Here is a 72,089-nt window from a genome sequence, read left to right as displayed (position 1 = left end):
CGGGGAGCAAACGGGCCATTACAGGACGGAAAAGTGAAACGGGCATTACAGGGAGGAAAAAGTGACGTGGGCAGTGGCGTAGGCAGGTTAACAGGAGGAAAAAGAAACGTGTGCAGGTGACAAAAGCGTACAAAGTGGAGCGGGTAGCAAACAGGGCATTACAGGACGAAAAAGTGACGTGGCCAGTGACGTGGGCAGGTACCAAACGGGGCATTAAAGCAGGAAAAAGTGATGTGAGCAGTGACGTGGGCAGGTTACACAACGTCAGGGCGGGCGGGGGCCCTGAGCCATGATTGCTCCCGGACAACGTCGGGACGGGCTGCTAGTAATGAATATAAATACATCAAAACACTCAAACTAGTTTTTTTTATTAGTTTTTTTGCGTGCACTCAACGTGCGCGCACCCCTTCACCCAGTTTGAAAAAACACAAAATGGCGGCCGAAGGGTGTGTCGGGGGTGCGTGCACCATGCGCGCACCTCGCATTTTTTTTATGGGTTTTTGGGCCATCGGGGTCTTTAAGGGACCCTCTGAGGAAACCTAGGGGGCCAGGGAGTCTGTTCCTTGCCTCCTTTGTGTGTTTTGAAACTTTTATAATAATCAAGTAAAACGTCATTTTTGTGCACCGTGCGCGCACCGTGCGCGCACATCAAATCATGTGACTCAAAAACAACACTTTTTATTGGTTAATACTAGTTTCTATTCTGGAATCTTCAAAAACCCCACCCACTTACCTCACTATTTGCTTTATTCTCCTGGAAGAAGGACCCTTTTTGGAGCTGGAAGGAGAAAAATCAACAGGAGGGCAGAAAGACAGGAAACAACATCTTCTTCTTCTGACTGGAAATCTTCTTTTATTTGGAAGTTTTTTACTTTTCCTGAGCAACTAAAAAAGGTAAATGCCCCTAAAGTAACGTGTACCCTTTGAGGTACTGTTCTTTCAAGGGGAAACCCTCTCAAAAAATACTCCTTTTCAATCCATACCATGATCAGACATGTAACAAATGTGCACCCTGTTCAATATGCCCAAGCAGCCACAAGAGCTCTGGCCCAGCAGATTCCACCAGCTGTGGCCAGCACATCTACATCTCCACCTCCATTACCAGCAACAGCAGAAATGGACCTTAGGCCATATTTGGCGCATGTGCATATGCAATGCAACAAATGCTTTGATATTATTGTTTATGGAGAGCAGAGCCTGAATCTAATTGAACGCAGCATTCAGAACCATAAATGCTCTGAAAGGAGTTAATTTTTGTTTTATTTTTCTTTTTTTTTGTTCTTGTTGAACAGTTTCCATGTTGCAGTTTCTGAATTTTCTTCAAAAAAACAAAAAAAATATAAAACTTTTAAAAAAGGAAAAACAAATATAAAACAACAACAAAAGAAAAAAAAGTTATTTTCAGAACTCATTCATTTCTCTAAAAAGAGTTGTATTCCTAACACACTGTGCCGTTCATTTTTTTGAACGAAAGCGTAGTGCATAAATGAATGATTGAAATGACTGAGTGAAGGAGAGGAAGGGACTGAGGGAAAGAGTGAGAAAAGGGGAGTATGGTGATTGAGAAAAGGGGAGTCGAAGAGTGACTGAAAGAAGGGGACTAAGGGTTGGGGAGTGAAAAACTAAAGGAAGGGCAGTAAAGAAAGGAGAATGAGCAAGGGGGAGTGAGAGAAGTGGAGCAGGGGCAGAGACAGAGAAGGGGAGGAAGAGACTGAGGGAATGAGTGAGGAAAGGCGAGTATGGTGAGAGAAGAAAGGGGAGTCAAAGAGTGACTGGAAGAAGGGGACTAAAGGTAGGAGAGTGAGGCAAGTGAAGAGAAACAGTAAGGGAAGGGCAGTAAGGAAAGGAGAGTGAGGGAGGAGGAGTGAGAGAACTGGAGCTGGGGCAGAGACAGGAAAAAGGAGGAAGGGACTGATGGAATGAGTGAGGAAAGGGGAAGGAATCATTTATCGTTATATTTGTTATTGGTTTATTAACTGAGTATTTGTATGGGTAAATGAATGTCTATGTGGTCTGGTGGGGTGTATGATTGCCCAAAAATGTGTGAATATTTCATTCACTAGGTATATGTGGTTAAGACTACATGTTATAACAGTTTTTTCAGTGAGTGTATATGTTTATGGGTGTGGTGGTGATAAAATATTTCTCTCAATGGTACATGTTCATTAAACTTAAAAACAAAAGGCAGTGTATGTGACAGTTATATCTCATTAAGTGTGCTTAAGACTTAGTGATTGTATGAGTCAGTATATGGATAACTGTATTCTTGTAATAGTGATTTTATAACACACTAAGGGCCTCATTAGGATGGAGGATTTTCCACATCCTCCGGGCCGGCGGAAGCCACCGCCGGCCCGGAGGATGCAGAAAATCCTCTGCGGACCCACCAAAGACCCACCGCCACATTAGGATGGCTGGTGGGTCCTGGTTTCAGTCTGCTGCTTTTCCGCCGTGGTTGGCTTACAACCGCGGCGGAAAAGCACTAATATGGTGACAGTGTCTCTCAGACACCGTCAGCCAGATTAGGATGGGCACTGAAACATGCTTTTCCGCGGCGGCTTTTCCGCCGTGGAAAAGCATGTGTAACTTCACTGCGGGGGCCCGTTGCGGGTCCCCTAGGTGAATGGGGGTGGGGGGTGCACATGGGGGTACCTATGGTACCCCCCTGCATTTGTATGCAGAAAGCGGCAGGCACAGCGCGGTGCCTGCCACTTTCTACATACAAATGCAATGCGTGCATTTTTAACATTGCTGCGGGTGCAGCTTGAAGCCGGACCCGCAGCAATGTTAAAAATAGAGGATGTGACCACCAGGGTGGCGGTCACATCCTAATTGCACAGGAGGGAACTCCGCAGCCCATGCGGAGGTTCCCTCCTACTCTATGGTGGCGGACGGACTCAGGTCCGTCCGCCATCATAATGTGCCTCTTAAAGTGTGAGTTACTATCTATATAAATAAAGTGGTGTTTGAATAAGTGTCTTTATAAGTGAATACAATGTGTGTTGGTGTGTAATGTTGAAATAGACGTATACGTATATTTGATAGTGTTCTGTTGATTATTCACTGCATATAACACCGAATCTATAGGTAAGTGATCAGATGTGTGTATAGCTCTATGAATAACTGAGTGGGTGTTTTGAAATTTCTATTGCTGTGTCAATGGTTTCAAATATGGCACTTACTATTTTACATTGAGTGATGAAAGATTATACTAGTGTATGATGATGTGTATTTGATTGTCACATGGATGATGTCATCAGTGATGTCATCAGTGATATAATTTGAGATGTCATCAGTGATGTCACTGACCATGTCATGAATGATGTAATATGTGACATCATCAGCAGTGGATTGCGGGCTCGCGAGTTATAGTGAGTTCAACTAACTATAACGGGGGAATTTCAATGGTTTTGTATGACTAAAATGTACAGCTAACTATAACTGGTGTAAAACCTATGTTTTTTTCAGTGAATTTCTAAGGTTTTTTAAATGCAAAGTCCTAACTATAACATATGTAAAACCTATGGTTTTTTCAGTGAATTTCAAAGGTTTCTTGAATGCTAATTTCTAACTATAACGTGTGTCAAACCTATGGTTTTTTCAGTGAATTTCAAAGGTTTTGTAAATGCTAATTCCTAACTATAACGTGTTTTAAACCTATTTTTATTCAGTAAATTTGCAAGGTATTTTAATTCTAATTTCTAACTATGACGTGCGCGATACGAAAGTATGGAGCACATTTTATAAAAAATGATATTAACATTTTTAATATATTCAGGTGTTTTCTTAGATAATAATGAAATATTAATATTAATAATATATATTTTTTTAGACGTGCGCGCACCTCACGATTTTTTTTTTTAAAAAAAGGTTTTTATTAGCAAGTCAGGTTTTTTTAGGACCCCCTGAGAAGCTCTAGGGGGTCAGGGAGTGTCTACCTTGCCTCTTTTTCACGTTTTGAAACTTTTATATAAATCGGGTAAAACGCCATTTTGAAGTGAGGTGCGCGACCGGGTGCGTGCACCTCTCGATTTTTACAACAAAAAAAGGGGGTTTTCTGCCCGTCGGGGTTCTTTTGGACCCCCTGAGAAGCTCTAGGGGCTCAGCGAGTGTCTACTTTGCCTCCTTTTCACGTTTTGAAACTTTTATGTACATCGGGTAAAATGCCATTTTGAAGCGACGTGCTCGCCCAGGTGTGCGCACCCGAGCGCGCACGTCAAGTCATGTGACTCGAAAACAACACTTTTCATTGGTTCATAGTAGTTTCTGTCCTAGAATCTTCAAAAACCCCACCCACTTCCCTTACTATCTGTTTCACTCTCGTGGGAGAAGGAGCTTTTCCAGTTTCCAGAGAATTTTCAGAAATGGCTGAAAGACAGCATTCATCTTCTGATTCTGAGGAAGAATATCACCTACCTCCAAGAAAAGGGAAGGAATCATTCATTTGGGAATTTTTTACTATACCAGAAGGGCTCAAAAAAGTGAATGCACCGAAAGTCACATGTACTATATGTGGCACTGTTCTCTCAAGGGGAAACCCTACAAAAAATACTCCTTCTCAATACACACGATGATAAGGCATGTTAGACAAGTGCACCCTGTGCAATTTGCACAGGCATCAACAAGAGCCCTGGCCACACAAATGCCACCAGCTGTGGCCAGCACATCATCGGCACAACCACCTGCATATCCATCCACAGCAGAAATGGACTTAAGACCATTCTGAAGAAAAGTGCACATGAGATGCAACAAGTGCTTTGAAATTATTGTGTATGGGGAGCAGAGCCTCACTTTGATCAAGCGGAGAATTAATGAACACCAATGCTCCCAGAGAAGATGATTTTTTTTTTAAGTTGTTCAACAGTTTTGCAGTTGAAGATTCCTGTTCCCGTTTGAAAAAAACAAAAAAATATAAAACTTTCAAAAAAGAAAAAAATATATAAAACAACAAAACAAAAAAAGTTCTTTTCAGAACTAACTCACTTCTCCCAAAAGAGCTGTATTTCTAACACAGTGTGTCATTATTTGTTTGAATGAATGTATAGTGAATAAATGAATGACTGAAATGGCTGACTGTAGGGGAGGAAGAGACTAAGGGAATGAGTGAAGAATGGAGAGTATGGTGAGTAAGGAAAGGTGAGTCAAAGAGTGACTAAAAAAAGGGACTAAGGGTAGGAGAGTGAGTTAAGGGGAGTTAAAAAGTAAGGGAAGGGCACTAAGAAAAAGAGAGTAAGGGAGGGGGAGTGAAAGAAGGAGAGCGGGGCGGAGACTGGGAAGGAGTGTAAGGGGCGGAGAGAGGGAAACAGAGTAGGGTAAGGGGAGTGAGGGTATGAAAAGTGGAGTAATGGTGAGGGAAAGGGTATGAGGATGATAAAAGGGAGGTAAGTGAAAGTGAGAAGTGGGGAGTGAGGGAGACAGAAATTGAGTGAGGGAATGGAGGGACTTTGGAAAGCATAACAAGGGAATGTGACTGAGGATTTAAATAAGTGAAGGAGAGTGAGGGAGAGTGAGGAAAAGAGAGCAGAAAAGACAACAGGGGTGACATAGAGACAGGAGGAAAGGTAGTAGGGAAAGGGGAATGACGGTGAATAAAGGGCAGTGACAGTTACAGAAAGGGTATGAGGGTGAGGGAAGGAGAATAAGGGAGAAAGAGAAGGAGAGCAAGTGAGTGAGAGGGAGTGAGGCGGTTAGACTGAGTGACACAGATGAAGAGAGGGAGAGTTAAATGGACTGAAGGGGAGTGGGGGACTAAACGAATGGGATTTAGCAAAAATGAATGAGGAAAATGAAGTTTGAAATGACAGATGGATTTAGTCCAGCACACTTGTAGGTATCAAAACACTTTATAAACACAACAGCTCTTTTTAGAGCCAACCAACATCTAAACTCTCAAACATGTTATTTAACTATATTTTTTTGTGTTTGTTTGTGGTATTTTTTCTGAAAAAATATATTTTTTGCCCGTTGGGGTCCTTCAGGGACCCCTTGAGAAATCCTAGGGGGTCAAGGAGTCTCTACCTTGCCCCCTTTCCACGATCTTCACTATAGTTTTTCACACTCTTGTAAATCGAGGTGCGCGACGGGGTGCGCGCACCTCGCAACGTTTTTAGAAAAAAAATGTTTTTTTTGGCCTTGGGGGTCCTTAATGGACCCCCTGAGAAAACCTAGGGGGTCAGGGAGTCTCTACCTTGCCCCCTTTCCACGATCTCCACTATAGTTTCTCACACTCTTGTACATCGAGGTGCGCGACCGGGTGCGCGCACCTCGCGATTTTGTAAAAAAAAATATATATTTCTTTTGGCCTTGGGGGTCCTTAATGGACCCCCTGAGAAAACCTAAGGGGCAGGGAGTCCCCACCCTGTCCCCTTTCCACGTTCTGCCCTTTTGTTCGCTACAATATGTTGACTCGCACTGACAAAATGGCGGTCAACACTTCCTGATTTCCTCCGAATCGAATGTTGACAGACGTCAAACAGCAAATCAAAATTCCGCTCGCGCACAGGTGTGCGCGCATGAGTGTGCGCACCCGTGCGCGCTTATAGATATATAATTGATTTCAACTTTAATTTTCTCAGCAACTACTGGAGGGATTTAACCATTTAAAGAAAAGCGTAATCTGCGAACCAGACTCTACATTTTTGCCAAATTTCTTATATTTCCATTCAGCCGTTCGGGCTGTAGCCGTGTCTAATCGTCCTATGAAAAATAACATGTTTAATAACGTGTTTTCCCCATGTTATTTTCCGTAGGAAGATTAATCACGGCTACAGTCCGAACCTAAATACACCAAATTTGGCAGAGAGGTAGAGTTTGGTTCGCAGATTGCCCTTTTGCTTAAATGGTGTAAATCCCTCCAGTAGTTCCTGAGAAAATCAAAAGGAAAAAAATGTATATATCTATAAGCGCACACCGTACGCGTACCGTACGCGTACCATGCGCGGACCTTCGCGTGCGCGAGCTGCATGTTGATTGGCTGCCAATGTCTGTCAACACTCCAAAACAGAAATTGTTGGCAGCCATCTTGTGCCTCAGTAGACTGAGGCACAGGAAAGCAGAAAAACAAGCTCTTTTTTTTAAATCGCGGGGTGCGCGTACCCCGCGCTTTTACAAAAGAAAAATTTGGGGGGCCTTGGGGTCCTTGTGGGACCCCCTGAGCAGGCGTAGGGGGTCAGGGTGCTTCTACCCTGCCCCCTTTGCGTGTTTTCCACCTTTGTTTCACTGCTTTCTTGTGCCTTGGTTCTACGGAGGCACAAGATGGCTGCCAACACTTCCTGGTTTGGAGTGTTGACAGGCAGTGGCAGCCAATCAGCATACCTTCCCGAGAAAGCAGCATGCTCATTGGCTGTCAACACTTCTAACCAGGAAGTGTTGGCATCCATCTTGCGCTAGGTAGACCGAGGCACAAGAAAGCAGAAAAACAAACGTGTAGAAAAATAAGGGGGCAGGGTAGAAGCACCCTGACCCTCTAGGCCTGCTCAGGTGGTCCCACAAGGACCCCCAAGGCCAAAAATGTTTTTTTTTAAAAACCCGGTATGTTTATTTAAAAATTACCCCCCAGGGCGGCCAAATCGCGGGGGAATAGTGATAAAGAAGTGTGGGGGTGCCCAATCCCCCACACTGCCCCGGGGACCGCCGCCCTCCAGGGCAAAGAAATCCTAGGGGGTCAAGGAGTCTCTACCTTACCCCCTTTCCACGATCTTCACTATAGTTTTTCACACTCTTGTAAATCGAGGTGCGCGACGGGGTGCGCGCACCTCGCAACGTTTTTAGAAAAAAAATGTTTTTTTTGGCCTTGGGGGTCCTTAATGGACCCCCTGAGAAAACCTAGGGGGTCAGGGAGTCTCTACCTTGCCCCTTTCCACGATCTCCACTATAGTTTTTCACACTCTAGTAAATCGAGGTGCGCGACCGGTTGCGCGCACCTCGCAACTTTTTAGGAAAAAAAATGTTTTTATGGCCCCCCTGAGAAAACCTAGGGGGTCAGGGAGTCTCTACCTTGCCCCCTTTCCACGATCTCCACTATAGTTTCTCACACTCTTGTACATCGAGGTGCGCGACCGGGTGCGCGCACCTCGCGATTTTGTAAAAAAAAATATATATTTCTTTTGGCCTTGGGGGTCCTTAATGGACCCCCTGAGAAAACCTAAGGGGCAGGGAGTCCCCACCCTGTCCCCTTTCCACGTTCTGCCCTTTTGTTCGCTACAATATGTTGACTCGCACTGACAAAATGGCGGTCAACACTTCCTGATTTCCTCCGAATCGAATGTTGACAGACGTCAAACAGCAAATCAAAATTCCGCTCGCGCACAGGTGTGCGCGCATGAGTGTGCGCACCCGTGCGCGCTTATAGATATATAATTGATTTCAACTTTAATTTTCTCAGCAACTACTGGAGGGATTTAACCATTTAAAGAAAAGCGTAATCTGCGAACCAGACTCTACATTTTTGCCAAATTTCTTATATTTCCATTCAGCCGTTCGGGCTGTAGCCGTGTCTAATCGTCCTATGAAAAATAACATGTTTAATAACGTGTTTTCCCCATGTTATTTTCCGTAGGAAGATTAATCACGGCTACAGTCCGAACCTAAATACACCAAATTTGGCAGAGAGGTAGAGTTTGGTTCGCAGATTGCCCTTTTGCTTAAATGGTGTAAATCCCTCCAGTAGTTCCTGAGAAAATCAAAAGGAAAAAAATGTATATATCTATAAGCGCACACCGTACGTGTACCGTACGCGTACCATGCGCGGACCTTCGCGTGCGCGAGCTGCATGTTGATTGGCTGCCAATGTCTGTCAACACTCCAAAACAGAAATTGTTGGCAGCCATCTTGTGCCTCAGTAGACTGAGGCACAGGAAAGCAGAAAAACAAGCTCTTTTTTTTAAATCGCGGGGTGCGCGTACCCCGCGCTTTTACAAAAGAAAAATTTGGGGGGCCTTGGGGTCCTTGTGGGACCCCCTGAGCAGGCGTAGGGGGTCAGGGTGCTTCTACCCTGCCCCCTTTGCGTGTTTTCCACCTTTGTTTCACTGCTTTCTTGTGCCTTGGTTCTACGGAGGCACAAGATGGCTGCCAACACTTCCTGGTTTGGAGTGTTGACAGGCAGTGGCAGCCAATCAGCATACCTTCCCGAGAAAGCAGCATGCTCATTGGCTGTCAACACTTCTAACCAGGAAGTGTTGGCATCCATCTTGCGCTAGGTAGACCGAGGCACAAGAAAGCAGAAAAACAAACGTGTAGAAAAATAAGGGGGCAGGGTAGAAGCACCCTGACCCTCTAGGCCTGCTCAGGTGGTCCCACAAGGACCCCCAAGGCCAAAAATGTTTTTTTTTAAAAACCCGGTATGTTTATTTAAAAATTACCCCCCAGGGCGGCCAAATCGCGGGGGAATAGTGATAAAGAAGTGTGGGGGTGCCCAATCCCCCACACTGCCCCGGGGACCGCCGCCCTCCAGGGCAAAGCAAAGCAGCCCCCTGACGCATACTGGAGGCTCCTGGTGGGCTAGTTGCCCCCCAGGGTCCCCCAGTATGCAAGGGGAATTAGTTCCCCCTCTGCAAATACGCCCGGGGCTGCATTGCAGAAAGGTGTAAAAAAGGGTGTGGCCTCATTACACCTCTCTGCATTGCAGCCCACTGGCTTATACTGGAGGTTCCAGGTGGGCTAGTTGGCCCACAGGGACCCCCAATATGCAAGGGGAATTAGTTCCTCCTCTGCAAACGTTCCAGGGGTTGCGTTGAAGAGAGGTGTAAAAAAGGGTGTGGCCTCATTACACCTCTCTGCAATGCAGCCCCCTGGCGCATACTGCAGGTTCCAGGTGGGCTAGTTGGCCCCCAGGGACCCCCAGTATGCAAGGGGAATTAGTTCCCCCTCTGCAAACATGCCCGAGGGCTGCATTGCAGAGAGGTGTAAAAAAGGGTGTGGCCTCATTACACCTCTCTGCAACGAAGCCCCCTGGTGCATACTGGAGGTTCTAGGTGGGCTAGCTGGCCCACAGGGACCCCCATTATGCAAGGGGAATTAGTTCCCCCTCTGCAAACATGCCCGGGGGCTGCGTTGCAGAGAGGTGTAAAAAGGGGCGTGGCTTCTTTACACTTCCCTGTGGCGTGTTTTAAGTTGGGGAATTAATTCTTCTTCAATCCAGAGGTCCCCTAGAGGGCAACTAGTCCAACAGGTATCTCCAGTATGCGCCATGAAGCTGCGCTGCAGAGTGTTGTAAAAAGGGGGCGTACCCTCTGAACACCTGCCTGCAAAAATGTAGTAAATCAGTATAAAAAAATAACAATTAATACATTTAAAAATTGTCATTTAAAAAACCTTCGAAATTAAATGAAAAAACCATAGGTTTCAGGCCTGATATAGTTAGGAATTAGCATTTAAAAAACCATTGAAATTCACAAAAAAAAACATAGGTTTCAGGCCTTATATAGTTAGGAATTAGCATTAAAAAAACCTTTGAAATTCACAAAAAAAACTTAGGTTTCAGGCCTTATATAGTTAGGAATTAGCATTTAAAAAACCTTGCAAATTCACTGAAAATAACATAGGTTTCAGGCCTTATATAGTTAGGAATTAGCATTTAAAAACCTTGCAAATTCACTGAAAATAACATAGTCAAGTCAAGTCAAGTCATAAAATTTATATAGCGCACTACATACCCAGAGGGTTTCAAGGCGCTTAGGGAGGGGAGGAGGATTATTTGTCAAATATCCACGTTTTAAGTTGCTTTCTGAACGCTAGGTGATTCTGGGTGAGGCGAAGGTAAGCGGGGAGTGAGTTCCATGTTTTGGCAGCCAGGTATGAGAAGGATCTGCCTCCCATGGTGGTTTTGTTGATGCGAGGGACAGTGGCGAGTGCTTGGCTGGAAGAGCGAAGTTGGCGGGAGGGGGTGTAGAAGGACAGTCGAGAGTTGAGGCAATCTGGTCTGATGTCATAGAGTGATTTGTGTGCGTGGGTAAGCAGTCGGAAAGTAATCCTCTTATTGACGGGTAGCCAGTGGAGGTCTTTAAGGTGACCAGAGATGTGTTCGTTGCGTGGGATGTCTAATATGAGCCTGGCTGAGGCGTTTTGGATTCGTTGTAGTTTCTTCTGGAGTTTAGCGGTGGTACCTGCGTAGAGGGTGTTTCCGTAGTCCAGTCGGCTCGTGACTAGAGCGTGGGTGACTGTTTTCCTTGTTTCGGAGGGGATCCAGCGAAATGTTTTTCTGAGCATGCGAAGGATGTTAAAGCAGGAAGAGGATACGGCGCTGACTTGTCTGTTCATTGAGAGTGAAGAATCCAGGATGACGCCAAGGTTCCGTGCGTGGTCTGTCGGGATGGGTGCATTTCCGAGGGCTTCCGGCCACCAGGAGTCGTCCCATGCAGAGGGGGATTTACCTAAGATGAGGACTTCTGTTTTGTCTGAGTTCAGTTTCAGACGGCTTTGTTTCATCCATTCGGCGACTTCTTTCATTCCTTCGTGTAGGTTAGTTTTGGCGGTGCTGGGGTCCTTGGTGAGAGATAGGATCAGTTGAGTGTCATCCGCGTAAGAGATGATGTTGAGGTTGTGTTGGCGGGCGATGGCCGCGAGGGGGCTCATGTATACGTTGAAGAGGGTGGGGCTGAGTGAGGATCCTTGTGGTACGCCGCAGATGATTTCAGAGGCTTCGGACTTGAATGGTGGGAGGCGGACTCTCTGGGTTCTTCCGGAGAGGAACGAGGTGATCCATTCCAGTGCCTTTCCTTGGATACCGATGTTTCTGAGGCGTTGTAAAAGGGTGCTGTGGCAGACTGTGTCGAAGGCTGCAGAGAGGTCGAGGAGGATGAGGGCGACTGTGTCTCCATTGTCCAGTAGAGTTCGAATGTCGTCTGTTGCTGCGATGAGGGCGGTCTCAGTGCTGTGTTTTGTTCGGAAGCCGGACTGTGAGGAGTCGAGGGATTTGTTGGCTTCGAGGAAGGCGGCGAGCTGGTTGTTGACAGCTTTCTCGATGACTTTGGCCGGGAATGGAAGAAGCGAGATGGGGCGGTAGTTTTTGAGTTCGGTGGGGTCTGCTGTTGGTTTTTTCAGAAGGGCGGTGAGTTCAGCGTGTTTCCAGTCTTCTGGGAAGGTAGCGGAGGTGAAGGAGCAGTTGATGACGTCTCGGAGGTGCGGAGCTATGACAGAGTCTGCTTTGTTGAAGATGTGGTGAGGGCATGGGTCTGTGGGGGATCCAGAGTGGATGGAATTCATCAGGCGGATGGTGTCCTCAGTGGAGATTGGGTTCCAGGCGTTAAGGGTGTTAACGGGGGGAAGATAGTCAGCTGATGGTAGGGTGGGTTGGCTTCCGGGTTGGTTGTCAAAGCTGTTGTGGATGTCAGCAATTTTGTTGTGGAAGAAAGAGGCTAGGGAGTCGCAGAAGGTTTGAGAGGGGGTGATGTCGTTGGAGTTGGCCGAGGGGTTGGAAAATTCCTTGACGATGTTGAAAAGTTCCTTGCTGTTGTGGGCGTTGTTGTCGAGTCGATCCTTAAATGCTGTTTTCTTGGCTTTTCGGATCAGTTGGTGGTGAGTACGGATGGCGCTTTTGTAGGCGTCCTTGTTGCTGGTGGATGGGTCTTTTTTCCAGGCCTTTTCAAGGGAGCGGCATAGTTTCTTGGATTTCTTGAGGTCTTCGTTGAACCATGAGGCCTTCTTGATGCCAAGTTTGTGGTGGCGTTTTTTCAGTGGTGCTAAGGTGTCGGCGGTGTTGGATAACCAAAGGGTGAGGTTGGAGGCGGCTTCGTTGGCGTTAGAAGAGAGGGCTGGGGAGGTTTGAAGGAGCGAAGTGGAGATCTGCTCCGTGGTGATTTTGTTCCAGTTTCTTTGTAGAGTTGGTTGGAGGTGGATGATGGGTTTCGGCTTGTTGTAGGAGAAGTGGACGCAGCTGTGGTCAGTCCAGAGGAGATCCGTAGTGTGGTTGAAAGAGACATGGTTGCTGGAGGTGAAGATGGGGTCGAGTGTGTGACCTGCGATGTGGGTGGGGGAAGTGACCAGTTGTTTAAGTCCGAGGTTGGCGAGGTTGTCCAAGAGGGTGGCGGTGTTGCGGTCGTTGATTTTCTCAAGGTGGAAGTTGAGGTCTCCCAGAAGGATGTAGTCTTTGGAGAGGAGCGCGTGTGGGGTGATGAAGTCCGTGATGTCTTCACTGAATTTTGCGCGGGGTCCTGGTGGTCTGTAGAGGAGGGTGCCTCTGAGTGTGGTCTTGGGGTCGATGTGGATCTGGAAGTGAAGGTGTTCGGAGTTGGCGAGGTTGGCGTCAGAGCTGGTTGAGATGCGGATTGATTTCTTGTGGACGATAGCGATTCCTCCTCCTGAATGGTCGGTGCGGTCTTTGCGTGTAATCTTATAGTCATCAGGGATAGCGATGGCGATGTCAGGGGCGGAGGAGGCGTTCATCCATGTTTCCGTTAGGAATGCGACGTCTGGAGAGATGGTGTCTAGTAGGTTCCAAAGGTCAATGGCGTGCCTGTGGACCGAGCGGGTGTTGAGAAGGATGCATTCTAGGTGGTTGGGGTCGGGAATCTGTGGTGTGGTCGGAGCGGAGACGTTGTTGGTGCCGCTGAATTTGCAGGAGAGGCAGGAGAACGGTCCATGGGTGCGTCCAGGAGCGGCTTGGACGCAGTTGGGGGCGCGACCGGGGTTAAGGGCTAGGTTTCAGGCCTTATATAGTTAGGAATTAGCATTTAAAAAACCTTTGAAATTCACTCAAAAAACTATAAGTTTTAGGGGAGTTATAGTTAGCTGGACATTTCACTCATACAAAACCATTGAAATTGCTCCTATATAGTTAGTTGTACTAACTATATTTCGCGCACCTGCAATGCACTGCTGATGATGTCACAAATTAGATTATTCATGACATGGTCAGTGACATCACTGATGACATCTCAAATGACATCACTGATGATGATGATGGGTGGAAAGATTCTGAGGCTATAGTATTGGTCAGGGGTGGTACATGGATCTTTAAGCTCAATTTTTATTTTTTTTTAAATAAAAAATGGCGGGGTACTCGTGCAGTACTTGTATGCGGTGGAAAAGGTGAAAAAAAAGTAGAAGTCTGTTTTATTCATTAGTTCCCGGGGGGGCAAATTACGGGGGGAATTTTTCTGCATAATGGGGGCATGTAAGGTGCCCGAGCACTGGGGAACGGCACTCCTCTGGTTTTATTTTAAAGTATGCGGGGGGGGTTACGGTCCTTCTCCCCACAGTCTCCGTGAGCGGCACCCCTCGGGTCTTTTTAAAAAAAAATATATGTTTTGAGCTCTCTCTCTCTCTTCCCGTACACGTCGCGGAGAACGCCACATTTCTGGGGCAGTGATATGTAAAATGACCTTCCAGCTCCGGGTTACCTGCATTATCTGGAGTTTTTTATTAATGTTGGGAGGGTGGGCTTGATAATACGTCCTTGTAAATTCCCATGGAAGCCTATGTTCTGGTGTTAACATGGGCTTCTATGGGAAATAACAAGGCTGTATTATGAAGCTCATTATCGCCATTTTATTGTCAGTTTCCTGCCAATAAAATGGCGATAATTTTAACACCGGTCCTTGATTATATGCACCTAAGTTTACTGGTCAAAAAAAAGAGCAATGGGCCATATTATGAACAAAAGGTGATACATTATCGTCGCTTTTATTGGCACGAAACCGCCGATAAAGCGGCGATAAGGGGCTAGATAATATGCCCTTGTGAATAACCATAGCAGCCTAGGTTAACATCAGAACTTGGGCTGCTATGGGAATTTACAAGGGCCTATGGTGTTTTATTAATGTTGGGAGGGTGGGCTTGATATTACGTCCTTGTTAATTGCCATAGAAGCCTATGTTCTGGTGTTAACATGGGCTTCTATGGGAAATAACAAGGTCGTATTATCATGGTCATTATCGCCGTTTTATCCGCAGTTTCTTGCCAATAAAACGGCAAAATTTGTAACACCGGTCTTTTTGAGCTCTCGCTCTCTCTCTCTCTCCCCGTACACGTCGTGGGGAACGCCACATTTCTGGGGCAGTGATATGTAAAAAGACCTTCCAGCCCTGGGTACCTGCATTGTCTGGAGTTTTTTATTAAAGTTGGGAGGGTGGGCTTCATAATGCGTCGTTGTAAATTCCCATAGACGCCTATGTTCTGGTGTTAACATGGGCTTCAATGGGAAATAACAAAACCGTATTATGAATCTCATTATCGCCGTTTTATCGGCAGTTTCCTGCCAATAAAACGGCGATAATTTTAACGCCGGTCCTTGATAATATGCACCTAAGTTTACTGGTAAAAAAAAAGAGCAATGGGCCATATTATCAACAAAAGGCGATACATTATCGTCGTTTTTATCGGCAGGAAACTGCCGATAAAGCGGCGACAATGGGCTTGATAATATGCCCTTGTGACTAACCATAGAAGCCCAGGTTAAGATCAGAACTTGGGCTGCTATGGGAATTTAGAAGGGCCTATGTTTTTTTATGAATGTTGGGAGGGTAGGCTTGATATTACGTCCTTGTTAATTGCCATAGAAGCCTATGTTCTGGTGTTAACATGGGCTTCTATGGGAAATAACAAGGCCATATTATGATGGTAATTATCGCTGTTTTATCCGCAGTTTCTTACCAATAAAACGGCGATAATTGTAACACCGGTCTTTGATAATATGCACCTAAGTTTACTGGTCAAAAAAAGAGCAATGAGTCATATTATCCACAAAAGCAATACATTATCGTCGTTGTTATCGGCAGGAAACTGCTGATAAAGCGGTGATAATTGGCTTGATAATATGCCCTTGTGAATAACCATAGGAGCCCAGGTTAATACCAGAGCCTGGGCTGCTATGGGAAGTTACAAGGGCCTATTATCGCAGTTTCTTGTCGCTGAAACAGCAATAAGTTTATCGCCGTTCTTGATACTATGCCCCTGCAAGTTTTGGTAACTCTATGGTTTTACGTGTGCAGTGTTACTCGTACATTCCAGTTCTGTTATAGTGCTGCGTTCAAGTGGTGTCTATATGGAAGTGCCTAGTGCATTACTGACACCCGTTATGGCGACTTATTTCTAATGCATTCCTTTGAAGGCTTTGTAGATCTAGGCCTCTGTGCTTACCGTTGTATAAACCTTGCGGGTAAACATTTCAGGCAGTTGGTGTCACAACTTATTCTGAACAATTCTTCTACACGTCTACACGTCGAAGACAGCAGTTTCTAAGTTTAAGAGAGAAAGAGTAATGATGTCACAGAGAGTGAGAGAGAGAAAGAGAGAGAAAACAACATTAAAACTGTGTCGCAGAGTCTGGAGTTGAGATTTTTTTCCTTGCGTCACTTTACTCATGTTAAAAGTGACTCAAAAGTGGCGTAATAAGGTTGTGGATCTGTTTGTAAGACTGTTGTAACCTATCTGGTGTCATTGCTCGGAGGTAATTATAGATCAAATCCATTATAGCCACTTTAGCAGCAGTTTGCTGCCGATAAAGTGGCGATAATTTTGTCCCCAAGGCTTGATGATATGGCCCTCTCTCGTTTCACAAATAAAGCTAACACTACAGTTTTACGAGTGCAGTGTACCTGGTACAGTTTACTTGTTATAGTGCCGCATTCAAGTGGTGTCTTTATGGAAGTGCCTACTGCGTTACTAATGCCCATTATGCCGAATTATTTCTAATGCATTCCTATAATGGATTTGTAGATCTAGGCCTCTGTGCTTACCGTTGTATAAACCTTGGGGCCAAACACATACAGAAGTAGACTTCACAACTTCACTTCAACACTTCCCAAGCAGACAGCAGTGTCTAAGTTTAAGAGAGAAAGAGAAATGAAGTCACAGAGAGGGAGAGAGAGAGAAAACATTAAAACTCTGGGCCATAATATCAAGCCTGGGCGACAAAATTATCGCCACTTTTCCGGCGGGAAAGTGTCGCTAAACTATCGATAATGGGTTTGATAATATGCTCTATTGAATTCCAATTGAAGCTCATTTTAGATGTCCTTCACATCTAACATGAGCTTCGATTGGAATTCCATAGAGCATATTATCAAACATATCATGGCCACTTTAGCGGCAGTTTGCTGCCGATAAAGTGGCGATAATTTTGTTGCCAAGGTTTGATAATATGGCCCTCTCTCCTTTCATAAAACAAAGTTACACTACAGTTTTACAAGTGCAGTGTACCTGGTACATTTTACTTGTTATACTGCCGCATTCAAGTGGTGTCTATATGGAAGTGCCTACTTTGTTACTAACACCCGTTATGCCGAATTATTTCGAATGTATTCCTGTGAAGGATTTGTACATCTAGGCCTCTGTGCTTACCGTTGTATAAACCTTGCGGCCAAACACTTCAGGGAGTTGGATTGACAACTTGATTTCAACACTTCTTCTACATGGTTAAGCAGGCAGCAGTGTCTAAGTTTAAGAGAGAAAGAGAAATGATGTCACAGAGAGTGAGATTGAGATTGAGAGAATGAGAGAGAAAACAACATTAAAACTGTGTCGCAGAGTCTGGAGTTGAGATTTTTTATTGAAAAGGGAGATGTAGATTTACAAGCTCCTTGCATCATTTTAACCATGTTAAAAGTGACTCAAAAGCGGCGTAATAAAGTTGTAGATCTGTTTGTCAGACTGTTGTAACCTATCTGTTGTCACTGCTCGGAGGTAATTATAGAATAAAAAAAAGCTGCTGTACAGTACGCACTCTGGGCCATAATATCAAGCCTGGGTGACAAAATTATCACCACTTTATCGGCAGGAAAGTGTAGCTAAAGTGGCGATAATGGGTTTGATAATATGCTCTATGGAATTCCAATCGAAGCTCATGTCTGATGTCCTTCACATCTAACATGAGCTTCGATTGAAATTCCATAGAGCATATTATCAAACCCATTATCGCCACTTTCCTGCCGATAAAGTAGCGATAATTTTGTTGCCCAGGGTTGATAATATGGCCCTCTCTCGTTTCACAAATAAAGCTAACACTACAGTTTTACGAGTGCAGTGTACCTGATATATTTCAGTTGTTATAGTGCCGCGTTCAAGCGGTGTCTATATGGAAGTGCTTACTGCGTTACTGACGCCCGTCATGCCGACTTATTTCTAATGCATTCCTATGAAGGCTTTGGGGATCTAGGCTGCTGTGCTTACCTTGTATAAAGAGTGCAGCCACCGGAGTTCACCACACCACTCCACTTGAACTCTGCTTCTATACGTCAAAGTACATTCAATAAGTTGCAGAGAATTCCATTGCTGTTGCTCGATAGGCCGTGGTTGCTTCTGAACGATGTTTGCTGTAGAAAACAAAAGGACATTTTGATTAGTCATCGTAAACTGAGTTGCTTAACTACTATCAAAAGTGAATTTTAATGTGGGTTCCTAATATTCCGTAGTTAAGACTGTTGCAGCTCCAGCAAACAAAGGAAGATCAATAAGTTAATAGAGGCCTGGGACGGCCTCGTGACGCAGAAAAAAAAATACTATCATGGACGCCCAATTAATAATAATAGAGGCCTAAGCACGTGGCGTAGTACAGAAATACGACACAGAAGTTTATGCACGCACAATTTTTAAGATTAGAGGTGTTTAGGACCTTGTGACTTATAAAGTAATATTTCAATTATGTAAGTACAATTTAAAACCATTGAGGGGTAGGAAAGCCATATGAAGGACAAAAAAATATTATTATGCATATACAATTTACAGTGGAGGCTGATGTTGTGACGTCTTCTCTTATCTTTGTTTTTGTCGTCTTTTGTCGTGTCTTGAAAGGCTGTGGTTTCGCTGAGTCTGGGGTGTTTTCGACAGTCTGTGTGTCATCGCATTAGAGGCAGGCAAAAGAGGGCATGCTCACATCAGTGCCCGCATTATATGGGAACCGCGGGGGCTGACCAAACCAAGCCCTGTGCCGTTATTAGTAGTGTTTTCGCGGTCTGCAAGAATTATGACCCTGGGGGACATCCCAGTGGCTAATGTATTGGTTTCCTGGCTAAATGATAGCAAGCATGCTTGGTGGTGGCATGTGTGCAGTGTGGGCTGGCGTGCACTGCGCATGTGCAAGTATGAGTGTGTGCACTAACAATTAACAACAGAGAGAGATGGGGGCGGTGTTATGATGTACGCAGAGGCAGGCCCAGAATCGGATCTGCAATGAGTCAGCACTTCTCATCATTCTCCTTAGCGCACCCTGAGCTCTGATTTGTCACTGAAAGGTGATCGCACCATAGTTTGTACTGCTTATCATACTCAGCGTGTACCCGCGCATACAGTACGAATATGCTTTGACGTTACGCGTCGCATTAAAGCTTCGGTGTGACGTCATGTACGGCGTTCTGTATGCGAAAGGGGGCAATGTTTCTACTTGGTTTAAAACATGTATGTATTTAATGTACATACTAAGGGCAGACATTTGGGATAACTATGATTTTTTTTAAATACTTGTAATAATCATTTATTACTTTTAAAAAGAATCACACAAATCGCGGTACAACATCATGCGTACTCGTATTGAAAGAGTTACGCAAGTACATCATAAGCATACGCAAATCCATGTGACTTAAAAAGTGAAGATTTGATTGGTTCATAACTTTTCCTATTGCGTCTGTTGAAAGTTCCGTCCCATTATAATTATTCGACTTTGACTTTCTAAGAAGAAGCATTTGTTCTGAGAATCTTCTCAAATAGAAAGAAGATCACAATAATAAGAGCAATGGAGTCATCTTCCAGCAGTTCTTCAGAGGGAGATTTCATTCCTGAAGAACCTCCAAAGAAGAGGAAAGAAGCTCTAATTTGGAAGTTTTTCACTTAATGCTCCAAAAGTAACCTCTAAAATTTGCGAAACAACTCTTTCAAGGGGTGATCCATGTAAAAAATACTCCTTTGGCACAGCAAATATGGTGCGACACGTGAAGAATTTGCACCCCAAGAACTTTGCTCGAGCTGCAAGACGGAGGTTACACGAGAACCCACCTGCTGCTACATCAAGCACATCAACTGAGGCAGCAGGATATTCAGCAAGCAGTCCACACCCACATATTGATTCTGAGTTTGATAAAGTTAAAATTCTATGCATTTATTGCGATAAACTTTTGTATTATGGGGAACAGTCTATAGACCTGATGAAACGCAGGATGCAGGATCATTGCTGTCCTCGGCATTTTTCATTCTTTTGTTCCACTTGGAATTTGTTGAGAAAACTAAAAAAAAATACAAAACAAAAAAAACTGTTCTTTTTAGAACTGCCTTCACTAGTCGAAGAAAGAACTATATTTCTATGTTAGTGTGTAAAAGTTTGTCAGAATGAATGTGTAGTTCATAAAGGAATGAATGAATATGTTACTAGTGTATGGAGAATGTGAACGTGCAGAACTATAAGGAACTGCTACAGCATAAATCTATAGGGTGTTTATCTATAGTATACTGTAGTTTGTCCGAAACACTCGGATGTATCATATGTACATAAATATGTTACTAGTCTATGTTTCAATTAGCGCTGCTGGTGAAAGTGCCTGGGTGAATTTGTATGTGTTAGGGGCGGATTTACAATACCCTTGTGCCTCTTTTACACAAAAGTTGCTTCACTTTTGTGACACAGCGTTGGTGCAAAAGATGTGCCAGGGTGTGTGCTATTAACAATGTGACGCATCTGGAGGGTGTATTTCATTGTAAAGCGTTGCGCCAGAAGGGGGTTCAGCAAGGCCTCCTAAAAGTGACTGAGTGAAATGTATAACATTTTATTCAGTGACTTTTGAGGTTATGCTGCGTCAAAATCTTGCACGTGCTAGAAGCAGGTGTAAGGGTTGATACAGCATTGTGAGCATAGGGCCGCAAGAGAATTGCTGGAGATGTGTTATACTTGCAACTGACGTCAAGCAATAATTCATTCAAAAATTACTTTGAAATTTAGTTTTGTTATTATTTTATAATAAGAAAGTGAAATATAATCTAAAAAAATAAATAAAAATATTTATATTAAAAATATAAGAAATTAGTATAAAAAGAAAGACATAATAATTAATACATTTACAAATTATCATTTACAAAACCTATGAAATTCACAGAAAAAAACATAGGTTTAACACACTTTATAGTTAGGAATTAGCATTTAAAAAACCTTGCAAATTCATTGAAAAAACCATAGGTTTCACATGTTATAGTTAGCTGAACATTTCTCTCATACAAAACCTTTGAAATTCCTCAGTTATAGTTAGCTCAGCTAACTATAACTTGCACGCCCGCAATGCACTGCTGATGACTTCACATATTACATTACTCATGACATGGTCAGTGACATCACTCATGACATCACTGATGACATCTCAAATGACATCCCTGATGACATCACTGATTACAACATCCTTGTGACACACCTCCTCTTACTGTAATACAACCTTTGATATACACGATCAAAAATAGAAACTAACATTTTCAAAAAAATAGAGATACCAATTCCAGTTAGAACAACCTATTGAGTAATCCCAAAATCTGCATACACATCCACTCATTCACCAACAGTTCTATATAGTCACTCATATATGTACTGACTCATCATATGTACTCATACACCTATATATCCTGTTATACACCGACACTCATCTATAGAGTTAGTCACACACATACTCACACATGCAAATAAACTATCAAATATCCATTTACTTGCATATACAGCTATACACCCACCACTACACTAACTTCTACAGAATCGTAGACATACTTACTCTCTTAAACAATCACTTATAGAAACACATACTTATTTAAACAGGAAGTCTTAGAATCTGTCGCTCTCAGATATTCTCACTTATATACATCAATACTCACATATACTAGTTTAAAACATATGTAGTTACTCATAAAGATACTATTGAGACAGTCATTCACTCACTAACACACCCATACACACACTTATCCACCCATACAGTCCTGCACACATGCTGTCTTCAAAACACATACATACAAACAGTGAGTCAGTCATTCATGCATCTGTGCGCTAAGTAATACTCCCTACCGAACCAAACACTCCTTTTGGTACTCAAAAAACCAACTAATAACCCATATACACACTCATGTAGCTACTCTCCAACCCATGCAGCCACTTATATACAAAATGAGACACTGATACAGATATTTAAATATTTAAAGATTACTCACTAGTACACCTATTCACTAAGATATACTTAATAAGTCAGTTATACAATTAATTTTACAAAATAAAACATCCATTTAGACACTTATTTACCCATTTATTCTTCCATCGACCTTTAGATATACATATATAAACAATATTATTTTTCAGAAAGACACACTGGATGGTGTCATCAGTGATGTCATCAGGGATGTCATTTGAGATGTCATGAGTGATGTCATGAGTGTTGTCACTGACCATGTCATGAGTGATGTAATATGTGACGTCATCAGCAGTGCATTGCGGGCGCGCAAGTAATAGTTAGCTGAGCTAACTATAACGGAGGAATTTCAAAGGTTTTGTAAGAGAGAAATGTTCAGCTAACTATAACATGTGAAACCTATGGTTTTTTCAATGAATTTGCAAGGTTTCTTAAATGTTAATTCCTAAGTATAACGTGTGTGAAACCTATGGTTTTTTCAGTGAATATATATATATATATATATATATGGCATACGTGGCGTTCTGCTTGGCTGTTTCCTCATGGACTGGGGTACTGCTGGACTGCCGCATTGCCAAAGACTGTACCGATGCCAGCAATGGAGTGTGACTTCACGTGGGAGTGACACTTACCTAAGTTTGAATTCCGCAGTGCAGTATTGGTTTTGCCGTGGGGTGAAGGTCTAGGATTGCCGCTTTGATTTTCCACACAAACATCGCAGGGAACGAGTGGAGGAAGCAGTCCCCGCCCACTTGGGTGTACTGATGCTGAAGGACTGCTTCTGGTAAAACTCGGAGTGCCGGGTTTTGTAAATATCCCCCTTTGCCTGCCAGAGTGCTCTGACCTATCATAGAAGGGCTCTCTGGTTTTAAGATGTGGACTGCAACGAACACCTGATTTAAGCGGCATCTGATGAAGTCTGCAAAGACGAAATGCATCATGCCCTCCGTGTTCGCAATAAAAGCAAACTGATCCTGATACCTGCGAGGGCTCAGTTCTTTTCGTTTGAAGGGAATGTGGCAGTGGGTATTAGTGTGCGGCCACAGCACACTTGGAGTCCCCACCTCGCAAGTTGTCCAGCAGTATATGTGGCGTTCTGCTTGGCTGTTTCGTCATGGACTGGGGTACTGCTGGACCGCCGCATTGCCAAAGATTGTACCGATGCCAGCAATGGAGCGTGACTTCACGTGGGAGTGACACTTACCTAAGTTTGTTATGTCTCAGTCTGTTCAAATCTTGGAGGACTGCATCAGAAAATGAATCAATGGCATCATACAGTAAGTGGGGATTGAACTGAGTTTAAGTTCATCCGCAAGATCAAATTGCATAAATTCCACAAGATGAAACCCTCAATAGCGGAGGCCAGGAGATTAAAAATTAAACCCTCATCCAAGGACACTGATATTCTCACCATCCATGATCTCAGTATGGTGGAACTACTGGAGGACCTTTGCACTGAAAATATATGTCCAGGGGAGTCACAAGAGGACCTAGCTATGAGAACAAGGAAAATTGACATCCATTAGGAGGCGCCCATGACTTCTTTTAAGCCTCCTTCTCAGTTCAATCCCCACTTACCATATGATGCCATTGATTCATTTTCTGATGCAGTCCTCCAAGATTTGAACAGACTGAGACATAAGAAAAAGGGTCGGGTGTCCAAACATCAGAATCTAACAAACGACCAGATAAATATTTGGAGTGCCCTAAGCAAGGATGAGAATATCATTTGCAAACCCTCGGACAAGGGGGGAATATCGTCCTCCTAACTAGAGAACAGTATTGCCTCGAATCCCTACGACAACTTAATGATGGATGGTATTATGAAAGGACAACAAAGGAACGATATCTCAAAAGCGTCACTTCCTATGATGATCTGATTAATAAATGGAGAATTCAATCCATGCTAGAAACAGATGAATTTCTGTTCTTGAGGAACTGTGAACCAATGATTCCGACCTTCTATCAACTTCCCAAAGTGCATAAAAGCTTGGTTGATCCGCCTGGAAGGCCGATTGTTTCATCAAAAGGAGGATTAACAGAAAATCTCTCAAGGTACATAGACTCCTTTCTCTTCCAGATGGTTTTGGAACTTGATTCGTATGTTAAAGACACTAAGACATTGTCCAAATAAAGAACATTAACTGGGACCCTGCATTTATATTAATTACTCTCGATATCACGAGTTTATATACTTGCATTGAACACTCACAAGGTATTCAAGCCGTAAGCTATTTCCTGAAGAAAAGATCTCTCAAATTTGCAGAACACAATACCATGTTATTAGAGTGGATCAATTTCTGTCTACATAACAATATCTTTTTATTCCAGGGAGTTTAGATAAATTTCAGGGTCGGCGATGGGCACCTGCTTCGCCCCCAGCTATGCGAACTTGTTCGTAGGCTGGTGGGAGGAGCAGGTGGCCCTTGCCGGGGCACACACCAAGTGGGTGGAACATGTGGTCGTGTGGCGTCGATACATGGACGACCTCTTCCTGATATGGAAGGGCTCTTCCAGTCAGGCTGAGGAATTCATCAATGATTTGAATAAGAATGCCTTGAATTTAAGATTCACACATGAGATGAGTACCACTGCAGTTAATTATCTTGACCTAGGAATATTTGTGAGAGAGGGGGTCCTGGGAACAGAACTCTATAGGAAGCCCACTGCTGGAAATTCAACCCTTCATGCACAGAGTAGCCATCCCCCGAATCTAATCAAGAGTATTTTGTACGGAGAACTTTTCCGATTGAAACTGAATTGTACCTATGATTCAGATTTTGAGAAAGCAGTGGCAGCCTGTCTAGCCAGATTTAAGATCAGGGGCTAAGATCAAGGGCTGTTAATGTCTGCCTATAGAAAAGTACAGGCCAAATCAGGAGAAGAGTTACTGAAGGACAAAGAGGAAGTTTTGACAGGAGGTAACAGCAACAAGAAAGATCATAGGGCTCAGTTTCAGATGATTACCGGTTACTCCGAGGATGCACATACTGTCAGATGCATACTCAAACGTAATTGGCACATCTTACACACTGACCCTGTGATAGGTAAGGATGTCCCGGCATTACCTGTTATGACTTTTCGTAAATCAAAGTCTTTGAAGGACATCCTAGTAAAGAGTCACAGAAAATAGGAACCCTGAAAGATATGAGGGGCTTTTTTTCCTGTGGGAAATGTAAGGTTTGTGCCACAAGTAAAAGAACTTTGAGTTATTCGATCCCAGGTTGCAGTAAACCTAAGATGATTGGGAAATTCATCTCCTGTCTTACTACATTTGTGGTTTATTGTCTGGTATGTCCCTGCGGACTCAAATATATAGAGAGTACCATCCACAATGTGAAGGTCAGAAATCTGGAACATCAACGAGCAATACCAAATAAGGATGAAAATTACCCGGTAGCTCACCATTTTGCCTTGAAACATCAAAGCAATAGGGAATTACTTACATACTATGGAATTGACCACGTACCTGTGAGGGGGGAACAGGGTACAGAGACTGCGGAGATTAGAATCCCGCTATATCACTGATCTGCAAACTAAGACACCTAACGGGCTGAACAGTAGTGAGGAATTAACAGTACATCTGGGGTAAGGCATGTCAATCTATCTCTACTGAGTATAAGCTGGATCGTAATTGTTGTATGAGGTTACATGTAATGTATATTGTTAAATATTTTTGTTCAATATGCTCCATTTTGTGATTGGGAATTTTTCTTTATGCTCTGTAACAATAACACACCAATGGGGGTCACTAGATGAGACTATTTTACACTTTATCTGATTGTGTTGGAAAATTCATGGACACCAGGTTATGCCGATCCACGACTAGATTGCATTGTCAGCTAGCGGGGTAAGTCAATCGATGACATCCAGGTTGAGAATTTTTCTCCTAGGTATGCTCTTAATATTTTACGAGCACTTTACTCCCACTATGTGGACCTGTGCCGATACACGGCGAGATTTTTCTTTGGGGTGTCCTAGTAAAGTTCCTAAAACAATGATGGATATTACGAGCAAAATCATGTTGCTTAACTATACTGTACCTCCGAGTGCAACACAGAGCATGTTTGTACATAGTGTGAGATTTACCACGCTAAGATGGCGGATGTTTTCTGTACCGTATCGCTGATTGATGAGTCGGTCGTCGCTGCTGCCATCTGGGTGACGCGGGTAGGTTTAAAAATGGTGCTTTATTGACAAAAGATATAACACTGACAAAGGATTTTATCCGAAATGCGTATGTTTATCGTACCATCTGCTGAAACAAATATCGTTGATGGATGCCTCCTGTGTGCCCGAATTTCTGTTATGAACTGACGGAATTGGCAGCGTGGACATATTTCGTGGCAAGCACCGCCGCATCCGGGCACCCGCCTGGGAGTACCCCATTGAAAGGTGCACTTTGGAGCGGTATATATACATATATATATATATATTCCAAAGATGTCTGAGTCCCTTGCGCAGAATTCCACAAGCTGCAGAAACAGATACAGGCCCAAAATCGGTGCAGAAGTTAAGTCTTTATTTCGTGATGGGTTCAAAAAATCTCCATGACGCGTTTCGCGCTTCACAGAGCGCTTGATCACATGACACAGTACACAGACAGGTATTGGCTTAAATATTCACATAGGCAAGGTCACATGTTTACAGCCTAAAACTAGCATGGATATAGAAGAGTTTTATAGTTCAAAAGAACTACCAATGTTTAACCTTTAATATACAATATCAACATTAAAATGTATTCATGTGTGCTGGTTGTTTAAATAACTAAAACCAAATCCAAAATTGCCAAATTCCTGTATAAATGTTAAAGTGCAAGTGCATAGAACAAAAGGAATTTTCTTACAAACCCACAAGATAATTTTGTGTTTTAAAAGCAGCTCACTGCATTGCTTGTCTCTAGTTACTGATGACGAAAATATTCTTTTTGTTTGGTTGCATTTTCACTGTTGCAATTTTTATAGAAAGTATTTCTTTTTTTCTATTAGAGTGACCAACATGAACCTGTTAATTACCAACCGGGGCCCCGGTGATAATTAAATTAGCCATGTAACAATATTATAAAGTGCCATGTGTTTTCAAGGGGAAAGGGATGGGATAGCAGCTATATATGTATCTCTCAGTGAAAATACTTGGTTTGTCTGTCGGTACAAATACATGAGTTCTAGCCTTGAATGTTGAATACAATTAGAATACAAGATAACATTCTGAGGTAGTTTTGCCATTGTTCTCTCGGGATGGGTACAACAAATTCCTCTTATGTAGGCATGCCTGCTCCTAAAGTCAATTCATGTGTGCAAAGAAAAACAATTTAAATAAATGTCATATGAATAAAACCTTTAAAATGGTTAAATGATGACTGAAAAATTGAAATTTCTCTCACAAACATAGAATATTTACAAGGGCTACATGCGTACAAAGGGAAGCAATTCTAAAAATGTACATTCATAAATATATAAATATATCAATAAATATCTAAAAGACATAAAAATAATTAGATCATTGTATATTTACACATCCCTGAGGCAAAAGTTTACATTCAAAGTTTTAAATTGTAAGTGTCGGGAAAAGTTTTAGAGACAGGTGTAAAGGTCCTCCGTGTTGTTTAACCCTGAAGGCTGTTTTGTATTGAGTTCTAAAATGTAACGAGTCTCTAGGTGGCAAAGTTTTTCCTCTCTGTTCCCGCCTCTTTTGTTTGGAGGAACACAGTCAATCACAAAGTACTTTACTTCTGTGCTCTTGGAGTTATGCTTGGTCTTAAAGTGTCTTGCCACCGGATATGTATTATCTTGATTGTTTATTGCCCTGATATGCTGTAAAATTCTTTTATGCACGGGGAGTTTAGTGCTCCCCACATAGAGCAAATCACAGGGGCATGACAAGACATAGACAGCGTACTCTGTCTTACATGTAAGTACTTTTGAGATTTTGTGTTCTTTAAGGTCAAAAGGTGATATATAGCCTGTTTTGTTCACTGCTTGTGAGCAGGCTTTACAGACCTTACAATTGAAGAACCCACCATGTGTTTGTAGCCAATTGTTAGATTCAATAACTTCAGGGCTACTTTTTACAAGTATGTCTTTTATTGACTGACCCCTACTGTAGGTAATAGATGGTTTTTTAGGGAGATCTTTCCCAATTACAGGATCACAGAGGACCAATGGCCGATTTTTGTTAATGATGGATTGGATTTGATTGTGTTGGGCACTGTATTGGATGATAATTCTGAATTCATTTGAGTTATCTGGGTGACCCTCATCGGTTCTAGGTTTTTTAGGGCAGTTGTATAAAAGTTCTGATCTATTCATAGTCATTGATTTGGAGATGGCAATGTTAATCATTCTTTCTGAATAGCCTCTCTCCAAAAATCTGATTTTGCTCGCTTTCTGGGCTGTGATCAGATCATTTTCCCTACTGTGGATTCGCCTAAGTCTCAACATCTCCCCATATGGGATGCTGTTAATTAGATGTTTCACATGAGAGCTTTTGGCATGTAGGGTTGAATTGCCTGCTGTGGGTTTACGGTGGAGTCTAGTTTCAATTTTGTCATTCTCAACAAAAATCTCGGTGTCTAAAAATGTTATAGATGAGTTGCTTGTGGTGGCAGTGAAATGTAGATTCAGTTCATTGTTATTGATGTCTTCAACAAATGTTTCAGCTGATTCCATACTGCCATCCCAGATTACAAATAAATCATCTATAAAATGCAACCATATGATTGCGTGACACTCCATAGTTGCACGGTGCTTGACCATGAGGACCAGCTCCTCCCACCAGCCCATGTGAAGGCAGGCGTAGCTGGGAGAGAAGCTGGCCCCCATGGCAACACCCTGCAATTGTCTGTATAACACATTGTTGAAAGTAAATATATTATTATTTAAACAAAAATCCACCATTTCCAATATCATTTGTTGGTGCTTCACCATATCACCAAGTGATTTCTGTAAATAGAAATTGAGTGCATTCAATCCATCAGAGTGTACAATACTAGTGTATAGTGCACATACATCTAAAGCAATCAGCAAGTAGTGATTTTCCCATATGGCCGGGATGCCTGTCACCCCCTCCCAACACAATCCCCAAGGATGGGAAGACGGACGCGGTTCTGAACTTTTGGAAGGCGGGAGGGAGTCACCCTCCCGGCCGTATTTATTAAAATATGAAACAAAATTAAAACATTAAAATAACAGTTTCATATCATGTACAATTTTCATTTATGACATTTCGATGAAGACATGCTCTTTGGCTAACCTTAACAAATCTCTAGTACAAAGGTTTTCCTAGCAGAGTCTAACATCCTGCAAATGCATACTTTCGAAATTAAAATTCTACATCCTAGCATTACGGGCCAACGGCAAGGTCGCAACTGGTGTCAGATCCCTACTACCAGAACTCTCCCCCTCACGATGTGAGGGCGGGCGCGCAGAGGACTGTACCTCTGTGCCAACTCCAATTTCCCTTGTCTTGCGGGGGCCCCCTATTTTACTCGACGCCATCTTAAGGGTCGTCCGAGGACTCGTGTGAGGTGTCTGTAAGAAGGTAGCGTGGACCCCCCTCCCACCCCACACTGTCTATCACATCCGCCGTCGCGGATATCCGGGCCCCGGGAAATTCGTAGGAGGGGCATCTTAGCCGCCTCCTCCCCTGGAAGGGGCCTATGGCCGTCTTCCCTTAGGCGACCCATACTTAGTGGGTGCCGCCTCCCCGTGTGAGGGGCCAATGGCCGCCTCCCCCCGGGCGCTCCCATCCATAGTGGGTGGTGCCCCCCCTCTAGGGACCTTGAAATTACTGCTCACCGATCATGACCTTACCGCCACAGGCCGGATAGTTGACCGGCTATCCGGCCCCCCCACAACTCCTACTAAGGTCATGCTTTTAACAAACCCCTTAACCATGCTACGAAGTCTCCTATGAGTAAGACGTTCTCCTCCCGGGACAAATGTACCCCATCATCAAGATACATGTGATCCCCCCGAATACATCCATGCGGAATACAGTGCAACTGCGCCGTGCGAAACAACCTACCAAGTTTGTTATTGACCTTTTTCACCGAATGGTTCAGAGCTGACACAGAGAGGCCCCCCCGCCACACTTTCCTGGGAATCATGTGGGACCATGCTATCGTGCACCCCGGGATCCTTCTCGCCAGCCAGCTAACAGTAGATAGAACTCGCTCGAGTAGTACTCGCCGACCGAGTGTCACCAAGTCTTTGCCCCCCAGATGTACTATGATTACAGATGGCGGTGACCTCTGCCGCCCTAACAGTTCCTCGATAAAACATTGAAACTGGTCAATACAGAGCCCGCCCCTTCCGTGGAAGGTCACCCTGTACCCGTATTCCCCAGCTGCGTGAATCACGTCACCTGCTTTGAATACGTCCCCAGCCCGCCTCACGTATGAGTGGCCCACGACCCACACCACTCTCTCCTCAGCCGGTGAACTCTGACCGCTGATCCCCAGGTGCCGGGTCGACTGCACAGTCCGCCCCGCATTGCATGCTTGCGAAACTGAAAACCAAACAGAAGACAAGAAGCGTGAGTGCATGACATTGGCTTCACAACATGTGCAAACGCACATACCTTTTATAACAGTTCGAGGACCATCGTCCCAGTTGTTTCACCTTCTCAACACTCTGACCCCCGGCTGTAGCCTCAGTAGCAGCCCCTATCCTAAAGGAATGGGTCCCGAAATCGCCCGGGTCCAAGCCCGCTGCTGCGATTGCCATTGTTAACACCCTCTGAAACTGAAACCTCGTCAGTGGGGTGGCGTCGATATGTCTCAGCAGGCTTCCCCCCCATGTATCCGCCCTTTGTGCCAAGTATTCCTCAACGCACTTCACCGGGCACATGGGGGACCCTCGCATGCGCTGGACAATAACACTGTCTCCCCTAGCACACTGGTCGTTCTTGGACCTGGTTATTGTGACCACCATTGAATCACCCTTAATCAGAATGTGATCCCGACACAGACCTCCCTCCACATCTTTCTTATTTCTTGCAACCAGCTCGCTCACCCGCATAGCCCCATGGAATGCTAATGCAAAAGCGGCCCGGAACAGCACTGCCTCGAACTGGGAGGAACATGTCGTGGCGAGTATCGCCATTAGGAGGGACAACCTTGCTAACCCAATCGGGTGCCTCTCGTCCACTCTACGACCCTCGAGGCGTTGCCAACCACGAAGGGCTCTCTTTACCAAAAAGGACGATGTCGGGTCCTTGAACCATGCGCCTGCGCCATGAATGAAATGGCGGCCCGGTGCCTATTGGCAGTTGCCGCTGATCGGCCTTCACTGTGCAGTGCTACTAGAAACTTCAGGACATAATCCTCCCGACCCCAATTGTCCCCTGCTGCCGGACCCAAAAATGCACAATAGGAATGAAACGCTCCTTCGTATGCCTTCCTTGTCCTGGGGGCTAAGCTTGCTGCCACGAGGTCTTGTAATCCGGGGCACCGAGTAGCCAGAGTGCTTCGGGGAATGGTGCCGCCGCTAGGTCCGCAGAAGGTAGATAACCCCTGAAAGCCTGCATGTGTGAACGAGAGAGTGCCTCAGCCGCCTGGTTCAGTACACCTGGCACATGCTTCGCCCTGAATTGTACATTTAGTCTCATGCACAGTAGTACAATTTCTTTCAGTAATCTCAATATCCACTTGCAGCGAGCTGCCTGATTATTTATACATTCGACTACAGTCATATTATCGGACCAAAACACCACCGAGCGATCTCTGAACTCATCCGGCCATGCCTTCAGAGCCACCAAAATGGGGAACAACTCGAGAAACCCAATGTTACCTGTGAGACCGCTGGTGTGCCACCACGTCGGCCATGTCTGTGCCGACCATTGATTACCAAAGATGGCGCCAAATCCTACGCTCCCGGCCGAGTCGGTCCACAAACCCAGCTCGTCCGAAGATGCTGGCGGCTTGTTCCACACCACTCGACCGTTGAAGTCCGCCAGGAACGCCAACCAGATGTGCATATCCTGGTGAACCTCTGCCAACAGTCTCGTGCGGTGGTGTCCTTCCTTGAGACCAACCATGGCTTGTGCAATAGAGCGGGAAAAGGGGCGGGCCATTGGTATCACTCTTAGGGCAAAGTTAAGCTGGCCCACTGCTTGTTGTAACTGATGAAGAGTAACTTTCTCTTTGCTAATGCACAGTTCCAGGGAAGCCCTGAATTTCACCACTTTCCCTACTGGCAAACAGAAACATCCGTCCACAGAATCGAGCTCAATTCCAAGAAACTGGAGTGAAGTATACGGCCCGATCATCTTACCTGGTGCCAATGGCACCCCAAACCTCTTCATGAGAGTGCAAAATTCATGTAAGGCCTGCGCACATTTTGTGTCGCCGGCCGCTCCCAAGAACAAAAAATCATCCAGGTAATGCATAACATGGCTATGGCCAGTGGCTTTGGTAAATGCCCATTCCAGAAAACAGCTGAATTTCTCAAAATAAGCACAAGAGATGGAGCAACCCATTGGCATACATCTATCCATGTAGTAATGGCCCTGGAACATAAAGCCTAACAGGCGCTGATCCCGTGGGTGTACCGGGAGCAACCGGAACGCTGACTCGATATCAGACTTTGCCATCAGCGCTCCGGGCCCCAGGCGATTCAACATGGCGACGGCATCATCGAAGGATGCGTACCGCACCGAACAAACTCCTGGGTCAATCGCATCGTTCACCGAAAGACCCCTTGGGCTGACAAGTTATGGATCAGCCTAAATTCCCCCGGGTCCTTCTTGGGGACTACTCCCAACGGGGAACAGATGAAATCAGTTACTGGCGGGTGCCTATATGGGCCAGCAACCCGGCCAAGGGCAACCTCCTTTGCTATTTTCCTCTCAACTACCGCTGGATTATGCTGAACCGACAGTTGGTTTCTACAAAGTGGTTCCCCATGAAAATCCCCCGCCGGGATGTGGAAACCATATAAGAAGCCGTTCCTCAACACCCCAGCGGAGACATGATCAGGGTATTCGTTTAGCCAGGGGATCATTGCCACGATATCAACGGGGGTAGGTAGCGGTACGCAATGGTCCCCCTCAGACCTGTTTGGCCCCTCCTCTACCCACCATATCACCATTCTTGGCTCTGCATGAACTCTCGGGGTGTGAAGAATTTCTGAAACCTGCACACACATGTCTGAACTTACATGTTCCTTGTGGCCTTGTGCAACTGCCCCTGTTAAAATTCCAACAGACCCCTTTCTTACCCCCATTCCCACCATTCCTTGGTTGGTGGTCGCCAGCGGGGCCCGCTCGAAAGGGCACCGCAGGCTGATGGCGGGAAGGCCCCGACCCATTTCCGCCAAGCGAGGCCGACTTAGTCGCGCCCGGCAGGAGCTGCTTCTGCCAAGAGATCGAGTCGAGACAATCTCACGTCAGAGATGAATCGTACTCCTTGGCCTTACGAAACTTCATATCGTAACCCATCCACTCATTGCCCTCATACGTTTCATAGAAATCCATTATTCGTGCCTGATAGCAAGACAATTCGGACAAAACCTCTGGCTTACGTTCCCCAATAATTGCAGAAAACATCGCAAAGGCCTTGGCCCAATTTGAGATTGTCTCATCAACCCTGAATCCCGCCATTTTGGCGCGCCATACACTCGGGTGCCACAAATCCTTCTGTGTCTTAACATACTCCATCTCGTGATGGTCAGTCAGCAGAGAAAACATATTCACATACTTATCAGCCCATATCAATTCTTTCGTGGCCAACGGTATATGTTGGACCACCTTCTCCCTTCTTGAGGGCAAAGACCCCTCCCTTGCCATTGGCAATGCCTGCTTACCCAGCTCGGTTGCTGTTCCCGCTGTTTTTTCGACACCAGCTGCCGGTCCTTCCGAGGTCACCTGTGAGGGGACAAGAGGGATATTCGCCTTCGCGGCATCTCGCGACTGCCGCAACTGCTGTATTAGTAACTTGGCCTCTTCGGCCGTATCTCCCAGTGCCGTAGCACCACCCTTTCTGCCAAGCCATGCGGCCAACTGGGCAGCTAATTCCAGAGGCATGTCCTAGTCACTGGCGGGCGTAACAACAACAGGAATCGGTTGACCAGCGTCTGGGATCGGTACCGGGGCCTCGACTGGGATGACCGGGCTTGCCGGGGGTAACTCGGGAACCGGGACCTCCTCCCCTGCCGTCCTATTCCTGGCCCTTTTACCCCTTCCCGTGGGGACAACTCCCGGCAATGCCGGGCCTATAACCTTTTTCGGTTTACCCGTATTGTTCATTGCTGCCATCTGCTTTTTCATACTCGCCATATCCTTTATCAGCATGCGAAGCATCTGATCAGTCCCGGACTTCTTTCCTGCCTTTTTGCCAGGCATTGTTGATGGATATTCGATCCTCGTTGCTCAACACGATCCTGGACCCTTAGGCTCGAAGTCGCTGGAAGAGAAACACACAAAATTACAAGTTCTCAAAATTGCTCCTTGTTCCGTCGAGGGCTCACGTGCAACGAGTGGGTGCAGCTTCCAAGCACCGGAACAAGAGGACGCTTCTTCGGATTCCTGCTCTCTTTATTCCACTTCGGGAGGGCGTGTACCCTCCTCCGGTACGCCTACTGGGCGTGGTCAACGGTGTAGGTGTCTAGGACAACCTCTCCTGGGCGGGAAAAGGCGCGCCCGGCTACGCCACTTCGGGCATACCAGCCGTGACACACCCCCCACCCAAAATGGTTTCCCGGGGGGATCCGGGCCCCCTACCATACGTTCGGGGGGACCGAGTGGTCGCCCCTTTCCATTTGATGTCTTTAATTTTGTAGAGAAAATCGCTAGTATCACTAACGAAAGATGGTAGTTTTTTCACTTCCCCCTGAAGAAAAAAGTCCACATACTGGGACATATGTTCCAGACATCTATTTCTGGCAGATATTATAGGACGACCTGGAGGATTGCTGGCATCTTTGTGTAACTTGGGTAAGAAGTATATGGTCGGAGTCACTGGGTGTTTATTTCTCAGAAATTTATATTCGTCTCCCGTGATTAGTCCCTCCGATTTCCATTTAGACAATTTTTTATGACAGTTAGTGTACATTGTTTTCAGATCAGTTCCCGTGCATCCAGTATAGCAACGAATGTCACTCAATTGGCCATGTGCCTCTTTGATATACATGTCCCTGGGCATGATGACAACATTTCCTCCTTTGTCAGAAGCTCTGATAACTATCCTATTGTTCGATTGTAGTTTGGTTATTAGAGCATCATAATTCAATATTTCCCTGTTGTATTTGTACTTACTTCTGCGAGTTTTGATATTAAGTTCTTTTAGTTGCTTAGCTACTTGGTCGTGAAACAGATCAATGCTATCTTTTAACATAATCGGATTAAACGTTGATTTTGCCTTGAACTCCGTCATTGGTGGTTTAATCCGAGGTTCTTTTATCCGTGTTGTTGGAGTGCTGGATGAGATTTCATTATCATATACAGAATCTGTTGCCCAAAGTTCATTTATCTCTTCCATAAACATTTCTGTGTTTTGTGAGAGAACCGGACTGGCAATGTCTATATGTGCAGTCTTTTGATGCTTGGTGAATTTATTTAACACAAAGTATTTCCTAAGTTTTAATTTGCGTGTGCTTTTAAAAATGTCCAATCTGGTGTTGACATAGTTAAAATCTCTTTTTGGACAGTATGTAAGTCCCAAGCTTAGAATTTCCTTTTCTGTTTGGTTCAATTGCACATTAGAAAGATTCACGATCGTCTTATCCAGATCTGTAATAGTTTTTATTTTTTGTTGCAACCCCCTCTCTTTTTGTGGTTTGAAGCGGCGTTTGCTGGCTTTCCTCCGCTGTTTGCATTTCCAGTTTTTGGTGTGGTGTAGTACTTGCGCTGTGTCCGAGGGCGTAGGGTTTGTCTCCTGTCCTCGCAAAAAAGGGCTAGTTCTTCCTCCAATGAATTGATTGGACCTGTATCGCGACTTTGACCTCCTTCCTCCTCCTCACTTTCCGAATTGGAGCTGGCTAATGATAATGAGCTGCCAGATGAGGAAGTGTCAGCTCTTGTCGGTTTTGATTTCTCAATTAGTTGTTTGTTACTCTGTTTATTTTTTCTAATGGCGTCATATTTCTTAGAAAAAGTAAAAACACGGCCAGTTTCGAAATCCATCTCATCGCGGAAAAATTTATAAGATTTTCGGTCTTTGATTTTATCCTCCTCTTTTTTGAGTCTGACGCCCATTTCTTGACGCAATTTTTTAGCCTCCTCCTCCTGGTTCAAAACCTCGATTTCCTCATTAATTTTGTCAATTTCTTCCAACAAAGTGGTTCTGTCGGTTTCCGCATATTTGATCAGGATTTGCATGAGGTGTTTGGAGTGATTTAGGTTGCATTCCGCCCATTCGCGCAACATCATCGGGTTTGGAATTTCGTAGCTTGGTGCGAGCAAAATACGTAAACCGCGAGGCACTCTGTTCACATCCAGGTACATTTTGAGAGACCTTGCCTCCCACCATTTACTCTGCTCAGCACGAATCTTTTTTTCTCTAATAATTTGAACTTGTCCTTTAAGGTGCAGTTCATTTTTGTAGATTTCGTAGTTGCATTTGTGGCTTTTGTAGGTTCAGCTGTTGTCTTGGTGAACATCAGTAACGCTGCTGTTTCGCGTTCTTTTACTGTGTCAGACGACATTTTACCCCAGCACTTGATACAAAGTTTATATAGCTTGGCGGTAATCCCAGAACGTAGAAATTAGTTATCGGACTATCTGCACAGGCAATGCACACCTCTTACCCCTTCACAGTTTTGCTTTGCATACACGTACCTTCAACGGTCGACGGGAAGTGCCGATTCCTCCGAAGCAGAGCCTCCCGGTCCGTATTCGGGCTCTGTGTTAGTTCAAGCGATTGAAGGGGGTTCCACACACTCACTCCCAACGGAGTTCGCCAAACTTCTTCCGTGTCCACAAAAGAAATGTCTCTCCACTCGGTGTGGCCCAAAGCAAGAGGGGGTCCGTAAAAAAGCTGATAGAAAGACGTTTTTCGGCTTAAGTATTCCAAGGGTGTCTGAGTCCCTTGCGCAGAATTCCACAAGCTGCAGAAACAGATACGGGCCCAAAATCGGTGCAGAAGTTAAGTCTTTATTTCGTGCTGGGTTCAAAAAATCGCCATGACGCGTTTTGCGCTTGATCACATGACACAGTGCACAGACAGGTATTGGCTTAAATAATCACATAGGCAAGGTCACATATTTACAGCCTAAAACTAGCATGGATATAGAAGAGTTTTATAGATCAAAGGAACTACCAATGTTTTAACCTTTAATATACAATATCAACATTAAAATGTATTCATTTGTGCTGGTTGTTTAAATAACTAAAACCAAATACAAAATTGCCAAATTCCTGTATAAATGTTAAAGTGCAAGTGCATAGAACAAAAGGAATTTTCTTACAAACCCACAAGATAATTTTGTGTTTTAAAAGCAGCTCACTGCATTGCTTGTCTTTAGTTACTGATGACGAAAATATTATTTTTGTTTGGTTGCATTTTCACTGTTGCAATTTTTATAGAAAGTATTTCTTTTTTTTCTATTAGAGTGACCAACATGAACCCGTTAATTACCAACCGGGGCCCCGGTGATAATTAAATTAGCCACATAACAATATTATAAAGTGCCATGTGTTTTCAAGGGGAAAGGGATGGGATAGCAGCTATATATGTATCTCTCAGTGCAAATACTTGGTTTGTCTGTCGGTACAAATACATGAGTTCTAGCCTTGAATGTTGAATACAATTAGAATACAAGATAACATTCTGAGGTAGTTTTGCCATTGTTCTCTCGGGATGGGTACAACAAATTCCTCTTATGTAGGCATGCCTGCTCCTAAAGTCAATTCATGTGTGCAAAGAAAAACAATTTAAATAAATGTCATATCAATAAAACCTTTAAAATGGTTAAATGATGACTGAAAAATTGTAATTTCTCTCACCACATAGAATATTTACAAGGGCCACATGCGTACAAAGGGAAACAATTCTAAAAATTTACATTCATAAATATATAAATATATCAATAAATATCTAAAAGACATAAAAATAATTAGATCATTGTATATTTACACATCCCTGAGGCAAAAGTTTACATTCAAAGTTTTAAATTGTAAGTGTCGGGAAAAGTTTTAGAGACAGGTGTAAAGGTCCTCCGTGTTGTTTAACCCTGAAGGCTGTTTTGTATTGAGTTCTAAAATGTAACGAGTCTCTAGGCGGCGAACTTTTTCCTCTCTGTTCCCGCCTCTTTTATTTGGAGGAACACAGTCAATCACAAAGTACTTTACTTCTGTGGTCTTGGAGTTATGCTTGGTCTTAAAGTGTCTTGCCACCGGATATGTATTATCTTGATTGTTTATTGCCCTGATATGCTGTAAAATTCTTTTATGTACGGGGAGTTTAGTGCTTCCCACATAGAGCAAATCACAGGGGCATGACAAGACATAGACAGCGTACTCTGTCTTACATGTAAGTACTTTTGAGATTTTGTGTTCTTTGAAGTCAAAAGGTGATATATAGCCTGTTTTGTTCACTGCTTGTGAGCAGGCTTTACAGACCTTACAATTGAAGAACCCACCATGTGTTTGGAGCCAATTGTTAGATTCAATAACTTCAGGGCTACTTTTTACAAGTATGTCTTTCATTGACTGACCCCTACTAGGTAATAGATGGTTTTTTAGGGAGATCCTTCCCAATTACAGGATCACAGCGGACCAATGGCCAATTCTTGTTAATGATGGATTGGATTCGATTGTGTTGGGCACTGTATTGGATGATAATTCTGAATTCATTCGAGTTATCTGGGTGACCCTCATCGGTTCTAGGTTTTTTAGGGCAATTGTATAAAAGTTCTGATCTATTCATAGCCATTGATTTGGAGATGGCAATGTTAATCATTCTTTCTGAATAGCCTCTCTCCAAAAATCTGATTTTGCACGCTTTCTGGGCTGTGATCAGATCATTTTCCCTACTGGGGATTCACCTAAGTCTCAACATCTCCCCATATGGGATGCTGTTAATTAGATGTTTCACATGAGAGCTTTTGGCATGTAGGGTTGAATTGCCCGCTGTGGGTTTACGGTGGAGTCTAGTTTCAATTTTGTCATTCTCAACAAAAATCTCGGTGTCTAAAAATGTTATAGATGAGTTGCTTATGGTGGCAGTGAAATGTAGATTCAGTTCATTGTTATTGATGTCTTCAACAAATTTTTCAGCTGATTCCATACTGCCATCCCAGATTACAAATAAATCATCTATAAAACGCAACCATATGATTGCGTGACACTCCATAGTTGCACGGTGCATGACCATGAGGACCAGCTCCTCCCACCAGCCCATGTGAAGGCAGGCGTAGCTGGGAGAGAAGCTGGCCCCCATGCCAACACCCTGCAATTGTCTGTATAACACATTGTTGAAAGTAAAAATATTATTATTTAAACAAAAATCCACCATTTCCAATATCATTTGTTGGTGCTTCACCATATCACCAAGTGATTTCTGTAAATAGAAATTGAGTGCATTCAATCCATCAGAGTGTACAATACTAGTGTATAGTGCACATACATCTAAAGCAATCAGAAAGTAGTGATTTTCCCATTTGATGTCTTTAATTTTGTAGAGAAAATCGCTAGTTTCACTAACGAAAGATGGTAGTTTTTTCACTTCCCCCTGAAAAAAAAGTCCACATACTGGGACATATGTTCCAGACATCCATTTCTGGCAGATATTATAGGACGACCTGGAGGATTGCTGGCATCTTTGTGTAACTTGGGTAAGAAGTATATGGTCGGAGTCACTGGGTGTTCATTTCTCAGAAATTTATATTCGTCTCCCGTGATTAGTCCCTCCGATTTCCATTTAGACAATTTTTTATGACAGTTAGTGTACATTGTTTTCAGATCAGTTCCCGTGCATCTAGTATAGCAACGAATGTCACTCAATTGGCCATGTGCCTCTTTGATATACATGTCCCTGGGCATGATGACAATATTTCCTCCTTTGTCAGAAGCTCTGATAACTATCTTATTGTTCGATTGTAGTTTGGTTATTAGAGCATCATAATTCGATATTTCCCTGTTGTATTTGTGTATATATATATATATATATATTCACTGAAAAAAACATAGGTTTTACATCAGTTATAGTTAGCTGGTCATTTTACTTATACAAAACCTTTGAAATTCCCCCGTTATAGTTAGTTCAGCTAACTATAACTCGCGCTCCCGCAATGCACTGCTGATGACGTCACATATTACATCACTCATGACATGGTCAGTGACATCACTCATGACATCACTGATGACATCTCAAATGACATCACTGAGGACATCATCCAGTGGATGTGTGTCTTTCTGAAAAATAAATATTTTTTATATATGTATATCTAAAGGTCGATGGAAGAATAAATGGATAAGTAAGTGTCTAAATGGATGACTTTTTTGTAAAATTGATTGTATAACTGACTGATTAATTGCATCTTAGTAAATACATGGGTTAGTGAGTAATGTTTAAATATGTAAATATCTGTATCAGTCTCCCACATTTTTTGAATAAGTGGCTGCATGGGTTGGTGAGTAGCTACATAAGTGTCTATATATGTTATTAGTTGGTTTTTTGAGAATCAGTATGAGTGTCTGAGTGTTTATATGGTTTGGTGTGGGATATTACTTAGCACATAGATGCATTAATGAGTGACTCACTGTTTATAAGTGTTTTGAAGACAGCATGTGTGCAGGACTGTATGGGTGGATGAGTGTGTGTATAGGTGTTTTAGTGAGTGAATGACTGTCTCAATACTGTCTTTATGACTAAGTACATATGTGTTAAACTGCTATATGTGAGTATTGGTGTATATAAGTGAGTATATATGAGAGTTAGAGATTTGAAGAGTTCCTGTTTAACTAATTATGTGTTTCTATAAGTGATCGTTTAAGAGAGTCAGTATGTGTATGTTTGTGTGTATAGCTGTATATGCAAGTAAATAGATGTTTGATAGTTTATTTGCATGTGTGAGTATGTGTGTAAGTAACTCTATGGATGAGTATCGGTGTGTAACAGGATGTATAGGTGTATGAGTACATATGATGATTGAGTACATGTATGAGTGACTATATAGAACTGTTGGTGAATGAGTAGATGTGGAAGTAGATGTTGGAATAGGTTGTTGTAACTGGTATTGGTATCTCCATTTTCTTGAAAATTTCTGTTTCTATTTTTGAATGTGTGTACCAAAGGTTATATTAGAGTGAGAGGAGGTCTGCCACTCTTTCACAAGGATGATGTCATCAGTGATGTCTTTTGAGATGTCATCAATGATGTCATGAGTGATGTCACTGACCATGCCATGAGTGATGTAATATGTGATGTTATGCTATGTTATTATAGGGCTTCTATAGCGCACGGCTACTCCGAGGAGTGTCCCGGCGCTTTGTACTACCAGACCTAAGAAGGAGCAGACAAAACATAACAATGAAAATAAAAACCAGCAGTCACAAATCCTAGAACAGGGCAGGTAGTCTCTAACAGGTAAAGAGCCAGGTCTTTAAACCCTTCCTGAACGCAAGTAAGTTAGGCGTGGAACGCAAGGTCAGAGGTAGGGAGTTCCACAGCTGAGGGGCCAACAGCCTAAATGACTGTCCTCCAATGCGGGCTTTTTTATTGGGGGAACTACCGCAAACGAAAGGGACTCCGATCTCAAGGATTGTGCCGGATGGTAAAAAGCCAGCCTCCTTTGCAAGTATTGAGCTCCCGTGGCATGCATAGCTTTGTGGGCCAGCGTCATAGCCTTGAATATTATCCGCTTCCGGATGGGGAGCCAATGTAGAACTTGCAATAGGCTCGAGGCACTGGATCGCCTATGAAGGCCGAAGATGGCTCACGCAGCAGCATTCTGGGCCACCTGTAGGCGTTGTAGGAGGTACTCCGGGAGGCCAAGGTATAAGATGTTAGCATATTCCAATCTGGATCCAATGAGGGCCTGAACTGTTGTTCTTCTGTGTTCCTCCGAAAGTAACGGAAAGAACTTCCGGAGCATCTCGAGGATGCCAAAACATGTTTCGGTAAGAGCCAGCACCTGGGGTTTAAGTGTCAACCCGTTGTCGATTTTAACTCCCAGGTTCTTGGCTGACTGGGATGAATGAGCTGGGGGGAGCATGTCGGCGGGCCACCACCCATGCCAATCCGGATCAGATGGACATCCAAAGAAAAGTATCCCAGATTTGTCTGAGTTGCACTTGAGGCTGTTCAGTTGGAACCAATTAAAGACAGCCCCAAGGCACTCCCGGATACTTTCACCATCAAATTCTTCACCCTTCCGGCAAATAAAGAGAAGCTGGGTGTCATTGGCGTATGAAACGATCTGGGCCCCGAAGGACTCCACCAATGTCGCCAAAGGGGTCATAAAGATGTTAAATAGAGTGGGGCTCAATACAGAGCCCTGAGGAACTCCGACTCCCAAAGGCGACATCTCAGCGGATCCAGGGGAGACCCAGACCGTTTCTTGGCAGTTGGCTAGAAAGGAGCGAAACCAACTGAGCACCGTCCCCCTCAGACCGATGTCATGAAGTCTTACGAGGAGATCCTCGTGGGGGACAGTGTTGAAGGCCGCCGACAGGTCCAACATTACTAGCATCACCCTGCCTCCAACATCCAGAGTCTCCTTAACGACCTCCGAGACCTCCAATAGCGCTGTTTCTGTGCTTAAATTGGGGCGGAAGCCTGATTGAGAAGCATGCAATAGCTCATTGGACTCCAAAACATTGAAGAGCACGCCGTGTACATGCTTCTCAAGGATTTTAGTAAGTGCCGGAAGGAGCGAGATGGGCCTGTAATTGGCAGGGACTTCTGGGGCAAGGCTCGGTTTTTTGAGAAGAGGGATAACCATAGCCTGCTTCCATAACTGCGGAATAGCCCCCTGACTCAGGGAAAGATTCAGGATAGGGTTGGCTAGAGGGTTTACAATAGCTGCCATTTTAGCTAAGAATTTGGCCGGGCAGGGGTCACGTGGCGATCCAGATTTAAGATTCGTCATAAGGGATAACGACGAGGATATCGTGAGAGGCGGAAAGACCGCCAATACAGGACCAGAAGAGAATGAGTGAGCTGGTCCCTCCAGAAAGGTCATGGAATCGACCATCGGTCTAGTGGGGAAAGAATCCTGTATCTGCCTGATTTTTGTAGTAAAAAAAATAGCTATAGTGGCGGCCCAGGTCTCAGACGGAGCTTCCTGTGCTGAGTTAGAAAGCAAGGTTGTAAATTCCCTGACAATCGAGAAAATCTCCTTGTAGGAGTTTGCTGCTTCCTCGATTCTCCTGGCGAAGTAGCATTTTTTTTCCTGGAATACTTGTCTATGGTAAGATTTAATCATAGATCTATAGGTCAACTTCGCCTCGGCATCATACTGGGCCCTCCATGTCCGTTCGGCAACTTTACACTGCCTACGGGAGTGCACCAACACTTCAGTAAACCATGGTGCCGAAACCCGTTTCATGGCAGTTCGAGGAGGCAGCACAGGAGCAAGCTCATTCAGTCTATCTAGGAGCCAGGTCTGCAGAATTTCAAGATCGTTATCCAGGTCACCGGTGTAGGAGACGGGATGGTTCAGGAGGGCCTGGGCTAACAGATCCGGGGTCACCCGATGATATGCCCTAAAGGCACATCCCTGCTGTCTCATAGCAATAGCTGCTGGTTTCTCAATGCCTAGTATTAGAAAGTGGGCTAGTCGATGGTCGGACCATAATACCGGCAGCAGAGCAGTCACCTCCACCGGGAGAGTGGAAAAAACCTGGTCTAATGTGTGGCCTTTATCATGGGTAGGTCCAGAAAGATAGGGGAACAGGCCCAAAGAGGCCGTGATATCGATCATCTTGATGGTGTCCGGGTCAGAGCAATCTTCCATATGGAAATTGAAATCTCCAGCCAGTACACAGTGCTCAGCTCTTAAGGCTAGTGTAGAAATAACAGACTGAAGTTCCTCAAAAAAGGATCCTGCAGGACCTGGAGGTCTGTACACTAAAAGCCCCTTGAGAGATTGTTGCGGTGACAGGGATAAGAAAAAAAGCAAGGGATTCGGCGCCCGTGATGACCTCCGTGTGAATGACAGAACACGTATAGGTTTTTTTCACCACGAGAGCCACGCCCCCCCTCTGCCCTTCCCTCTGTCTTGCCTGAAGATATTATACTCAGGGGGTATCGCGGATGCAATGTCGGGGTGTGAGGACTCACTCAGCCATGTCTCAGTCAACATCAGACAAGCAGGTTTTTCAGTAGCCAGCAGATCAAAGATCTCCTGGGCATGTCTGTGGACTGATCTGGTGTTAAGGAGTAAGCAAGGATGTTTAGTGTTTCGCTCCTCCTTGCTAGAAATGGGTGGGTGGACGCTTGTGAGGTGCCAGTTACAACCCGGGCATTTATGCTTACCCTTATACCGGCCAGGAAATACCGCATGACAGAGATCGGCAGGTTTATTAAAAGAGCGGAGCTCCTGGGACGAGTAGGATAACATAATACCACAAAGGTACAGTGTGAAAGGGAGATAACAGTCTGCCACGCCGTACGCCTCCGGGACGCGGACGGGCGCAGACGGGCAGGACTCTGGTGCGACTCCGGCGCGTCCGCTGTACGTGTCCGCTACGCGGAGGAAGATGCATACTTTTTATAGCGCTGCTAGAGCGCGAGGGCGGCGAGTCCTACCCCCAAGATGGCTGCCAAAGTCAGATCCCAGCCCTCGGCGTCAATGCTCGGCCGAGGGCGGTCTGAGCAGTGCATTGCGGGCGTGCGAGTTATAGTTAGCTGAACTAACTATGACGGGGGAATTTCGAAGGTTTTGTATGAGTAAAATGACCAGCTAACTATAACTGGTGTGAAACCTATGGTTTTTTCAGTGAATTTCAAAGGTTTTTAAAATGCTAATTCCTAACTATAACGTTTGTGAAACCTATGTTTTTTTTAGTGAATTTGCAAGGTTTTTTAAATGCTAATTCCTAAATATAACGTAGCTGAAACCTATGGTTTTTTCAGTGAATTTCAAAGGATTTTTAAATGGTAATTCCTAACTATAACGTGGCTGAAACCTATTGTTTTTTCAGTGAATTTCAATGGTTTTGTAAATGATAATTTTTAAATATATTAATTGTTATATTTTTTATACTGATTTACTACATTATTTTAAATTATTTATTTTTAGGTATTTTATTTTTTAAATCACATTACATATTTTTAATATAAAGTGAAAAAAAGAATTTTTTTACACCTCTCTGCAATGCAGCCCCCTGGCGCATTTGCAGAGGGGGAACTAATTCTTCTTGCATACTGGGGGTCCCTGGGGGCCAACTAGCCCACCTGGAACCTCCAGTATGCGCCAGGGGGCTGCATTGCTGAGAGGTGTAATGAGACCACACCCTTTTTTACACCTCTCTGCAACACAGCACCCGGGCGCGTTTGCAGAGGGGAACTAATTCCCCTTGCATACTGGGGGCCAACTAGCCCACCAGGAGCCTCCAGTGTGCGCCAGGGGGCTGCGTTGCTTTGCCCCGGGGGCGGCGGTCCCCGGGGCAGTGTGGGGGGATTGGGGGCCCCCCACACTTCTTTATCACTATGCCCCCGCGATTTGGTCCCCCTGGGGGGTAATTTGAAAAAAAACAGACCGGGTTTAAAAAAATAAATGGGGGCCTTGGGGGTCCTTGTGGGACCACCTGGGCAGGCCTAGAGGGTCAGGGTGTTTCTACCCTGCCCCCTTTTTGTGTTCTACATGTTTGTTTTTCTGCTTTCTTGTGCCTCGGTCTACCGAGCACAAGATGGCTGCCAACACTCCCTGGTTTGAAGTGTTGACAGCCAATGAGCATGCAGCTTTCTTGGTACCGTACGCATACCGTGCGTGCGCAGTATGCGCACCCCATGATTTTCAAAAAAATATATATATATTGGGGCCTTGGGGGTCGTTGTGGGACCCCTTGAGCAGGCCTAGGGGGTCAGGGTGCTTCTACCCTTCCCCCTTTTTGAGTTCTACACGTTTGTTTTCTGCTTTCTTGTGCCTCAGTCTAACGAGGCACAAGATGGCTGCCAACAATTTCTGGTTTGGAGTGTTGACAGACAGTTGACAGCCAATCAGCATGCAGCTCGTGCACGGGAAGGTGCGCGTACGCTACGCGTACGCGCTTATAGGTATATATTTTTTTTCTTTTGATTTTCTCAGGAACTACTGGAGGGATTTACACCATTTAAGCAAAAGTGTGATCTGCGAATCAGACTCTACCATTTTGCCAAATTTCTTGTAATTCCGTTCAGCCGTTCGGGCTGTAGCCGTGTCTAATCGTCCTATGGAAAATAACATGTGGAAAACACGTTTTGGGAACCCCCTTTTTTCTCAGCCCCCACTTGACAAATCCCGCCATAACTTTCAGGGAAGGAGCAGAGCCATCTTCTTTGAGAAATTCGCGAAGATTCATCAACCGGTGCCAAAGTTATTCCCAATAGAATGATGCGGATTTCCTATGGAAACTAGGTCCTAACTATAAATACCTACTGGCGACTGCCAGTAGGAAATATATATATATATAAAGGAAGTATTTTACTTACATAGCGCTGTACCTACGTTAATTTGCTCAGAGTGCATTATGGGCATTGAAGGACTTTGTGTTGCAAGACTCAGAGACATGTTCCTTTAAATCAACCACATGGTTTGAAAATGGACCCTCCCAATGATTAAGGCTGATGCTGAAACGCGTCTGGAAGTGGTTGTATTTTGCTGCCCTGTGTCTATTAAAAAGCGCTCCACCCCTGATGTTTGTCTTGGCGTGTTACTGTGCTAGTGTACATTGAGCAGGCTGCTCTGCCCTGCCTGCCGAGACTGCCCTGCCAGGGTCGGAGGCCCCCCTACAAGGAGCAACTTTTTCATGTTTTAAAGGTGGGGGCATGACTCGCTCGTCTTTCCTGAAATGAATGAAGGATTTTCCTTAATAACTGCAAGGCGAGTAAGGGAAGTCAAGAAGGGTATTCTACCTCTTCCTGATAACTTCGGGGACAGAAGCGCTTTTGAGACTGTTAATCTTGTGGCAGAATGGAATCAGTAGCACCGAGGAGCACGTATTTGCTAACAGTGAGCACATTTGAGGCATTTCGCCTAAAGGAAGTATTTTACTTACATAGTGCTGTACCTACGTTAATTTGCTCAGAGTGCATTATGGGCATTGAAGGACTTTGTGTTGCAAGACTCAGAGACATGTTCCTTTAAATCAACCACATGGTTTGAAAATGGACCCTCCCAATGATTAAGGCTGATGCTGAAACGCGTCTGGAAGTGGTTGTATTTTGCTGCCCTGTGTCTATTAAAAAGCGCTCCACCCCTGATGTTTGTCTTGGCGTGTTACTGTGCTAGTGTACATTGAGCAGGCTGCTCTGCCCTGCCTGCCGAGACTGCCCTGCCAGGGTCGGAGGCCCCCCTACAAGGAGCAACTTTTTCATGTTTTAACGGTGGGGGCATGACTCGCTCGTCTTTCCTGAAATGGATGAAGGATTTTCCTTAATAACTGCAAGGCGAGTAAGGGAAGTCAAGAAGGGTATTCTACCTCTTCCTGATAACTTCGGGGACAGAAGCGCTTTTGAGACTGTTAATCTTGTGGCAGAATGGAATCAGTAGCACCGAGGAGCACGTATTTGCTAACAGTGAGCACATTTGAGGCATTTCGCTTAAAGGAAGTATTTTACTTACATAGTGCTGTACCTACGTTAATTTGCTCAGAGTGCATTATGGGCATTGAAGGACTTTGTGTTGCAAGACTCAGAGACATGTTCCTTTAAATCAACCACATGGTTTGAAAATGGACCCTCCCAATGATTAAGGCTGATGCTGAAACGCGTCTGGAAGTGGTTGTATTTTGCCGCCCTGTGTCTATTAAAAAGCGCTCCACCCCTGATGTTTGTCTTGGCGTGTTACTGTGCTAGTGTACATTGAGCAGGCCGCTCTGCCCTGCCTGCCGAGACTGCCCTGCCAGGGTCGGAGGCCCCCCTACAAGGAGAAACCTTTTCATATATATATATGTATATATATATATATATATATATATATATATATATATATATATATATATATATATATATATATATATATATATATATATATATATATATATTCACTAAAAAAACCATAGGTTTTAGACCTTATATAGTTAGGAATTAACATATAAAAAACCATTGAAATTCCTCCTATATAGTTAGCTGGACATTTTATTGACATAAAACCCAATGAAATTCCATATATAGTTAGTTGCAATAACTATATATCGCGCACCCGCAATCCACTGCTGATGATGTCACATATTACATCATTCATGACATGGTCAGTGACATCACTGATGACATCATCCAGTGACTGTGTGTTTCTGTAAAGTTTAAATATGTTTCACATATTGAAGAATGAGTGAATGTATAAGTGTCTGGATGAAGGATTTAGTAGGTGCGTGACTGACTGAGCGAGTGAATGAATGTGTCTTACTGAATGCATGGGTTAATGACTAAACTGTCTGAAAGTGTGCATCAATATGTCTGTTGTTGTGCAAGCTGCTGCATGTGTTGATCAGTAGCTATACGAGTTGCTATATAGCTTATTGATTGGTTGCCCAAGTATTTGTATGGAAGACTGAGTGTGTGTGTAACTGGCTGGGAGGCGAGTGACTATGTGCAGATCAATGTGTAATTGTATAAGTAATTGTATAAGAGAGTAAGTATGTGTTAGTATATGTTTGGAAAAGTAAGGTGTTCTGTGTTTAACTGTATAGATGAGGAAATCGAAGTGTGATTGATTCAACAATAAAAGTGTCAAGAGCATGCCAGTGATTTATGTACCTGCTGGAGAGTGAGGAGAGTTTTGTTCAGTGGCAGCTTTGATTTAACTAATGTAGCACAGAGGGTTAATGTGCCTACTGCAAATAACGTGTAAAATGCATCTTAGAAAGAAGTATTTTATGTGCATAGGTTCGTGGTTACTGCTTTTGTCACAGAGATTCTTTTGTTACTGTGTACTTCATAAGTGACAATCGTAATCTAGCAGAGGGACCTATAAACTTTCATCAAAGAGCTGCTTGCAAACTGCATGGTACCAGTTAGTAACATATATTTTGTCCAAGTTATTAATTATCCTTATGCTGCTAAAAAGATATATTTGGGTGGAAATACATTTTTAATGTTCAAGTCAATGCTAGCCACGGTGTTATGTTCTGAATCCTGAGTTTGTGCTTTTCCAGACCAAGCACTCATTAAACATTTTATATACATACTGATTTACATGTATGATTTAATGTCTCCATATGTGTGTGATGTAAAGTGCTCTGACATCCTACCTTGGTATGAGAGATGCTATAAAACAAATGAAATACATGTGACAGAGGGGCTATTACTTCAATATAAAATACTAAGGGCCAGATGTACGATCTGTTTTTATATGCGCAAACGGGTTCGCGAACCCGTTTGCGCATGGAAAAACCTATTGGGCCATGTACATAGCCTATTTCGCGAGTCGCAATTTGTTTGCGACTCTCTAAATAGGGTTTGCAACTTGCTATTTAGAAGGGGCATTCCCTTAACAAATAGCGAGTCTCAAAACTATGTCCAAATGTTTGCGGTTGCAAAACAGTCACAATTACCACCTACTTCAAGTAGATGGTAATGCATTTGCAAATGTGAAGGGGTCCCCAGGGGACTCCTTCCCCTTTGCAAAAGCATGCAAAATTATTTTTTAAGGGCAGGCAGTGGTCCCAGGGACCTCTGCCTGCCCTTAGAAAATGAAAAGAAAACGTTTCCTTTTCTTTTTTTTTTTTAAATGCATGGTAAACAGGCTGCATTTTTTTTCAAACTGCTTCATTTAAAAGCAGTCCGAGACATGGTGGCCTGCAGAGCCCAGCAGGCCACCATCGCTGGGAGGGCTGGCATTCCCAATGGGCTTGCAAATTGCAAGAGGCTCAATAATATTAATGAACCTCACAATTTGCGACCCTATTGGGAATCCCAAACAGTGTTAAACACACTGTTGTACATTTCATTTAGCGACTCGCAATTTGCCACTCGCAATGTGTCGCCAATTGCGAGGCGCTAAATGAAATGGTCGTACATCTGGCCCCAAAATCCTTAGTACTTTAAGTATTTGTTTTGTGCACTCGTGTGTATTTTTTTCGAATTACTGTTTTAATGTTTGAAATTTAACTCATACAAATTGCTTGGGGGTCCCCAGCTTCCAGTGGTAACTGAATGGGGGTCCTCAGGAGCCAAAAGTTTGGGAACCACTGCTTTACAGGACTGACTAGGTGTGTGAGTAACTCCATGGATGAGTGGCAGTGTGTGAGTGTCTGCATAGGTGTATGAGTGCATATGACAGTGTTGTAAAAATGAGTGACTGTATGTACGAGTGATTGTATGGGTGAATGAGTGAATGTGTGCGTAGACGTAGGAATCAGTGAGTGCGTATGTAGTAACTGGTATTGGTGTGTCATGATGTCATCAGTGATGTCATTTGAGATGTCATCAGTTATGTCATCAGTGATGTCATTTGAGATGCCATCAGTGATGTCATCAGTGATGTCACTGACAATGTCATGAATGATGTAATATGTGACATCATCAGCAGTGGATTGCGGGTGCGCGATATATAGTTATTGCAACTAACTATATATGGAATTTCATTGGGTTTTATGTCAATAAAATGTCCAGCTAACTATATAGGAGGAATTTCAATGGTTTTTTATATGTTAATTCCTAACTATATAAGGTCTAAAACCTATGTTTTTTTTAGTGAATTTCATTGGTTTTTTAAAGGCTAATTAGGCTAATTCCTAACTATATATAGTGTATAACCTATGGTTTTTTCAGTGAATTTCATTGGTTTTTTAAAAGCTAATATATATATATATATATATATATATATATATATATATATATATATATATATATATATATATATATATATATAGGCCAGAAACCTATGGTTTTTTCAGTGAATTTACAAGGTTTTGAAAATGCTAATTCTATTAGCGGATAACGTTTAAATATGTTAATATCCTTGTGGGACCACCTAAGCAGCCCTAGGGATCTGATTTTTGATGCATGAACGATGGTTGGATGCATGATGGATGAATGATTGTTGGGTGGATGCATGGATGGATGCATGCATGATAGATGGGTGAATGGATGCATGAATGATGGATGGATGCAGGATGGATGGATGGGTGGGTGGATGGATGGGGTGCATGAATGGTGGGTGAGAGGGTGGCTGGGTATTGGATGGATGCATGATTGTTGGCTGGAAGATGGATGGATGGCTGGTGGATGCATGATGGATGAATGATTGTTGGGTGGGTGCATGATGGGTGAATGCATGATGGGTGGGTGTATGAATGAATGCTGGGTGGATGCATGATGGTTGGATGCAGGGTGGATGGATGGATGCATGGGTGGATGCATGTTGAGTGGATAGCTGGATGGATGGGTGGATGCATGCATGCATGAATGAATGAATAATGGATGGATGTATGATGGCTGGATGGGTGGCTGGATGGTGGACTGTGTGAGTGGTGGGTGAGCAGTATCAGACTGCCTGCACAATGTCAGGGTGACTGTGCGTAGTAAATGGTGGGTGAGTGTGCAGGGTGAGCAGTGTTTGAGGATAGGTGAAAGGTATGCAAGTAATTTGTAGCAGAATACATTGAATAAAAATAGGTGGATCGATAGGTGAACGGTTGTGTGGATGGATGGTAGGGTGCGATGCTCCCAATTCTCGTCACATCACTTTTGAGGAGGGTGTGGGTGGCGGGTTTGCCCTGTCTCCACTGTCGGTCGGGCAGCCTACCCTCGAACAATAACAGTACCTACGAGTTAAACTACTCATATACACGGCATAGAGCTCATACTGTTCCCTTTGAAAAGCATGCAGTATATGCGTCTGGAATAATTTATGCAAATGAATGGCATTATAATTCTTTTCTTTCTCGTCTAGACATAATTTAGTAATTACGATTACAAGTTTGCCTTTCGCAAGCATTTGCAATGCACATGCCTCAAGGGGGAATTCGAGCATGCTAACTGCATGGCGCCTTTTAAGATGAATTCATTAAACTTTCCCAGAACTAAACTTCCGTGATGAGCGGCTGTAGACATAACAATGTAAACGCTGCTGCGATTTGTGAAGGCTAAAAAACCAACACTGGGTTTTAATTTTGTATGTGATTGAAACTATGGAATGTTTACTCAGTTTTCATATGTCAGGTGGTTACGTTTGATTCTTATTTACATGACTCCAGGGAAAACGACTGTTAAACAGAATGCATGTATGCCTAGTTGCCTGGCAACTTCAATTTAAATAGAAAAGTGTTCAGGATTAGCCTAGTAAAATAGATATGCCTTCCAATGAAAATAAATTCAAACTAATCACGTTTTAAGCGTGGAAATGACCATTTTTTTCTTTTCTTTTCTTTTCTTCGATATCCAATAGCCAGGGTTGCGCCTGCCATATTTAAGTTGTCTCTTGCAAAAAATAGGGGTCAGGTTTTAATCAGCCTACTTCGGTTTCCCAAGCTTGTCTGTGTGTTGCCTTAGCGGGTGTGTTCAGTGCTTCCTGTTTCTAGGGGGGGGCGCGTAGGTCCAGCTCCCGGAGGGAGAGAAGAGGGGCCAAGCATGTCAGAAGTTCTATCAGGGCCAGGGGCATCACATTGAAACAGGGGAATTTACCATAAGACAAGAGCCTGTCACACAGTTTAAACATGGCTGCTGCACGTGAAGTGAGAGAAATCACGCAGGATGTGGCTATCTGAAGATGGCAGCTTTGTTTTTAAAATGTATAAATAAATATGTTGCTACCCCGCAATAATGACACTTTGCGCAATCTTCTGGCGGGCCTGGGAGGTGCAGGCAGCATTAGCTCACTTCCTCTACTATCAAAACGTGCATACTATACAGTTATCAAACAAGCAATGGCAAAGCCAACATATCTCCCCCGTAAGAGATCTATTGGATTTGTCAATGTTTGTTTTAGTTATGTTTTATGGTAGGACATGAAATGTTACCATATGGTATGGTATAGTCGTTATGGAATGTTATTGTAAGGTATGGCCTGTCACCATATAAGTGAGTGATAAGTGATAAATGGAGCAGCGTGACTCACGGTTTGCAGCTTGCGGCTTGCCGCAGCTCCGTATCTCTGCTCCGCTCTGCTCTCAGTGAGTAGAAATGCCGGTAGCAGGTTGCAGGTTGTCTCCGCTGTGCCCGCTGTCCCCGCTGAGCTGTGCTTGCTCGCGCCGATTTTCGTTCCGTGTGCTGTGCTTGCTCGCGCCGATTTTCGTTCCGTTTTCTAGCGGTAATCAGTAATGGTGCAGGCGGGGGCTCCTCAGCACACGGGAGCCCCGCACAAGTACTGCACCAGCCCGCATCATTAACCGGTCTCCCCCTTGGCACGGGAGACCGGTCCAGACATCAAAGGCTTCCCCCAGGCAGGGGGAAGCGGAAACCACGTCCTCCCGGCCCCGCCCACAACCAGGCGGCGGCCATCTTCAGGCAGCTCGGGCCGCGGCGGTGATCTCGGGGGGAAAAACGAGGAGTGGGCACCCTCGAAATCGAAAAAATAAACACAAAATGAAAGAGAGAAGCCCCCCATCCCCCCCCCGAGCCCCGCCCAAAAAAAAATCGCAAAAAATCGCGGGGTGCGCGCACGCGTTCGCGCTTATAGATATATATTTGATTTCTCTTCTAATTTTCTCAGGAACCACTGGAGGGATTTACACAATTTTACCAAAAGCGTGATCTGCATACCAGACACTACCATTCTGACAAGTTTGGTGTAACTCCCTTCAGCGGTTCAAGCTGTAGCTGAGTCTAAAGGTCCTATGGAAATTAACATTGGGAAAACACGTTTTGGGACCCCCCTTTTTTCTCAGCCCCCACTTGACGAATCCCCCCCAAATTTTCAGGGAAGGAGTGGAGCGGAGCGAGCCATCTTCTTTGAGAAATTTGCGAAGATTCATCAACCAGGGCCAAAGTTATTCCCAATAGAATGTTGGGGATTTCCTATGGAAAACAATCCTAACTATATATACCTACTGGCTACCGCCAGTAGGTAATGTATATATATATCTATATCTATATATATATATATACATATATATATATTACCTACTGGCGGTCGCCAGTAGGTAGTTATAGTTAGGATTTTTTTCAATGTTAAATCTCAAAATTCTATTTGGAATAACTTTGGCGCCAGTTGACGAATCTGCCTGAAAATTTCCTCAAAATGGCCTCGTCGAGCTCTGGTCCTTCCCTGAAAGTTTGGGGGGGGGATGCGTCAAGCGGGGGCCGAGATAAAAGGGGGGTCCCAAAACGCATTTTCCCCATGTTAATTTCCATAGGGCGGTCGACCTCACGTTTAGCCCAAACGGCTGAATGGATTTCTGCCAAACTTGGCAAAATTGTAGGGACTGGTAGCCCGATGTGCCTTTGCTTTGTCTCAAGATATGTGCTCCAGTGGATTTTGAGTAATTTAGGTTCAAAAAAATATATATATCTATGGCAGCGCCCCGGTACGCGCACCGGGGAGTGCTCTGGGCACGCCACGCGAGGTGCGCACGGAAAGCTGATTGGCTCTCGGGTGTTGGTAAACATTCCAAACGGTCCGGAGCGGTGCGCCAACTTGTGTCTCGGTAGGATCGAGACACAAGAGGTGGCCAAAACAAAGGGGGAAAAGACCATTAGGGGCAGAGTAGACGCCCCCTGACCCCCTAGGTTTCATGTGGGGGCTATAAAAGGGCCCGCAGGGCAAAAAAAATAAATATTTTTTTCGATTTGCGCGGGGGGAGCGCCCGGTACGCGCACCGGGGAGTGCACCGGGGAGCGCACCGGGGAGAAAAGAGAATGGCAGAGTTTAAAAATGTAAGTCATTTTATATAAATGGGAGGTAGTTCTGAAAAGAACTGGTTTTTTTTTTTTGCTGTTTTATATTTTTATTATTGTTTTTTTGAACATTTTTTACTTTTTATGGCTTTTCTGAACAGTTTTATATTTTTTTTGTATTTTCTTGGGGGAGAAACAAAAAACAGGGAATTGTAAATGGCTCAACTGGAGCAAGAAAAATTCTGCAAAAAATTAGGGGTTTTTTGGGCACTTATGGTTATCCCCAGCACAGATGATAAGTTTAACACTTTGCTCACCATAGCAAATTAACTTACCACAATATTTGCACATGATTTTAAAATCGTTAAATTTGGGTTGTATGATAGGCATTGTCTCTGTTGCCTCTGAACCCAATGGAGTTGGTTCTTTTGATGTTGAGGGCCTAGATGATGATGGGGGTAACTTACTGCAGAGGTCCCTTACCTCTGCAGCAGAATAGTTGATTGGGTGCCAATGGATCATGTGCCGAATCATGGTATGATTCCCGAAGGAATATTTTTTGTTAGGGTTCCCCCTGGACAGCTCAGCATCACAAATCAAACAAGTCACCTTCGCAGCGTTGACTTTTTTGAAACCCCTTGGGATTTTGTAGAACTGCCATACAAAGTGCTCTTTTGGTTTGTAGGGTTGATGAACTTCTTGCAGGAACTGCCTTGAGCCTCCCTCCTCTTCCTCCTCCTCCTCCTCTTCTTGACCACCAATGTGATCTTCTGGTGGTCTTTTTGATGGTGGTGGTGGTGGTGGGGCAGATGCTCGAGCTGCTGCTGCTACTGTAGCCATTTTTAATTAGAATATATTAGAGACAGATCTCCAAACAGGTCTTCCTCAGTCAAAGGACAAAGTCAGAATAAAGAAAAAAGGAGAGGGCTTTCATCATTTGGAAAAAAAAACTGTTCTGGACCAATGAGAAGTTTTATTTTCAAGTCACATGACCAGGGCTTTCATCATTTGGAAACCAAAAATGTTGTGAACCACTGAAAAGTGTTATTTTCAAGTCACATGAGCAGGGCTTTCATCATTTTGAAACCAAAAGTGTTGTGAACCAATGAAAAGTGTTATTTTCAGGTCACATGACCCGACGCGCTTACGCTACGCGACCCGGGGCGCACCCCAGGTCGCGTAGCGTAAGCGTGTCAGAACGTTTTGCGATCGTATGCGCATGCGTGCTTCCAGGTGCGCTTACGCTGTGCGTCATATGGCGCATCACGCGGCTACGCGATACGTCACAATGTTGTTTTCGTTCGCAGCAATAGCTCTAACGGGACGCTCACCGGTACGCGCCCCGGGGCGCGCCATAGCACTACGCTTACCAGTGAGCGCATCAGTACACGCCCTGGGAGCGCACCGGGGCAAACAAATAAAAAATAAAAAAATATATTACATTTCATACCTATAGAGATTTGAAATTTGAAATTCACTGAAAAAAAATAGGTTTGAGGCCCTATATATAGTTAGGAATTAGCATTTAAAAAACCTTTGAAATTCACTGAAAAAACCATAGGTTTCACACCAGTTATAGTTAGGAATTAGCATTTAAAAAACCTATCAAATTCACTGAAAAAACCATAGGTTTCACACCAGTTATAGTTAGGAATTAGCATTTAAAAAAACTATCAAATTCACTGAAAAAACCATAGGTTTCACACCAGTTATAGTTACTTGGAAATTTTACTGACATAAAACCATTGAAATTCCCATGTTATAGTTAGTTGGACTCACTATAACTTGCGCGTGTAATGCACTGCTGATGACATCACATATTACATCACTCATGACATGGTCAGTGACATCACTCATGACATCACTGATGAAACCATCTTTGTGACAGAGAGACTGACCTCTTTTCACTGTAAGTAACCCTTGAAACACATATTGAAAAATAAAAACTAACATTTTAAAAAAAGTGGACATACCTGTACCAGTTACAACAACCAATTCAGTAATTCCACCATTTATATCACATCCACTCATTCACCAACACTTCTATATAGTCACTCATACATATAATCACTCATCATATGTAGTGAGACACCTATACATTCGTTAACACACCGACAGTCTTCCAAAAGTTGCTCACACACATACTCACACATGCAAATAAACTATTGAACATCCATTTATTTGCATATACAGCTATACATACACTACTACCTTACTTCTAAAGAAACTTACACATACTTACTCTCTTAAACAATCACTTATAGAAACACATACTTATTAAAACAAGAACTCTTTCAATCTCTCACTCTCACATATACTCACTTATATACACCAATACTCAGATATACTAGATTAAAACATATGTAGTTACTGATAAAGACAGTAGTGAGACAGTCATTCACTTACTAACACATACATATACACACTCACTCACCCATACAGTCTGGCACATATGCTGTCTTCAAAACATATACAAACAGTGAGTCAGTCATTGATGCATCAGTGTGCTAAGTAACACCCGCACCAAATCATACAGAGATTTATACTGATACAAAAAAAACATCTAATAAGCCATAGAAACACACATGTAGCTACTCACCAACCCATGCACCCACTTATATACAAAGTGAAACACTGATACAAACATTTAAATATTGAAACAATACTCGCTAATATATGTATTCACTATGTTACACTTAATAAGCCAGTTAACCAATCATTTTTTTTTTAAAAACATCCATTAAGACACTTATTTAAACATTTATTCTTCCATCGACCTTTACATATACATATATAAAACATATTTATTTTTCAGAAAGACACACATTCACTGGATGGTGTCATCAGTGATGTCATGAGTGATGTCACTGACCATGTCATGAGTGATGTAATATGTGATGTCATCAGCAGTGCATTACGCGCGCAAGTTATAGAGAGTCCAACTAACTATAACGTGGGAATTTCAATGGTTATATGTCAGTAAAATTTCCAGGTAAATATAACTGGTGTGAAACCTATGGTTTTTTCAGTGAATATATATATATATATATATATATATATATATATATATATATATATATATATATATATATATATATATATATTACCTACTGGCGGTCGCCAGTAGGTATATATAGTTAGGATTTTTTCTCTATGGGATTTTTGAAAATTCTATGTCTAATAACTTTGGCGTTTGTGGACGGAATTGGCTGAAACTTTCAGGAAAATGGAACATTTTGTTTCTGAGCAGCCCCTGACAATTCTGGGGGGTTTCATCAAGGGGGGGCCGAGAAAAAAGGGGGGTCCCAAAACGCGTTTTTCCCATGTTAATTTCCATAGGGCGGTTGGCCTCACTTTTAGCTCGAACGGCTGAATGGATTTGCACGAAACTTGGCAAAATTGTAGGGACTGTTAGCCCGATGTGCCTTTGCTAGGTCTCAATATATGTGCTCCAGTGGATTTTGAGTAATTTAGGTTCAAAAAAAGATATATATCTGGGCGGAGCCTAACCACACATCTGATCTGATTGGCTGTCAGCACTTCATCCAAGAAGTGTTGGCAGCCATCTTGGGACCAATATACATGATAGCACCTCATTAAAAAGCATTGTAGTTAATAGAGGGTTTTAGGACTTTAGTTACATTATAAATCATTTGTTGATGGTACCATTCTCGTTTTAGGAATTGTGGTGGGTTCTAAGGTGATTTTACCATGTGAAAAAACCTTCTGCTGTGATATCATGAATATTGTTTGAAAGAAAACTAATATCTCATGATTTTCCCACAGTGGTTTGGAAGGGGATCTATAAGCTAAACTGAAAGCATATTTTCTGTAAATTCACATTATCTTTCTCAGTCATGTGAAAATGAAGTCTGACATTCTCAGTAAAACATGTACATCCAACAAGGACAGAGACTGTCAGTTGATTCCTTTGTGTTCTACTGCAGCCTCCTAGAGTGTTCTAAAGAACTAGAGCGCTAACAGTCCTACTTATTACAAAGGTATGGCACACCTGAAGCCATCTTGATTGGAATAAAGTGGTAACTCTTAAAACATTTAATTTAAAAAGAAACAACATGAGGGGGTATATTTTGCCATAGAAAGTATGATTAGTGCTGCAGAATGAAAAATTAGGGCACATTTTGAGTGACTTCTCAAATCCTTTTCTATTTCATTAAAACATTCTGACAAGCAGTCTCCCAAAATGGCCACCAGAGACAAAAGAGCCCAAATGTAGCCCAAATATCACCCAGATGTAGCCCAAGTATAGCCCAATGACAGAATGTCCCAGAGTGTTCTAAAGAACAACTAGAGCGCTAACAGTCCTACTTATTACAAAGGTATGGCACACCTGAAGCCATCTTGATTGGAATAAAGTGGTAACTCTTAAAACATTTAATTTAAAAAGAAACAACATGAGGGGGTATATTTTGCCATAGAAAGTATGATTAGTGCTGCAGAATGAAAAATTAGGGCACATTTTGAGTGACTTCTCAAATCCTTTTCTATTTCATTAAAACATTCTGACATGCAGTCGCCCAAAATGGCCACCAGAGACAAAAGAGCCCAAATGTAGCCCAAATATCACCCAGATGTAGCCCAAGTATAGCCCAATGACAGAATGTCCCAGAGTGTTCTAAAGAACAACTAGAGCGCTAACAGTCCTACTTATTACAAAGGTATAGCACACCTGGAGCCATCATGATGGGAATAAAGTGGTAACTCTTAAAACGTTTAATTTAAAAAGGAACAAAATGAGGGGGTATATTATGCAATAGAAGGTATTATTAGTGCTGCAGAAAGAAAAATTAGGGCACATTTTGAGTGACTTTTCAAATCCTCTTCTATTTCATTAAAAAATTCTGACATGCAGTCTCCCAAAATGGCCACCAGAGACAAAAGAGCCCAAATGTAGCCCAAATATCACCCAGATGTAGCCCAAGTATAGCCCAATGACAGAATGTCCCAGAGTGTTCTAAAGAACAACTAGAGCACTAACAGTCCTACTTATTACAAAGGTATGGCACACCTGAAGCCATCTTGATTGGAATAAAGTGGTAACTCTTAAAACATTTAATTTAAAAAGGAACGAAATGAGGGGGTATATTTTGCCATATGAATTATGATTAGTGCTGCAGAAAGAAAAATTAGGGCACATTTTGAGTGACTTTTCAAACCCTCTTCAATTTCATTAAAACATTCTGACATACAGTCTCCCAAGATGGCCACCAGAGACAAAAGAGCCTAAATGTAGCCCAAATATCACCCAGATGTACCCCAAGTATAGCCCAATGACAGAATGTCCCAGGGTGTTCTAAAGAACAACTAGAGCGCTAACAGTCTTACTTATGACAAAAGTATGGCACACCAGAAGCCATCTTGATTGGAATGAAGTGGTAAGTCTGAAAACACTCAATTTAAAAAGGAACAACATGAGGGGGTTAATTTTGCCATAGAAAGTATGATTAGTGCTTCAGAAAGAAAAATTAGGGATCATTTTGAGTGACTTCTCAAATCCTCTTCTATTTCATAAAAAAAATTCTGACATGCAGACTGAAACATGCACTTTGAATACCAGCAGCAGACGTCCCTGGTGAGCAGTAGCTTTACTACAGTGATCTAATGTGCAACTAGAGTGCTAACATTCAGAATTTATGGCAAATGTGTGACACATCTGAATGCCTTCTTGATGGAACCGAAGTAAACAAGCAATGAAAATGCAACAGATCTCGCCCTCGTTTAAGTTAAAGCCATTCTGTTTGTAATGAGGTGGCTTTTTAGCTTTGCTTTTATTAGTGTTTTTTCAACTTTCATGTAAATAACATGCATATGTATGCATATAAGTATATGTATGCATGCATTTATGTTTGTATTTATATAGATATACAGATGATATATGTTTATATATGTATGTATATATATATATTTACTGAAAAAACCATAGGTTATAGACCATATATAGTTAGGAATTCGCATTTACAAAACCTTGAAAATTCACTGAAAAAACCATAGGTTATAGACCATATATAGTTAGGAATTAGCATTTACAAAACCTTGAAAATTCACTGAAAAAACCATAGGTTATAGACGATATATAGTTAGGAATTCGCATTTACAAAACCTTATTTTACTCACACAAAACCATTGAAATTCCATATATAGTTAGTTGCACTAACTATATATCGCGCACCCGCAATCCACTGCTGATGATGTCACATATTACATCATTCATGACATGGTCAGTGACATCACTGATGACATCACTGATGACATCTCAAATGACATCACTGATGACATCACTGATGACAACATCCAGTGACTGTATGTTTCTTTAAAGTTAAAATATGTCTTACATATTGAAGAATGAGTGGATGTATAAGTGTCTGGATGAAGGATTTAGTAGGTGCATGACTGACTGTATGAGTGAGTGATTAAATGTGTCTCACTGAGTGCATGGGTTAGTGACTAAACTGTCTTAATTTGTGCATCATTATGTCTGTTGTTCTGTAAACTGTTGCATGTGTTGATAAGTAGCTATATGAGTAACTATATGGGTTATTGATTGGTTGCCCAAGTATTTGTATGGGAGACTGAGTGTGTGTGTGGGTGGCTGGGAGGTGTATGACTCTGTGCATAGATGTGTGAGCAGTTGATTCACTAGATGTATGGGTTCAAAAGTGCATGTGGAAACAACTGTATGGGCGGTTGACTGTGTGCATGAGTGTATTGGTGAGTGAATGGATATCTCAGTGCTACGTGCCAAAGTAAGTACATATGTAAAACACAGTACATGTGAGAGTTGACATATATAAATAACTGTGCATAAGAGCCAGTAAATGTTTGAGTGGCTGTATGGATCATTGTGAACTTGTATCAGGGATTATATAAGAGAGTAAATATGTGTTAGTATATGTTTGAATAAGTAAGGTGTGTATAACTGTATAGTTGAGGAAATGGAGGTGTGATTGATTCTTTGCATGACTGACTAGGTGTGTGAGTAACTCCATGGATGAGTGACAGTCTGTGAATGTCTGTTTACACTGAGTGTATCTAAGGTTATATTAGAGTCTGAAGAGGTTCATCGTATTATCACATGAATGATGTCATCAGTGATGTGATCAGTAATGTCAAATGAGATGTCATCAATGATGTCATCAGTGATGTCATTTGAGATGTCATCAGTGATGTCATCAGTGATGTCATTTGAGATGTCATCAGTGATGTCATTTGAGATGTCATCAGTGATGTCATCAGTGATGTCACTGACCATGTCATGAATGATGTAATATGTGACATGATCAGCAGTGGATTGCGGGTGCGCGATATATAGTTAATGCAACTAACTATATATGCGAATTTCAATGGTTTGTGTGAGTAAAATAAGGTTTTGCAAATGCTAATTCCTAACTATATATGGTCTATAACCTATGGTTTTTTCAGTGAATATATATATATATATATATATATATATATATATATATATATATATATATATATATATATATATATATATATATAATATATATATATATATATATATATATATATATATATATATATATATATATATATATATATATATATATATATGTCCAAAGGTCGTAGTAGATTCCTGCCTTTTGCAGAACAACGAAGGAAGCGAGACCACAAAGTAGGTGCAGTTTCTTAGCGTGGTTTATTCGGTGCAAAAAATCAAAGCCTGCAACATCGCCATGACGCGTTTCACCTCGAGAAGAGGCTTGCTCACAATATATATATTTCTGGAAAGGATCAGGCATATCCGGTGGCCAGACATTTCGAAACCGTTCATAATAGTGACCCCAGTGATCTTCAATACTTTCTGGTTGACTCAGTTTTGCCTCTGAAAAGAGGAGGTAGTCGGGACGCCAAATTGCGCCTCCTGGAAACCAGATACATTCTTTTTTTTTTGTTTTTTTTTTTTAAAACCTTTATTGTGCAGTAAGGATGATACAAATACGGGCCTACAACCGTCGGGCCGGCCACAATACGTCTGTGCACAGAAAGCAAACAATACGGTACCCCAGCGCCAGCAGGCTATATTGCGTCAATTAACAACAGTTACACTAGGCAGAATCCTGTCGCTAGGGAAAGGAGCAATGAGGTTAAAATTTTAAGATTTTTAGTCAAAGAATAAATCAGCGAAGAATAGAACCAAGGAGTACTGAGTCCGTACATCTACTTCACTACATGGGCAGGCAGCATCAAAAAAAAAATAACAACAATAAGAAGGAATCTCCCACCAATTCGGCAGCACATTACATTACAACAGGAGAGTTAGCTAGCATTCGCGCGCCACCCACAGTACTACCCGCACCCCCGACACCCTTATCGCAGACTCAGGACAGAAAAAAAGGAAAAATTATAAAAGAAGATCATATATAGGCTCCATAGAAACTTAACGAAAACTAAATATCACCCCCCACCCTACACACATGCAGAGGCTACGGCCTGCCCCCCCCCAGCAGAGTGTCTGTCGCCCCAAAAAACCCGAAATTTAGAAAGAGAAGAAAAGTAGTGAAAGAAAAGGAGGAAAAGAAGAAAAAGTCACCAGTGATATAGGGAGTAAGGAGAAAAGTCCATCCCTGGGCTCCCATAAAAGAACAATCAGGGGGGAGGGCCACGTTGTACACGCTCGGACTCCGCCGGCACATTAAACATGTTACAGCAAATAATACTCAGTGTCCCATACACAATCAAGTCTCTCCTCGCCTCCACCCGCCAGTATAGTAATGCAGCAAGGGGGTCGCCTACCCCTGGCCCGACCTAGGAGGCATACTGTCACCCAACCAACTTGGCAATCCGGTGCAGTCCACTCCAACGAGGAAACATGGCCGCCTCAAGGATGGGGGAGGTGCACCAGCGCTGAGGAAGCTTCTCCTGTCCCCCGTAGATGGTAGTCCCCCATTAAAGTGCACTTCCAAGGCATACAGGTGACAAAAGCCACGGGGCGACGAGTTAACACTGTTCAAAGAAGGAGCAGGGGACAGGGCAGGAGAATAGACTGGCGATGAAGTGCGCTGCAAGGCTGGTACACGAGGCAGGCGGCCAGTCGAAGAACAAAGGGGAAACACTGTTGCAGCTACAGTATCGACTAGTGGCAACAAATCTTTAGAAGCTCCAGCAGCGGGTCTCTCGATCGATACAGTAGCAACAGGAGGTAGCGGAGGGCTGGCAAGCTGCAACAAATTCAGTCCCGGGTCTCGTCGGGAGTGAGCCCCCCGTGCTCGGCTTTCAGCAGGGACACATGCATCAAGTGTCTCAAAAAGCACATCGTAGGTGCGCCGCATCTCCAACCGCACCTCACCCAGGATCCTCATCACGTCCCTATAGGTGCATTCCGGCTGCGTTGCACGTGGGTCACCACCCACGTTGGAAGGTTCAAGCACGGTCCCCTGTGCCAATTCGCGCTCGCCGCTCCAGGAAGAGTACATATTACCATCTTCACAGTGCTGGTGATCAGGCAGCGCCATCTTATCAGCAGTCCACGGGGTGCAGGGAGGGGGAGAAACGGGGGTCCGGGGCCCCGACCGGGAAATGAACGTTTTCCCTACTACAAACTGTACCCCCTCCCGTGCGCCGCGGAATCAAGGGGCAGCCGGTGGTAAGATAAGCAAACGGGGCTGAGTGAAGCTCACCGGCATCCAGCACAGCTAGAAGGGAAGCCGACCGGCATCATGGCGGCCACAAACAAAGGAGACCGTACGAACCCTTTCAAGGGCGTGCCGGAGCTGCTTCGTGTGGTCTCGGCAGGGCAATGAGCGCAGGCATGGACCAAGCTGCAGGCTGGCGAAAGCACTCCCTCGTTGTAGGCGGCCGCCGCAACAGAGTTTTCCTTCGAGGCTCGCGAGGTCCGGCGGGAGCTGAGGAGCAGGCTGTGACCCGGGGCAGAGACGATCCTCCCAGAGCTCGCGACTCCGGGCGGGCGGAGAGGTCAGAGGGACACCGTCCGGATCAGCACCGTGTCCCGCACATTTCTGATGGAAGAAATCCCAGGATAACAGTCAGGATGGAGGCGCGGGTCTTCAGAGCCGGCGGAGCCGAGCGATCGCACGTCCACTCAGGTCGCCATCTTGGCTCCTCCCCCAGATACATTCTTGAGTTCAACACCAAGAACCCGGGAGGTTTAAATAATAGCGAGGATCTTTACACCTGTCTCTAATTAACATGAATTTGCTGATCTAAATTTCTGAATCTTATTTTGAATTATTTGTGGGTATCTGAACAACTACCCCCCAAACGGCTCTCGATCTGTTTTTACCTGACTCTGCTATCTGCTGTTAACTGTAGCATGTTTTTAAACAACTAGTATAAGCACTTTTCACTTTAAAACAATTTTTGATCTGCAGTAACCATAAGAGGTTGATTTAATAGTGCATGACTCTATTGGTTTTATCAGATTGTGCAGTTGTTTTCTTGGTTATGCCCACTGGGGCGTGATTTTCTTATATGTATGAGACCATACTTTGCTGACAACAATTGATAAATTTGGGTTCTCAATATCATATGAATTTACATGTGAACAAAGGTTTGTGTATATATATGGAGTATATTATATGAAATAGATATGGATTACTTTTAACCATGTGTATTTATATGAAATTTATTTATTTACATACATTTTAAAGAGAACTTTATACTTCATGAATGTATTTATATACACAAGAACCCGTTGGGCACCAAGCCCTTTATTTCTTGTTAACAAAACGAAGTATGTTTTCACTTTTTATGAAATGAAAAAAATGTGAACTGCACAGCTGTATTGAATTAGGCACTAGCACTTTATAATCCCTCGTTTGTGTCCATGACACGCTATGTGATCAAGCCTCTCTCGAGGTGAAACGCGTCATGGTGGATTGCAGGCTATAACTCTTGGCACGAATAAAATGCACTGAAGAAACTGCACTTACTTTGTGGTCTCGCTCCTTTCGTTGTTCTGCATGGCAAGCAGAGGGTGAAAACGACGACCTTTTGGATATATATATATATATATATATATAAATATATTACCTACTGGCGGTCGCCAGTAGGTAGTTATAGTTAGGAGTTTTTTTCAATGCAAAATCTCAAAATTCTATTGTGAATAACTTTGGCGCCGGTTGACGAATCTGCCTGAAAATGTCCTCAAATTTGCCTCGCGGAGCTCCGGTCCTTCCTTGAAAGTTTGGGGGGGATTCGTGAAGCGGGGGCCGAGATAAAAGGGGGTCCCAAAACGTGTTTTCCCCATGTTAATTTCCATAGGGCGGTCGAACTCACTTTTAGCCCGAACGGCTGAATGGATTTCCACCAAACTTGGAAAAATTGTAGGGACTGGTAGCCCGATGTGCCTTTGCAATGTCTCAAGATATGTGCTCCAGTGGTTTTTGAGTAATTTAGGTTCAAAAAAATATATATATCTATGGCAGAGCCCCGGTACACGCACCGGGGAGCGCTCTGGGCGCGCCATGTGAGGTGCGCATGGATAGCTGATTGGCTCTCGGGTGTCTGTAAACATTCGAAACAGTCCGGAGCGGCCGCCATCTTGTGTCTCGGTAGGATCGAGACACAAGAGGTGGGAAAAACAAAGGGGGAAATGACAATAAGGGGGCAGAGTAGACCCCCCTTGACCCCCTAGGTTTGATGTGGGGGCTATAAAAGGGCCCCCCGGTTGAAAAAAACAAAATTATTTTTGATTTGCGCGGGGGGAGCGCCCGGTACGCGCACCGGGGAGCGGACCGGGGAGCTTTCTATGGGGAAAAATGAATGAAAGAGTTTTTAAAAAATGTAGCCTTTTTTTAGAAATTGGAGGTAGTTCTAAAAAGAACTGTTTTTTTTTCTTCTTTTTGTTGTTTATATTTTTTTAATGTTTTTTGAACATTTTGTACTTTTTTTGGCTTTTATGAACTATTTTGTATTTTTTTTGGTTATTTTTATGGGGAGAAACAAAAAACAGGGAATTGAAAATGGCTCAACGGAAGCAAAAAAAATCAGGAAAAAATTAGGGTTTTTTGGGGCAATTGTGGTTGTCACCAGCAAGGAGGATGAGCTTTAGGCTCTGCTCACCATAGGAGATGGTCTTACCACAAAAAATACAGGTGACCCTAAATTCTCCAAACCGTGGTTGAATGCAAGGGATTGTCTCCCTTGTCTCTGGTCCCGATGGAGTGGGTTGTTTTCATTTGGAGGTGCTGGGTGTAGATTGGGGACGGTTGCTGGCCAGTTCTCTCATTTCTGCGGCAGCATAGTTGTTAGGATGCTTGCGCTGCATATGCCTTATCATGGTATTATTCCCAAATGAATATTTTTAATTTGGGTTACCCCTTGAGAGTTCCGTGCCACAAATAAGGCAAGTCACCTTTGCCGCATTCACTTTCTTTTTTCCCTCAGGGATGGAAAAAAACTCCCATACAATGTGTGGCTTGGGTTGGTATGGGGTATTGTGTTCTTCCAGCCACCTCCTCCTCGTCCCCTCCTCCTCTTCCTCCTCCTCCTCTTCTTCTTGACCACCAATGTGATGTTGTGGTGGTCCTCTTGGTGGTGGTGGTGGTGGTGGAGATGCTCCAGCTGATGCTGCTACTGTAGCCATTTCAAAGTACAAAATATACCTCAAAGATTGCAAAACAGGTCTTCCTCAGTCAAAGGACAAAGTCAGAATAAGGAAAAAAGTGGGGTCTTTCATCATTTGGAGAAACAAAAAATGTCCTGAACCAATGAGAAGTGTTATTTTCAGGTCACAAGACTAGGGATTTCATCATTATGAAACCAAAACTGTTCTGCACCAATTAAAAGTGTTATTTTCAGGTCACATGACCCGGCGCGCTTACGCGATGTTCCCGTAGGCGCGCCCCGGGTCACGTCACGTAAGCGCGTCGGATGTTTACGTTGCGCGATCGTATTCGCTCGATTGCTTCCGGGTGCGCTTACGCTGTGCGTATCACGCGGACGCAGCTACGCGATACGTCATGATGATGTTTTCGTTCGCGGCAAAACCGCTAACGGGACGCTCTCCGGAGCGCGCCTTGGGGTGCTTCAAAAGACTACACTTTCCGGGGCGCTCACCGGGGCGCGCCCCGGGAGCGCTCCTGGGCAAAAAAATTTTTTTTTTTTAAATATACATTTAAAAAATTGTTTTAAATACAAATATAATATAGGATTCATTCATTTACAAAAATATTACATTTCATAGCTATAGATATTTGCTATTAACAAAATTTTGAAATTCACTGAAAAAAACATAGGTTTGGGGCCTTATATATAGTTAGGAATTAGCATTTAAAAAAACTATTAAATTCACTGAAAAAACCATAGGTTTCACACCAGTTATAGTTAGGAATTAGCATTTAAAAAACCTAGTAAATTCACTGAAAAAACCATAGGTTTCACACCAGTTATAGTTAGCTGGAAATTTTACAGACATAAAACCATTGAAATTCCCAGGTTATAGTTAGTTGGACTCACTATAACTTGCGCGCCTGCAATGCACTGCTGATGACGTCACATATTACATCACTCATGACATGGTCAGTGACATCACTCATGACACCATCCTTGTGACAGACTGACAGACCTCCTTTCAGTGTAATGCAGTGGTCTTCAATCTGTGGGGCGCAACCCCCAGGGGGGCCGTGGAGGCATGGGAAGGGGGTCGCGCTCTTCATTAGATAAAAGAAAACATCCCAGACGGTTAATTTAGGGAATCTCTTGTGCTGGGGAATCTTAATCAGCTGAAGACACCTTTCTACCAGTGTGTTGCTGGCCTGTGAAAGAAATGCAAATGTGTGCAATGAGTTAATCTGCAAATGTAAAGGATTTGCAGATTAACTTGCTGTGAACATTTGCATTTCTTTCAGGCCAGCAACACACTGGTAGAAAGGTGTGTTCAGATGTCGGCCTGGCTTTGATTGCTCAGGAGAGTGCGATTGCATTCAATTGATCAAATCACTTGACGTTTTTGAGTGGTAGTGTACAGGGTTAAATGAGTTGTGAAGTGCTTGCTTTTAATTTTTATTTATTTTACAGAGCTTTATATAGCACGAACTTGACCCGAATTGGGTATCAGAGCGCTTTACATAGAACCAGTTGCATTACATGAGGACACATTCATCATTTTTTTATTGTTGGGCACAGGAAGATTAAGTGATTGTCGTATTTCCATAGCTCTTACTATCCTTAAGAATGTGTTGGAGTGACAGTTATGTAAAAAAATACATTACATAGGTTCTGATTATTATTAAAATCTATGGGCCTCATTTACAATGAAATGGTGTAGGGCAGCTCCGTAAGTATTTTTTTCTGCACTGCCATACGCCAATTCGAAAGAGCAGGAATAGATGTTCTTATAAGTACTGTGCACTCCTGTCCTTTCTGCTGACACATAACGTAGTGCCTAGCACCAACGCAGACACCCTTGCACCATGGTGCAAGGGTGTCCGCATTATTGGTAGGATGTTTTTTTTTGCAAGAAGGCACACCTTCCTGCACATAAACAAGCCTTTGAGGCTTTTGAAAACAATTAAAGAGAAAGAAAGATATGATGAATTGTTACACATCCCCTGGGGCAGCGTACAGTGTGGGCGCACCCTCATGTTTACAGAATTGTTGTAAATCTGGGAATGTGTCAAAACCCATGGAAACACCCCCCCCCTTACGCAGTGTAAGGCGACGCATCGACCTTGCGCTGCATTGCTTTACACCATATCTAGGAGGCCTTGAAAAGCTACGCAAAGTGACTTTGCGTGCCCTCGTAGATATGAGTCTGCACTTTGCGCAACCAGAGCATCATAAAAAATGACACACCGGCAGCGCAAGGGGCTTATAAATAATCCCTTATATTTTGGAAGCAGCGTGTATATTTTGGAAGCACCATTTTAACATAAAACATTTTGCTCATTTTGTAGTGGTCTCTCTTGTACTGTGTGTAATGCATGAATAAAATAAAGACTTGCATATTCACAGTGCTTTCTGTCACAGGCAGTTGCTTCATGTCACTAGAAATACACAAGTCACTATTCTCCACTGCACCAACCACAAATTAATTCTGTGGTTCTCTGGTTTCACACAGACTTTTGCATGCAGGTTTTATAATTTATTATAGTGTATGTATTTGTTATTCACTAAAGCAGCCCGATATGATAAATATAGCTACCTAACGGGGAGAGACCTGCAAACGTACGTATGTTTTAATTATGATGAATGATGTTCAGCTACCTCCAGTTACATGCAGCTGTAAATCCCAAGCTATCAGCATCCCATGAAATATAGAATGGTTTTCCTCTAATGTTGTGCAATAAATTTGCAGCCAATGCATTACAGCTATTATACCAAGGGCCACTGGAATTATGTTATTGTGGGGCCACAGCGATTTTAGCATAATTATAGATTTGCCGCATTTGCCACATAATCCATCATCTGCCGCTTAATCTGCTAATTTTAACAAAATAATTATTTACTCCAAAGGTTCAAAAGTTACTAAAAAGCAGCAGCAGGTGTTGCCGTTCTGTAGAAGGCCCTTTGTAAAGCTGTACCGGTTACCTTTTTGTTGCTTATTGCTATATTTCGTTGTTAAACTGGTACTAATGAGGTGCAAACACAGATTGACCGTTTCTCTGGAGAACATGTATAGTTGTCAATGATAAGGAATAATAGGTTCTAGAAATTTTTGTCAAGAGGGGGTCCTTATGCCTAAAACATTTTGATGGGGGGTCCCGGCATCAAAAAGTTTGAAGACCACTGGTGTAATGTAACCATTGAAACACATATTCAAAAATAGAAACTAACATTTTCAAAAAAATGGAGATACCCATACCAGTTACAACAACCAATTCAGTAATTCCACCATCTATATACACATCCACTCATTCAGCAACAGTTCTATATAGTCACTCATACATATACTCACTCATCATATGTAGTGATACACATATACATCCTGTTACACACCGACAGTCATCCAAAAGTTACTCACACACATACTCACACATGCAAATAAACTATTGAACATCCATTTATTTGCATATACAGCTATACACACACTAGCACATTACTTTTAAGAAAACCTACACATACTTACTCTCTAAAACAATCACTTATAGAAACACATACTTATTTAAACAGGAACTCTTACAATCTCTCACTCTCACATATACTCACTTATATACATCAATACTCACATATACTAGATTAAAACATATGTAGTTACTGATAAAGACACTAGTGAGGCAGGCATTCACTCACTAACACACACATATTCACACTCATCCACCCATACAGTCCTGCACATACGCTGTCTTAAAAACACATACAAACAGTGAGTCAGTCACCAACCCATGCAGTCACTTATACACAAAGTGAAACACTGATACATATATTTAAAATATTTAAAAATTACTCGCTAATATATGTATTCACTAAAATACACTTTATAAGCCAGTTAACCAATCAATATTTTATTAAAAATAAACATCCATTTAGACACTTATTTAAACATTTATTCGTCCATCGACCTTTACAAATACATATATAAAACATATTGATATTTCAGAAAGACACACATTCACTGGATTGTGTCATTAGTGATGTCATGAGTGATGTCACTGACCATGTCATGAGTGATGTAATATGTGACGTCATCAGCAGTGCATTGCAGGCGCGCAAGTTATAGTGAGTCCAACTAACTATAACGTGGGAATTTCAATGGTTTTATGTCTGTAAAATTTCCAGCTCACTATAACTGGTGTGAAACCTATGTTTTTTTCAGTGAATACATATATATATATATATATATATATATATATATATATATATATGAAGCAGCAGAATTCTGGTAAACAAAAGAGAATTCAGACGAGCCCGTAGTCCTTTCAAGCATTTTATTCAGGCACAGCAAGCGATCGAGGACAACGCGTTTCAAACAACCCTGGTTGCTCTTGGTCACATATTGGTATATATATATATATATATATATATATATAAATATATATATATTACCTACTGGCGGTCGCCAGTATGTAGTTATAGTTAGGACCGAGCTGCCATAGGAAATCCGTAACATTCTATTGGGAATAACTTTGGCGCCGGTTGAGGAATTTGCGTGTAATTTTCCAAAATTTTGGCCAGCTCCACTCCGCTCCTTCCCTGAAAGTTTCGGGGGGATTCGT

This window comes from Lissotriton vulgaris, chromosome 11 (assembly GCF_964263255.1).
Source record: "Lissotriton vulgaris chromosome 11, aLisVul1.2, whole genome shotgun sequence".
In the NCBI taxonomy this organism is placed as follows: Eukaryota; Metazoa; Chordata; class Amphibia; order Caudata; family Salamandridae; genus Lissotriton; species Lissotriton vulgaris.
The sequence above is the reverse complement of the archived record's forward strand: the minus strand, read 5'-3'. Positions refer to the sequence as shown.